Genomic DNA, 72,089 nt, shown 5'->3' with positions numbered 1-72,089 from the left:
ATTTTCTCCAGACCCATCCATTTCTCAGAAAATTGTATGTTTTCATCTTTTCTTATAGACAAATAGTGTTCCACTGTGTAAATATACCACTATTTTTTTTACCTAGTCATCTGTTATTGAAGACTTGGATTTTAGACTCTAGATTCTAGGTAGTGTGAATAGTGCTGTAATAAATAAAAGAGTACAAATTTCTCCTCTAAAAAGAGTTTTTGGGTCTTAGGAGGCTTAGTTTTTAGAAGATTAGATATTGTTTTCCAGAAAGATTGAATCAGTCAATATTCCCACCAGCAGTGAATGAGATTCCCTTTCCCAATCTATCTGAGCATTGTTGTTGTTGTTGTTTTTTGATATAAATAATTTTGAAGAACTTTTAGGATGGCATTGGGTAAGGAGCTCAAGGAGAAGGTATGTGCTAATAGAGAAGCAGTAAGAAAAGGGATAAAGAAGATGGGGTAAGAAATCAGGACAGTAGATGTGGCAGAGGGTCCTTCTGTCTGGGACTTTCTTGCAAGAGAGCTGGAGTGTCAGTGAGAAAGAGGTAGGATGACATTGAAAGACCTTCCGTGTGTTCCTTCGCCACCATTAAACAAGATCATGGACAAGAGCATGGGAAATGGTAATGTATCATGTCCATAAATATTCAAAATTATTGACAGACGGTGAGTGTCGATATGGCTCCCGAAGGCCATGTGAGCACAGCATGCAGATAAGAAGCCCTGGGTCCTTTTTCTTTTTCTCATTTGCTTTCCCCCACATGCTTCTAACCCAGAAATGTGTGTCTCTGGGGAATGCAGCCCAGGGCTGGATTCAACAGGAGAGGTCTGAGCACTTCCTTTTGGGAACTGCGCCTGCAGGGAGCGACCCCACAGCACCAGGAAAAGAATAAAGCATTGTGCTTTGGGGTCCTAAAGCATCCTTCTAGCTCCAACTCACAAAGGCCTTTCTGGATACTCAGACGAAACACTTCAGCCACAGAAGAATAAAAAGCTTCATGCCCTCCCTCCTGCTATTTACCCCTCTTATGTTCTTAGAAAAGGACTCATTAAGTCTTCAGAGCTAAAGCGCTAGTAAAATGTTTCACACTTAAAAAAAAAAAAGACATCTACTTTTCTGGGGGTTGAGAGCAAAGTGTAGAGGGGCCCAATGAATGGGGTGGAAGGAGATGTGAATGTAGGTAGTGGTTGTGGGGAGGTGACATCTATTTTGAATTGATGTGAACATGTGCTCCTATGGTGTGTGTACAGTGTTGTAAACCAAGCTTATGTCAATAAGAAAGAAAAGAATAAAAGATATACAGAGATAAAAGGTAGGAAAGCCATCCAGAGTGTCAGACAGAGAGCAGACGTTAGATGAGTTTTGTGAAACCAGCCTCAGGTTCTTCTATTTTATAGTAGAAAGTTGATCTTCACCCAGTTAGTGATCTAATATATATAATAAATGATACAATATAAGATATTAGTAAATGATATATAAATATAATATTATAAATAGGAAAATAAATGATAAACTAAATTATAATTATTTATGATCATGAAAATATGATAATAGTATAATATATAATAAAATAAATAAATAATATAATAAATGATCATAAATCTCTGGAGCTGGAGTGATAGCACAGAGGTAGGGTGCTTACCTGGCATGCATCTAGGCCAGGTTTGGTCTCTAGCACCCCATCTAGTTTCCTGAGTCCAATCAACAGTGATCCCTGAGTGCAGAGCCAGGAGTAAGCCTCCAAGCACTGCCAGGTGTGGTCCCCACATCCCAAAGAAAACCTTCTTTGTTTGTTTGTTTGTTTGATTTGGTTTTGGTTTTTGGGCCACACCCGGTGATGCTCAGGAGTTACTCCTGGCTATGCTCAGAAATAACTCCTGGCAGGCTCAGCAGACCATATGGGATGCCGGGGACCGAACCCAAAAAGAAATATCTTGGGTCGAAGAGATAGCACAGAAGTAGGGTGTTTGCCTTGCATGCAGCTGATCCAGGACGGACACTGCTTCGAATTCCGGCATCTCATATGGTTCCCTGTACCTGCCAGGAGCAATTTCTGACCATAGAGCCAGGAGTAACCCCTGAGTGCTGCTAGGTGTGACCACCCCCCTCAAAAAAAATAAAAAAGAAATATCTTAAAGACGGCATGGGGGCAGGAGTAGGAAGGTAGGTTGGAGGAAGAATTTATGAAGAACTTCTGTTTTCCCTGTGTTTCAAATATATGTGTAATTATTAATACCAGACTAAATGGATTTATCACTACATTAAGTTTCATAAAAATTCAGTTTAAAAAAAGTCATCTCCCCACTTAATTTAAGAAGGCATTTTTATAGCATAAAACAGATATGGCCGAGAACTTGAAATACGCCAATCCTGGGCTACCTATAGGATCAGATCCAGTCTTCAAATCCAATCAACTAAGTTGGTATTCTCTATCCCTAGTTGCTAGCTATAGAAAGGAAGGCGAAGGGGTCAGAGTGATAGCACAGCTGGGATGGCATTTGCCTTGCATGTGGCTGACCCAGGTTTGATCTCTGGCATCCCATATGTTATTGTTGTTGTTGTTGTTTGGTTGGTTTTTGGCCCATGCCCGGTGATGCTCAGGGATTACTTCTGGCTATGTGCTCAGAAATCGCTCCTGGCTTGGGGACCTTATGGGACTCTGAGGATTAAACCGCGGTCCACCTGGGTCAGCTGCGTGCAAGGCAAAAGCCATACTATACCATATTACTGTGCTATCACTCTGGCTCTGAGAACCCCTAGTTTTTAATTTTTCCCAGGAAGGAGAGGTAATTTCCTTGTCCTCTTGGGTGTGGGTATGATGCTCAAGGTAAAAGAAGAGAGGAGGAGTCCCCTGCTCAGTCCTTGAAGAGAGCAAATGTGTAGGAAAGAGATCATGGGGCCATTCATGATCTAGCCAGGCAGCAGACTGGAATTTTCAACCATGTGAAGTTAGGAAATGGGGGTCAGGTTTAGGCTTGGAGGCAGATGTTGAGCTTATTGGAGAAGTAGAAGTGGGTGTTCTTTCCCTGCCTCTTAGGGACAAGGTGAGAGACAGAGTGCTCTCTGGGAAAAGGTGTGGCTTGGATGGTGTCATAACTGGATTACTGTCACTGCAAGGACAGCAGGTGCAAAGTTTCCACACCTTGTGTTCCACCCAAGCGATGCCTGTGGCTAGACTGTATCTCCACTCCACTTTTGTTTTCACTTTTTGGTAAGGAGTCTGCAGTGCTATTAACCTGTTTATGGTGTGCTCACTAAGCACCAGTTGGATGTATATTGGCCAGGGAATGCTGCGCTTATCACCTTCTAGCAAAGCAATAAAAGGGTTGCACCAAGCGTGGTCTGGGGAAGGACTGGGGCATTGGCTGTTCTCTTTCCAACAGTGTCTTCTTTCTTCCTCTGCTCAGCTCCAGACTTCTTCCTGGAGGGGTTATATTTTTCTCTTAGGCAGAGATGTCCATTCTTCCATGTTCGCGTGCGTGTGTGTGTGTGTGTGTGTGTGTATGTATGTGTGTGTGCATGCATGTGTGTGCATGTTTCAGGAATGTATATGAGTGCTACCTTAAGAATATCCCTGCCTGCATTCTGTTTAGTCATCAGCAGGGCCAATAGAGACTTACAGATCACTATTACAGTGCTCCTCCAAAGCATACTGTTCCTTATTTTTCCTGCCCTCATGGCCTCACTTCCCCATGTACTCCTGGTAAGCAAAGTCTTCCTATATCTTGTTTCCAGCTCTCCACATCCTGACACCCCCAGGCTCCAACAAGCTCACAGAATAAATGAATGAATGAATGAATGAATTTTTTTTTGCATTGGTCTTGTTTCTGGGCTGGATAAACTTAGAAGTTTATCTAGAAAGATATTGTTTTTCCTCAGTGACAATCTCGCCATCTTTTCTTACGTCGAAGACAAATTCAGACAATTCCAAGGTATTCGGCTAAGACTTATCATCACAACTTTGTACATTCATGCCCAACAAGTGTTTTACTAGTCCTGTGGGAAGTAGAGAATGCTCACTGCATGTACCACCAGTGGCTCACATTTGGACGTGGCTTAATAAATGCAAATGACTGTGAAGGTGTCACTGTGCTCAACTCTCCATGTTTGCTGAGATTCTGACCAGGTTGGATATACTGACACATGAAAACTATCTCTCCATTATAATGAAGTAGAGTCCTGCTATGATGTCAGATAAAGTGTAAACCAGACTGACACAGGACCCAAAGCTTCATCATGTGTTGGCTGTGACACAGAGATCTAAACAGATGAAACAGGAGTACTTGGAATTTGATCTGAACCAAAGAGAATAATTTTGTGTATTTCGTAGATATATTTTCTCCAATCCTGTCTTTGTGCTAATATATAGTGAGCTAGTTATCGCTTCATCATCAGATGTCTTCTAACTCCTTTCATTTATTTTATTTACATATATAAGTATATATTTTTGTCTTACAACAAAAAATGTTTCCTAGAATTAAGGCACCTGAATTGTTATCCCTGTTAAGAGGAAAGGGAAAAAAGAAACCTTCCATCTATGAGAAAGTTAATGAAATATTCTAATGAAGTTATTGAAATATTCTAATTAAGCTTGAAAGTCACTCAACATCTGCCAGGATTAAGCATCCCCAATTCACCTCCAGATTGGAGGAAAGGCGACAAGGCAGGAAGAAGAATGATCTGTCCCAAGAAGGTATACAATGTAAATTGGTCATAGTCTGATTGAGTTGCCTATTCACAATCACATGCCCCCAAATGATCCTGACAAAGTGCCAGGTGATCACACTGCACGCAGTAGGACTGCCGAGAAAGGAACAAACTTGTGGGCAGGAGTTGAAGAAAGCATTCAACTGAGCTGAGTTTCCCAGGGAGAATGGCACTAAGAGGACGCTGTGTAGGCAGACCCACCCAGGGAAGTGCTCTCAGCAAAGGACAGAGGGATGAAGTAACACAGAAGAGAGGCTTGGTCCATCTGAGGGGGAGGAGTTGGAAGTAAAGTTGGAAAAACCAGTGTCCTACCTGATAATATTGGACTCTAATCTAAGTCCCTTGTTCATGTGTTTGATTTTAAAGTTTAAACAAATATATCAAGACATTTGGCTTGCACACAACCAATCCTACTTCTATCCCTGGGACTGTATATAGTCTCTTTCAGGCACAGAGCCCCCCCTCAAAATTTCTGAATATAGCTAGGTGTAGCCCCAATCTCCTCCCCAATATATCATCATAAAAAAAAGGAGAATTGAGGAGCAAGAACAAATTATCTTGCAATTCAGTGAGAGCCACGAGAAATGAGAAATTTAGCAAGAAAAGGTTCAATTACTTGAGCACAGACTATCAAACCTTGAAGGGACCTTCATTTTTTTTTTTTGATCCAATGTCTTATTTTACAGCTGGGGAAATTTAAGCTAAAATAAAAACCAGCCTATGTTCATTCAGCTAGTAAAGGACAGAGCCAGAGCAAGAAACCAGTGTGGTGTTCTTCCCTCACCCCACCCCGCCTTAAAAAATTCAAATTTCCAGACTTAGACAAATCACATCCCAGGTTGCTCAAAGAACCCCCAGAACCAATGTCAATAACCTTTGAAAAAGCATGGAGAATAGGACAACTGTTAACAGCCAAGAGAAGAACAAAGTTGTCCCAATTCTCAAAAAAAAAAAAAAATAGTGGGAAAGGGGCATATTATAAAAAACTATAAGCCAGTCAGCTTAACAATTATCCCTGGCAGCATTCTAGAACAGAATTTTAAAAAGCTATTTGCTCCCCAAACATTATTATAATAAGAGAAACGAAGGGGGAAATAACCCACAATTTCACCACTTTAACCCATCAACTGAACAGATGATTAAGTAGACTCTTTGTAAGTCTTTAGAAAAGCAGAGATCACTCAGAGCCAACCCCCAACCCCAGAAAACAAAACAGGTCTCCATTTATTCCCTGTTTTTTGAAGGGGATATTAGATTGGTCGAAAGAAGAGGCAGCAGAACCATTCTTGCTCTCTTCATGGTATTTGACAAGATCTATCCTAATCACCCAGTGGACGAGACATGAACTGGGCGACAAGCCAGTGAGCACAAAACCGTGTAGGGGTCAGAATTGGACCTAAAAGTGCTGAAGAGTTCCTGGATCTGCTTCAAGGGAAGCTGGTTGTGAGCCATGTCACACTTCCTGGGAGTGATTTTTAGACTCTGTCTTTGAGATGATGTTTGAGGTTTCTCTCTTGATATAGACAAGGTCTTGCCTAGAGGAAGTAGGTCCCTTCCTACTATTCAGGGCACTGACCATAGATAGACATTTCATGACCACTTGCTATGTGCCATGATTTGTGTTCAAGATACATATTGGGGGAGGAGTGTTTGGGCCACATCTAGAGATGCTCAGGGGTTACTCCTGCCTCTGCACTCAGAAATCACTCCTTTCAGACTCAGGGGACCATGTGGGTCCATCTTGGGTTGACCACATGCAAGACAAATGTCCTATCGCTTTGCTATCGCTCCAGCCCACAAGATACATTTTTTTTCTTTCTGCAAAATAATCACACATAACTTATACCACCTTAGGAGATGAGTAGACAGAGTCTAGCATTTTAGAGAGCGGAAATGTTTGAGCTGTTTTACAAAAAAGACCAAGTCATCTTCTCATGACACAGTTCATGGGAGAGAAAAAGAAAGTTTAGCATCTACATAGGGCTGGTACCAGAATAGGAAATAAATAATTGTATGCAATTTCAAGAGGTCACATTGAGGAGTTTACATTCACACTTTAGCATAGGGCTTAACACCTGAGTTTTTTCATTCAAAAGGTTAATTACATGGAGAGGGGGAAGAGTGCCAAACTTCCACATCCACAGGAGTGACCTGGGAGTTCCCCCAAGTTCCAAAGAGAAAATAGTGACAAGAGCCCTCCAAATATTGGCTTCCTCATAAGGTAGGTCCTTGAAATCAAGGCAACTCACAGGCTTGTGGGCTAAGTAGACAGAAAGTAAATTAAAAGAAAGGAACCAAGATAGATCCAGAAATCAGTGGGAATATGAAATGGAACATTTCATGGAAATATTGGAAATATTTGGAAATATTGGAAATATGAAAACATGAAAATATTCTTTTGGGGGGGGGCTCACACTCAGCCGCACTCAGGGGTTACTCCTGGCAGGCTCAGGGGACCATATGGGATACTGGTATTCGAACCACCGTCCTTCTGCGTCTAAAGCAAACGCCTTACCGCCTTACCACTGTGCTATCTCTCCGGCCCCTGGAAATATTCCTGTTTTTATTTTTTCAAAGGGCTACTTTAGATTGAGAATACCTAAATTATCAAATACTTAAGAATTTGCATTTAAAAAAAATAGTTGATTGGGCCCAGAGTAAATAGTACAACAGAAGGTAAGACATTTGTCTTGCAAATGGCCAACCCAGATTTAATCCTGGTACCCTCTGCGATTCCTGAGCCCATCAGGAAGTGATCCATAAGGGCAGAACCAGGAGTAAGCCCTGAGTGCTGCTGGCTGTGACCTCAAAATAAAACATGCATATAAACAATAAGTTAGTATATTCTACTTTATACTTTAAGTAAGGTTGGAAATCTAGGAGGAGAAGTGAAACCTAAGGAAGAACTTTCTAGAACTATCTGGAAAGATAAGGGGCAGCTTCTCAGAGGGGTCAGTTGGTCATGACTCCATGAGTTTAAACAGAGAGAGCCCTGTCACACTGGGAGGAAGATAGAACTCATAGGTGCCCCTTCTGAAATCCAGAATTCTAAGCTCAATGTCACTACCATCGCATGAAAACTTGTTTGGTGTGCTTCTTGTGGCTGACTGACTCTTCAAATCATGCCTCAAAGGCTTAATCTAATTCCACTGAAAATCGATTGATTTGTGGTTTGGGAAATAGAAGGCCCCAATTCTTTTGAAGTTACTTGAATCATCATTAAGTAACAGGCAAAATCCCAGACGTGTCAGAGGAAACATAAAACTTATCATGTGGGATCAGAATGAGCAGCTGAACCTATGACTCTGCTTTTTGGACAGGATGCAGTTAAGAGGTTTATATGAAGAACTTCATTCCCATCCTCTGATTTCATCCCATCTTGACCCTTTGGCTGAGTGAGGGGAAAGCAGAGGACTGATGCTTCAGAAATGGTTTTGAAGTGTGCTTGTTTCAAACACCAAACCAAACCAAACTGAATTCGAACATCCAGAAAACAAAGGCCTTCTCTGACTTCATGAAATCTGTGCTCAAAATTTCTTCCCCATCCAAGTCCTTCTTGCCTGTATACGAGCGCCATCTAATGTTGGAAATGAGCTGGTAGAAATCTTGTGTTGCTAGAAAAATTGCATGTACTCTAATCCCAGAATATCTAAATGGAAAAAAATTTCCAAGATGCAAATATTTCATATTCCTGTTTTCTTATTCAGGCTGACATTCTTTAAAATCCTACCACAGATATCAAGCCTTAATACTGGAAAGAACTTGAAAAAAAATCTAGTACAATGAATAAATTGAGTGAATGAGATGATTTTTTTTTCTTTCTATGTCCTGTTTAATTTTTTTTTTAAACAAAACAAAGCAAGAACGACTGGATGGGTGCTTGGAGAGAGGAGAGAGGTGAAAGGACTTAGTGCACACTTTGCACTGGGAAGCCCCAGATTCCATTTCTAACTCCCCCTGCTCCCACAAGCACCACTGGGTTGGGCCTCCCAGTGCTCAAGAACTTTCTGGAAATTAAAATGTGCTAAAGTACTGAGACTGTGGGAAAAGAAAGGTGATGGGGAGAGACTCAAGGATCTTGCAATGTGAATTACAACCAAACTGCTCTTGGGGGACGTTTTGTTTTGGGGTTACTCCAGCAGTACTGAGGGGTTGCTACTGACTGCATTAAAAAATGACATCTGCTGGGCTTAAGGGGCCAGTCATATAGAATGCCAACTCAGATACCTTGCAAGGCAAATATCCTATCTCTGGTTTTTTGTTTTTGTTTTTTAAACTAAGAATCTTTTTTTGTTTTGTTTTGTTTTTGTTTTTGGGCCACACCTGGTGACGCTCAGGGGTTATTCCTGGCTATGAGCTCAGAAGTCGCTCCTGGCTTAGGGGCCATATGGACACCAGGGGATCGAACCACGGTCCGGCCTAGGCTAGCACTGGCAAGGCAGACACCTTACCTCTAGCACCACCGCGCCGTCCACAGAATCTTTTTATTTGAAGTATTGTGACTTATAAAGTTATTCATAGTCTGTTTTAGGTGTCCAATGTTTCAGCACTAATCATCCCAACCTTCCTTCACCAATGTTTGCAGAGTCCAGCCTATATCTCACCCCAGCTCTAGCCTGCTATCATAGCAGGAACCTTTTTAAGTTTGATTGTTAAAAGTTTGGGGCCTCATGATTGCATCATGATTTTGTTGGCTTTGTGATATGGAATTTAGTTCGGCCCTTTCTTAACATATCCAGCACACCCGAGTCCCCTTGATGCTTACACCCCATTTTTCACATCTGTCTTTCTTCTCCACTCAAGTTTTTTCCTTTTCCAAACTATATTCTGGGGCAGCGAGTGTTCTAGACAACCCTTATTTACACCATTACATTCCTCCATGCAGTCAAAGCACAGGTTTTTTTTGTATGGTTGGTTGATATTTTTTGTTTTGCTTTGGGTCCACACCTGGCAGTGCCCAGGGGTTACTTCTGGCTCTGCACTCAGAAATAGCTCCTGGCAGGTTCAGGGGACCATATGATATGCCCCACAGCTGTGTTATCAAGGAAGTCCTATTTAATCCTCCTTTTTCTGGGCTCTAAAGAGCAATTCATCTCTGCATTCTTGTTATGGTTTCAGGAATATTTAAGGTGAGGAAGTAAGAGGGGTAACATTAAGAGTAATCTACCAAATAAAAAATATGTAGAACTTAAGAGTAGAATTATTGCTACAGTTGAAAGTAGATGAAGGACTTTGGGTGGGATGATTTGTTGTTGTTGTTGTTGTTGTTATCTAATTTGGGGCAAAGGGGTGGCCTTACCAAGCAGTGCCAAGTCAAAATTGGCTGCATGCAAGGCAAGTTCCTTCATCCCTCAACTGTCTCTCTGTCCATGATAAAGATTTGTTATCCTGCTAGCTCCTGTGTTCTGAGTGAGCCCAGACATGAGCTTCTGTGTCACAGTGTTCCTTTGGCAAACCTACAGGCCCCAGTGGTGTCAGGGAAGAGGTTCGTGGTCACTTAATTGCATAAGTGAGTCAAAGCAAGATCATTGAGATCCACAACCCGATAATGCCTTGCTCTGTGTCTTTCTGTCCCTCATGTTCTTTGGACGGTTTGTGTTTTATTTATTGTATATGACACTTGGCTCTCTTCTTAGAGTCCTCCAGTGAATAAGAAGATCCTCCGAGGCCTGAAGTGTTGTCTCTTGCTTCCTGTGCTTAGAATGCCTTGGGGGTCCCATGTGGAGCGTCCCATGGACTAGTCTCACTGATGCTACATAGTGGACTGTCAAACCCCAGCCTCATCCTCTCATCATCACCCCTCAATGAGATGTCACTTGCTCAATATCATTCAACTGGGGAAGATGAGAACTTGGATCACCTTCCAAAATTTTCTGGCAGTTTCAGAGTTGAACATGACACCTCAAGCTTCTCTCCCCAATTCATAACTATTCGTAACCCTGCTCCCTAACTCCCCCAGATTAGGAGCATTAGGCATAGGGAAGACACTATTTTATTTTATTTTCCACACTCCTATGTGTGAACATGGTTATGATTCCATTACCTTTTTATGTATAAGCATAGGTGTATTTGTACTTTCACCAAAAAAATTATTTTGGGGGCTAGAGAGATAGCACAGTGGTAGGGTGTTTGCCTTGCATGCTGCTGACCCAGGATGGACCCAGGTTCAATTACTGGCATCCCATATGGTCCCCGGAGCTTGCCAGGAGCAATTTCTGAGCACAGAGCCAGGAGTAACCCTTGAGCACTATCAGGTATGGCCCCCCAAAACAAAACAAAACAAAAAATTTGTTGGGTATTGGAGAATCCCAATAAAAGACTATGCTACAATAGATAAATGTAATAACATTGTCTTTACATATATGCATTTTTCCTAATAAAGAAGATGGTATTTTTCTTGGTATACTGTTGGAAAGCTTGGAGTTAGAGCAAAGTTATAAATTTGATGGAGGACACTTCTGATTTAAGAAACATACACATCGTTCTTTCTTTGAATCTCTGTGTGTGTGTTAAAGTATATGTATGCATTTGCTCACACATGTCATATCCGGTGGTGCTCAGGGGCTATTCCTGGCTCTGTGCTCAGGAATGATTCTCATGTACGGGTACCAGGGTTTGAACTGGGGTCAGCTGCATGCAAGATAAGTATCTTAATCCCTGTGCTATTGTTTCTCTGGTCCAAAACCAGTAATTTTCTGAGTATGATTCTATTCCCAGAAACTGTATAAAGGATAAAAGGAAGGGAAACATGGAAGGTGAAAAGCACAATTCTATTTTTAAAAAGCAAACAAAACAAGAAAGACAGTAACTTTTTTATTTTATTTTCTTTTTCTTGTCTCTTTGAGACAGCAACTGTTTTAGGGCCAGAGAAATGCTACAGGAAGTAAGGCACTTGCCTTGCTCAACCCAATATGTTTTTTGTTTTTTGGAGTTTTTTTTTTTGGGGGGGGAGAGGGGCACATCCCAGTGACGCTCAGGAGTTACTCCTGGCTATGTGCTCAGAAATCGCTCCTGGCTTGGGGGACCAGAAGGGGTGCAGGGGATCAAACCCAGGCTTGCAAGGCAAACATCCTACTACTGTGCTATTGCTTCAGCCCCTCAACCCAATAGGTTTTAATAGCTCTAATAGGGATGAAATTCTTATCCAATGCAATTCCTGCATTATTATATAAAGTGTATTATAAATTATCTAAAGCATATAAATTAAATATATTATGAATTATATAAAGGGTATGATTCAATATTGTTATCTTTTCCCTATTAAGGGGTCAAGCTCTTGGAGCATGGCACACAGAGATCATGTGAATGAGTGTTGCATTGTAAACATACATGTTCCCTCCATACATGAATGGAAAGACACTGCCCTAATTTTTTCAAGCAACGTATGCTATGCTTCCTGCACCATTGTAGCACATTATTAATCCACAAAAATACCCCTTCTCGGTTCCCTCCCCAATAGCATAGACACTCCACAAGCAATTGTTTGATTATGCTAGGCAGAAGCAAGAACCTCGAGTGACAGACAGAAAAGAGAGAAGTTCTTGAGTGGGTGAAGGAAGAGGACAAAGAGATAGGAAAGGGACCTCAGCACAATAGGAAGCTTTTTTAGAGACAACAGCTCTAGTAGCATAGTTTGCAGGGCTGTGGCTCAGTGACACAGAGCCTTCCTGCCTTGTGTGCATGAGGTCATGTGCACATCTCTGAGTGCAGCACATGACAACTATAGGGTATATGATTCTCCCTCCCCAGATACCTCAAGAACAACGACAAAAAATATAAATTTAAAAACCCCAAACATTTGAGGCTGCGGTCGCACTCCATACCTGGGGAAGCGACGGGCCTGAGTCTTGGGCAGGGACCCGGAGAACCTCATAAATTGAACCATCTTGTTCTGCCTCACAAATTGAGGGAGAAATAATGGATGGTACCAAGACCAAACAATCATATAAACATTAAATAGAAACAAAAAACAATCAGAATTAAACACCAAATCCAAAGTCAATGACAACAGAATACCCAATTTACAACAAACTAGACACAGAGGGGACCACTTATACTGGCAGCCTGGTGGGGGGATTGGGAGGGAGATATGGGATGCATGCTGGGAACAGGGATGGAGGGCAACATTGGTGGTGGGAATGCCCCTGATTCAATGTCACTATGTATGTAAAATATTACAGTGAAATATTTGTAATCCACTTTGATCAAAATAAAAATTATAAAAAACAAAAAACAAGCATTTCACCTAAGAGGGTGCTTGTATTCCAGCTGCAGTGAAATGATTAGGGCCGGTATGAGAAGTTAAGTTATGTTAAGTGTTGTTTAAGTTAAGTTAAAGTTAAGTTATGAAACTTGTTTGAGAGATGGCACAGGGCAGAAAGAAGGTCAGACTCTAAGGCTAGCTATTTGGGTTTGGATCCTTAATGTTGGCTGGGTTATCTATTATTTCTGTGCTTTCTATGTCAAAAGGGAAAAGATGAACACCTGATTTTTTTGAGAGATTTGGTAATATTTTATTGGTTAATGTAGATGAAGGCTTAATACAGCATCAGGTACATAAGTAAGGCCATGGAAATGCAGGTCACTTGAAAAGTGGAGATTATATAAAATCCACTTATGCATGAATTTTTTGTTGCTGTTGTTCCCAGCTGAGTCATGAATTCAACCAACCATAGATGTTGGTGGGTTGACTACTGGGATGTGGGGCTCTGGGAATAGAGGACAGACTCTAAGTGATCACCCCTAACTCTAACCCCTTCCAGGGCTAGCTAGCTCTTCCCTGCCAATTTGTTCAAGGGGCAGATCTATTCACTAATTGTTATGTTGTGCCTCTGTATACAGATCTCTCTCTCTCTCTCTCTCTCTCTTTCTCTCTCTCTCTCTCTCTGCCCCCCCCCAACTTAGGGACTCTGTACTAATCATTGCTTATGTATTCTCTGCACAAGATATCCATGAGTTTGCTACCTTACCTGCTTCAGATTTTTCTTGAAATCTTACCAGGAATTTTTCCACCATTCATGTGATTCCTTGCCCTCATCTATTTTAGTCCCTTCTAACTTCTCACACACTCCCACATTCAGGGCAACCCGTCCCTGACTTCTGACCTGCACCATGGGTAGGGAAGGGCTATTTTCTTCCTTGACACATGACCAGAAGCTCCAGACAGTGTCTGCACCAGGAGGGTTCTTGCTAAGTATGTGTTGAATCAACAACTGAAGAGAAGTTCATATGGGATCATCTGCAGCCATGACTCGACCTCCCTGGGGGGTGCTCCTTAGGAAGAGGTCTTCACTTGAGGAGTGACCTCAGAGCAAGCAGTCCATCTTCCAGCTGTCCTTTCTCTCTCCAGTCTCAGGCCTTGCCTCCCTCTACCCTCAGTATTAGAATGATTTCTCTTGCGAGTGATTTTATGCTTTCTGTTTGGAACCTCTGAGCTACTCATACCCTTTTCTAAGTCAATTCTGCTGTTCCTTTTCAGATCATTTTTTTAAGCACCCCCAACTCCCAAAACACACACACACACACACACCACATACTCTTTTTGTTTTTTTAATAATTTGATGACCAAAACTTTAATGCGGCATTCCTGGAAAGAAAGCCCCCCAGGAATGTCCCTGCTCCAGTATCTTTTGAAAATTCTCCATCCTCTAATTAGGATGGCCACACATCTCAGCTGCTGCTTTAGACTGCCACTGTGAGCTGAATGTTGATGTCCATCATTGTGCCAAGATAATTTCCCTGAGCAGCTAAAACTAATAATCGCTGGTATTTTCAATAGAGCCTTTCCATTTAGGGGTGGGTGAGTTATTTATTTGGGGCTTTATCTCTCTCTCAGTGAATTTCATTCCTTGTCATGTTTCTTAATTAGTAAGATTTATAGGATGCATTTGGATTTTGGTGTGTGTGTGTGTGTGTGTGTGTGTGTGTGTGTGTGTGTGTGTGTTTATCTCGGTTTCAGCAAATGTTTCATCTGATATTTCATCTCTTAATTCCTGCTTGGGGGGTGGTCATAGGAGGGGAATGTTACCGTGTCAGACTTCAATTGGGGGCTGCCTCACCTCATTGTTGGGGCATTTTCAGACACAGCTGGGTCTTTAGATTCCAGGCCCATGGGGACAAACACAGCCTTTTTCTCCCTTGTATTCTCACCCTCTTGAGTGGCCCCTCTGCACTCCTTTGCACTTTCTTCCGGTCTCCTGCTTCTCTTTCTGGTGGAGTCCAGCTCCACACCCAAGTGCACGGCTCCTGCTGCCTCATTAGTGGCTTGAACAATCAAGGCAATTGGAATAATCAAATTTAATTAAATTACAGGCATGGCTGAAACTAGAGCCTACGTCTCACCACTTGGTTCTCTTTCCTCCTTCTTCTGTCTTAGGGGAGACTGATTTTGTTTTCTACACGTTGACCTTGTAACTACTCCTGTCATTTTTGTCTTGGTCTTCAGAGACAGAAAGAATAAGTCTCCTCTGCTTCTTACATTCTTTCTCCTTTTCTCTTGGGTGTCTCCTTCTTCTTTGAGATCTTCAAAAGTTGAATAAAGTCAACCAGGTTGAGGGGAGGGAAAGAGAGGAAGAGAGAGAGAGAGAGAGAGAGAGAGAGAGAGAGAGAGAGAGAGAGAGAGAGAGGGAGAGAGAGAATATGTGTGTATAAACTCAATGAGGGGGAGATATTTCTCTTAGTGCAAAACTAGAGATTTTTTTTGGGGGGCCCACACCCATTTGATGCTCAGGGGTTACTCCTGGCTAAGCGCTCAGAAATTGCCCCTGGCTTGGGGGGATCATATGGGAATCCGGGGGGTCGAACCGTAGTCCTTCCTTGGTTAGCGCTTGCAAGGCTGACACCTTACCTCTAGCGCCACCTCTCTGGCTCCTAGAGATTTTTTTTTAATGTTCCTTTCCTTGTAAAGTTCAACCAGTCCAAGAACATCTTTGAAGAATGAGTTATTTTTTCTTTTTTTGTTTGTTTGTTTTTGGCGGCCACACACGACAACACTCAGGGGTCATGCCTGGCTCAAAAATGGCTCCTGGCAGGCTCAAGGGACCATATGGGATGCCGGGGACTGAACCTGAGTAAGTCCCAGGTCAGCCATTTGCAAGGCAAACGCCCTACTGCTGTGGTATCACTCTGACCTCAAAACTAAAGTTTTCTTGACTACAAGTTTATCAGAGGTTGATCCCTAATGGTTGAGCCTAGTCTTGAGTTAGAGTAGAGTATAGTAATTTTTTGTTGTTGTTGTTTTGTTTTGTTTTTGTTTTTGGGCCATGCCCAGTGTCACTCTTACTCCTGGCTCTGTGCTCAGAAATCGCTCCTAGCAGGCTCGGCGGACCATGTGGGATGCCGGGATTCAAACCATTGTCTGTTTTGGATCAGTTGCTTGCAAGGCAAATGCCCTACTGCTGTGCTATCTCTCTGGCCTCAGTAATGTTGTTTTTATGAGGATGAACCACTGCGGTTTTTCAGAAATATAAGAAATATATTTCATGAGTTACAGATATGTAAAGGTAACTAACATACTGAAATGAGGATGAGATGGCCTGGATGACTGGTTTATATCTGAGAGTCCACTGTCAGTAGCTTGGGGTCTGCTGACTTCAGCCAGTGTGTGTGTGTGTGTGTGTGTGTGTGTGTGTGTGTGTGTGTGTGTATGTGTATGTGTGTGTATACAAATACAGTGTTTAAGGGAAGTGAGAGAGTCACATTACTTAATGAAAAGCTTTCTGGTTCTAAAATGGCAGCAGAATTGCTTCAGATCAAGTGTAAAATGGTAGGGGTCTGAGTGATGGTTCGAGAGACAGGGTTCTTACTTTGCAATGTGGTGGATCCAGTTTCGATCCCTTGCACCACATATGATCCCCAGGTGTGATTCCTGAGTACAGAGTCAGGACTAAATCCTAGAACCATTGGGTGTGGCCCCCAAATCAAACCAAACCAAATGATGACCACTTAGAAAAATGTTTCAAATATTCTGTATGCTAAAGTTTAGTCTGTGATGTTAAAAAAAAAACATGTTCTTTAAGACCCTTTCTTTCTTTACTCTTTAGTTCAGTGATCATAGATTAAGAATTAATAAGGAAAAATAGCAATAGAGAAACATAAGGGGATGGACAATATTTACTGAGAATAAACTCTAGATCTTCAAATGTAAAACTGAGATTATCCAGCAGTAAGGAAAGGGAGGCGGATGGGAAAAGATGACACAGACACTGTCGAGTCTTGGGCACTTTGGTAGTGATGAAGGTGCATTAAATTTGTTCATTCTGTTTAACACTGTTGTCACTGACCTAATTACAATACAGAAACAATTACTAAAGTTTTCCAAAATACTTTAGTTTATAAAGTGTGTTCCCTTTACATTGCTTTAGTTTTAGCAGTATGTTACAAAAAAATTGTCTATATGATATCTATCCAAATCAGTCATGCTCTCTCCATCCTACTCTGTGACCACCAGTCTAAGGAACCTCAATATCATTCTATCTCCACAAAGAAGGTTCTAGTCTCCAGTTGAGTTGCTTTGGAAATATCCATTTCCATTTGGAGGAACAGAAAGTTCCCAAATAATAATAAGCCAGTTATTATCCCCTTAATAAAAGTTAAGAATCACCCAGTTTGAAGTCTGAGAGAAAACTCAGTGGGCTGCAGTATAGACTTTGCATGTAGGAGGTACAGGTTTGATCCTCAGTACCTCATGGTCCCCAAAATTCAAACATAATGATGCTAAGGCCCAGTGGTAGCTTCCTTTCTAGCACAACTGGCATGGCCCAAAGCTCCCCCAGATCAACCAATTAACAAAAAAGTATCGATTCTAATAAAATATTAAGTAAAACCCAGCAATTTATTCAAAGAACAACCAGTTCAGGATGCAGCAGAGTTGATTTTAAATAGGCAAGAATGATGTATGTATTTTCCGACATATAAGACGACTTTTGAAACAAAAAAAAGTCAACCGAAAATCGGGGGTCGTCTTATATGCTGAGTATATCCCGAAAAACGTTTCAATATGCCGTTAAACGAAAATTGTCTGAATATTGCCACAAAACGAATTTTCCAACTCGATCCTGCACCACCAATCACTGCAAGGCTGCTTGGACCACCTCTCTAACTCAATCAATCCAAGCAGGCTTTTGATGCATGCAAATTAGACAATGTTCTGGACCGAATCTACACTGTCAAAAGCCTGCTCAGATCAGCCAGAGTCAGAGAGGAAGTCTGTTACAGTATGACCTTTGAACCTTTGCTTGTTGTGATTGGCTCACTGTGGTACATACAGTTGCAGCACAGGAACTTTCTGTCTGATACAGCAAATATAGGCCTAAACCTATGTTTTAACTGCCAAATTAGGGGGTCGTCTTATACGCCCAGTCGTCCTATATGCCGGCAAATACGGTAACTAACGTAAAAATCTATTGGTATAGTTCATAATAATAAGTAAGAGTGAAAAAGGTATAAACAGAATAAGAACGTTGATATAATTTAATAGACTTTTCAATTAAATGCACAGGATAATTTAGGAACAGAAAGAAATTTCTTTAGGGGTTGGAGAGATAGCACAGCATATAGTGTGCATGCCTTGCATGCACCCAGCTGGGGTTCAATCCCTGGCACTCAATATGGCACTCCTGAGACAGGAGTAAGACCTGAAACCCCTTCCCCCACCAAAAAAAAATTTAACTACAAGAACAGGAGAGATGTGTATTTTAGTGCCTGCCTTGCATATGGCTGCTCCAAGTTTGATGTCTGGCAGCCTATATGATTCCTCTGAGGATGGCCAGGGTTGATCCCTGAGCACAGAGCCCAAGCTCTTAGCACTGCCAAGTGTGGCCCTGAGAGAAAAAAAAAAAAAGAAATAAATACAAGGATGTAAGAGACAATTATGAGAGGGGTTTATATACATGTACAGTATATAAATAACCCTGAAAAATAAGCTGTAAAAAATACAAGAAAAGTAATACTGAGGGAGAAAAGAGAGAGGAATTCATCTCCATATCTTCACAGTGTGAAGGCTGTGGGACTCGGTGGTGGGTTCTATGAATCCCAAACACACATAGAGGTATGGGACTATACCCTTGGAAGTCTACAACAGTGTAGATTTTAAGACTGTAAACCAAATAAAACATCCAGTAAGAAAGGGAAAGTAACATTGATGGTCACTGCTGGGTGTGTCCACAAAAGAAACAAACCAAAAAAAAAAAAAAAAAAACATAAAAAACAGATACCAAGTGGACTACAAATGCTTATCTTACTGCTTTTAAGATCAAATGTTCATTTTCATGTCCTCTAGTCTTCATTTTTTCTCCTGAAATTTTGGTCAATGCAACAGAATGAGAGAATATCATAGTTTTTGTAGTTGACATATTTGCTGAAAAATTCACACATCAGCTGAAAAATTATTTTAATTGATCTATTTTTATAGTACTACGAATGAGATAAAGAAAAATAAAATTTTGTAACTTACAGAGATGCACAATCATTGAAAGAACAAAAACTTGAATATCTAAGAACAAACTATTTAAATTTACATATCTATGTGAACCAATGTGCTATTTTTTTTAAGCATAAAGGTATAAAGGACCTGAAGAAAAGAAGAGATAAGTTCCTGAGTTGGAGGATTTATGACTAAGAGGTTTTGAAAAAGAAGAGAATTGGGAGAAAACTTGCTTTATAAGAGAGCAACTATGTTCTACACTATATTTTTCACAACAGTGTGACACTACAGGAATGAATAGATAAGAGGATAAGAATATACAGAAGTTGTTATGTGTATGCATACATATATGATAAATATATACATTTATCTGATCAGCAGTAGCAATTCAAGTTAATGGAGAAAGAATGAATTCATAAATAATTGTCATTGGGGCAACTGGCAAATAAAGTGAGGAAATAAAAAATGATTCCTGTCTGAATCTATTTATCAGAATAAATTAGAGGCTACATATTTACACACAACTCTTGGGCATGAAAACTTTAAATTTCTGTAATCTATTACTGAACTAGTTTATAGGAACTTATTTCGAGAAGGTAAACAGACAAATGTGCAGAAATAACTGTAGAATAATGTTTATTGCTGGCATTTTTTTTTGAATAGCAACAAAGAAATAAAGAAAACTACTTAAAAATCTATTACAATGATTTATTTCAGTTAGGACTGGAGAGAGGGTACATGGGTTAGAGCTGCTTGTCTCCAAGAATCGCATATTCCCCTAAAGTAGCCCCCCCTCCAGTGGTGGCCCTGAACCCCACACTCCAAATGTCTATGTGTCCAAGATACATATAAAGTATAGGGTGTCACTAGTCAACTTTAAAATGCAAAGAGGGGCTAAAGAGATAGTATAGCAGTTGTAAAGCACTTGCCTTGCAGCTACCAGAGCCCAGTTTGATTCCATATGGTCCCCCAAGCATAGCCAGGAAGTAATTCCTTAGTGCAGAGTTTGTTATAAAACCAGAGCATTGCTGGATGTGGTCCCCCAAACCTAAAAAATAAAGACAAGATTGATATACATTGCAATGAGGAATCCATATTTGTTTAGAATAAAAAAAATCACATTCTATGCCACTTGGGGATAAAAGGAGACAAAATAATGTGTGGAGCTACAGAAAAAAAAATTCAGAAGGATAGTAACCATTTTTTTTTTTAAATCTCCTATAAGTTGATTCTACCTCTATGCCTAAGAAGATCCTTCCCTTCTTTTTAGATCTCCAGATCTACTCTAGACTTTAACGTCTCCAAAAGGTAATCCAACACCTTCAAGGTTTAGGGTAAGGCTAGGTGCAGAATTTACCGTATACCATGCAGTATATAGTCTACGCAAATGGTCCATTTAATATTTCCCTACGGCCCTCTGTAAACTTTGTGGGTGTTGTGGAAAAGAGACTCCAACCCAGGCAGATTCCCCTCCACTAAACATCATATGAGGCAGGAAAGACCCACTATGACCCAGCCTGGAGCAGCCTCGAAATCTAGCTGCGCAGCTTTTAGAAAGACTCTCGCGGCCCTTTAAACCAAACTCCCCTTGCCCCAGCCCCAGAGACCCAAAACAACCCGCCGGTTGCGATTGGCCCGCGGAGACCGGAAAAAGGCGGCGCTCCCGGTGCGCGCTTCCGGGGGCGGGCGCCCGGGGCGGGCGCTGATTGGCTGAGCGCGGGCGGAAGTCGGGCGGGCCGGTGGTCGGAGCCGCCGGCCGGTGACTGGGCGGGGGCCCCGCGTCCAGGTTGCCCGCCCATCCCTGCGCTCCCGGCCCCCTTCGGGAAGGGAAAAGCGGCCCCCGAAAGCCGGACCTCCACCCGCACCCCCGCACCCTGACCCACCCCGCCCCGCCGCGCGCACCCCCTGCCCTCCAGGCTCTCTCCGCTCGATTCCGCCACCGTTATGTGGGAAGCGAATCCGGTGAGTGGCCGGGCGGGAGGGGAGGGGCGGGGCGGGCCCGAGGGGCGGGGCCGGGCGGAGGGATGGGGGTTCCCGGGTCAACCCCCCTCCAGCCTCCCAGGATGGGGACCCCCCCACCCCAAGATTCCTCCCCAGCTGCTTCTGGAGGCTTCGCCGGTGTCTCTGCTCATGTCTATGGATTTTTGTTTGGATTTTTCTATTTTTTATTTGATTTTTTCTGTTTTTTATTTGATTTTTCTATTTGATTTTTATTTGATTTTTCTATTTTTTATTTGATTTTTATTGGATTTTTTTCTATTTTTTATTTGATTTTTTCTAGTTGATTTCTATTTGATTTTTATTTGATTTTTTTCTATTTTTTATTTGATTTTTCTATTTGATTTCTAGTTGATTTTTCTAGTTGATTTTGACTTTGGCTTTTTTTATTTCATTTTTCTATTTCACTTTTATTTTCTTTTTCCATCTTCTTTTTTTTATTTTTCTATTTTCCCTTTATCTTTCTGTTTTTTTTTGTTTTTTTTTTTTTTTTTTTTTTTTTTTTTTTTTTTTTTTTTTTTTTTTTTTTTTTTTTTTATTTTTTTTTTTTTTTTTTTTTTTTTTTTTTTTTTTTTTTTTTTTTTTTTTTTTTTTTTTTTTATTTTTTTTTTTTTTTTCTATTTTTTTTTTTTTTTTTTTTTTTTTTTTTTATTTTATTTTTTTTTCCCTTTTGATGTTCTTTTTTCCATTTTCTTTTTCTATTTCCTTTTGATTTTATTCTTCTATTTTTCCCTTTTTATTTTCTCTTTCTATTTTAGTTTTATTTTTTCTAATTTATTTTTATTTTCCTTTTCTATTTTCTATTGTCCTTTTCTTTTTTTCTTTTACTTTTATTTTATTCTTCCATTTTAGTTTCATTTTATTTATTTCTTTTGTTTTGATTTGGTTTTGTTTTTGGGTCACACCCGGCAGCGCTCAGGGGTTCCTCCTGGCTCTATGCTCAGAAATTGCTCCTGGCAGGCTTGGGGGACCATATGGGATGCCGGGATTCGAACCACCAACCTTCTGCATGGAAGGCAAATGCCTTACCTCCATGCTATCTCTCCGGCTCCTCTTTTTGTATTTTATTTTATTTTCTATTTTTATTTTTATTTTTATTTTTTATTTTTTCAGTGGTGGTTTCCCATTCTCCATGGAGCCGTCACCGTGACTTCTTTTTTTCCTCCTCCGGCCCTGGGTTCCCCACCTTCACCTCCTCACCTCCTCTCCCCTCTTCTTATCCCACCACCCCCCTCATGGAGTTCAAGTTTGCATGTTGCTTTCCCAGTTGCAGTTCCATCCTTTGGGCCTCGAACCGGAGCCTTAGGCCTTTGTCCTGATCGCAAGCAGGTGTCCCTGCCTGCTCCACCCACCTCAGACCTTGGGGTCTGGAAGGGGCCAGACTCTGGGGGATGGGGGAACTAGGGGGAGATCTTGATCCTTCCTTCCTTCGCCCCCACACCACCCCCTCTTGGTCTACAGCCCTTTAAAACGGATCATGGGGTGTAGCAGGGCCAGAGTGTGTGTGTTCTAAGCTTCTTCTAATCTAGGAAGTTCTTTGGTGCTGTCTCTCTAACCCCCCCCCACCACCACAAGCCCCTTTACCAACCACCCCCCTTTCCCCTGAACCTCTGGTCTCTCCCCTCTGTTCGGCTCATCTCGCCAATGGTGTTCCTTCTACCACATATTTCTGGTCGACTGCCTTTATTTTTTTTCCCTCTAGCCCCCCCTTTTAAATTCGCAGCCTACCCACCATCCCCCCCCCCAATGGAAATTCTGGCAGATTCTCTTGGTCCCAGGTTCAGAGCTGAACGCACCTGCTTCTCGTAACCTGGCAACGCGTCCACTAAATGTCACCAAGCCAACGGGGTTGCTTGGAAAAGTGGAAGAAGCATATTTCAGGATATTGTGGGATTATGTGGAACTAACTCTCCATATTTGCTGAGATAGCTGCTTAAATCCACTGACTTAGCTTGTTTCTATACGTTTAGTTCCTTTGCCATCATCAGTACTTCCCCCTTCTCCCCAACCTCTGACTCCCCATCCAGAATTTAATCCCAGATAAATCAAAAAGGCTTTCATTAAATCTCTTTATTATTTTAAATATGTCTTTGCCCAGCAGGAAAGTCTGTTGGCCTGGATTTGTTGGTTGCTTACTGGCATCCAAGCCCAGTTTCTGATTTTGATTTTGAGTTTGTTGGGTTTGGGGGCAGGGGGGGGGGCGCTAACTTGGCTGTGCTTAGTGATGTCTTCTGGTTTTGTGTCCAAAAGTGACGCCTGGCGGTGCTTGTGGGACCATATGATAGGCAAAAATGGTCTAACTGGGGTCCACCATATGCAGGGCAAGTGACTTAATCCTGTACTATCTCTCTAGTACTAATAAGATTAAATATATATATATTTATATATATTATAAGCTTCATCTGGGCAGAGGCTTTTGGTTTTTACTATCCTCTGACTAGAGAATATAGCCTGACACATAGCGGACTCTCAGTAGTTATGTGTTGAAGTAGCAACAGTGATTGGATCACTTACTCTCATTCATTCTTCTTCCTCCATCACTTTGAATCAGAATTTGCTAGTTGAGCATTTGTATATCTGTGAGGATTATAAAGGCATTATCAAGTGCCTCATATTTGGTTGGTGATATCATTAACATAATTCTTTGTAAGGAATTCTTAGTTATCTCTGAATTTACCCTAATAATTTTGGTAGAAAGTATTTGATCACAGCAGTAGGGCATTTGCCTTCCACGAGGCTGACTCAGGATGGATGAGATCGACTCCCCACATCCCATATGGTCCCCGAGCCTGCCAGAAAAGAGCCAGGAGTAACCCCTGACCACTGCCAGGTGTGGCCCAAAAACCAATATATATATATATATATATATATATATATGTATACATATATGTTGGATTTCAGTAGAATTATCTGATTCCAGTAGAGCTGACCAACTTTTATTAATAATGTATAGGAGCAATAGTGCAAGAGATAATAGTGATAGGGATTCTACCTATATGTCCACATTATTCTCTTGACCCTCTGTCCTCCACTTTAAATTGTCTTAATAGTGCAGTATTCTCATATTGATACCATGTTTTTTTCCTGTGAATAGGAGTGCTATCTGCAGGGAAGTTTGATTTTTAAAAATGGCTTCATTGTTTCATGTGTGTTTTTCTTGTCAATTAAAAGTTTCTTGTAAAGAAGAGTTAAGTGGATAGTCTTTACAGATAAACTTATGGAATGAAAAATAAGTTTGCTGTTACCTTAAGCCAAATACAACTCGGAAGACTCTGCACATACAGTATCTTCAAGGAAAGTTCATACAATTTTTGTATTTGTCATCTTTAAAAAAATCTCATTTAATCTCCATCGGATGAGATAATAACTTTTTAGTTAAGGAATACTGTTGTGAACTGCCTTGATGGAAAAACTTCTGCCTAATTTCTTCCTGCATCCTTTTGGAGGTATTCCTGATGTTACTGTGCCCACTCTAATCTATGGATGTATTTCCTCGTGCACATATCTTCTATATCGTGTTGAGAAGTTCGTTTATATCTGCCATGGTCTCGATAATATTCCTGGTCCCTTCCAGGTGAAAAGTTCCCATACAATGATCTAAGTATGGAAAAATACTTTTAGTTTACTTTGTGTGTGTGTGTGGGGGGGGGGCCCAAACAAGATATAGTTATAAATAACCTTTTCTCTGCATGCACAGTTTTACATTTTATTTTACAGCAATCCTGAGGTTGGTGAGGATTCTGCTTAAGCTTTTCGTGATGAGATATAAGCAGAAGTACATAGACGGCCACTGCCAAGGTAGTTCAGATGGACAGAGGCCTTAGGTACATCGTGTTTAGATGTGCATCGTCCCAACCTCATGGGACAGCTCTTGACTAAAGGCCCCAAGTTTAGGAACATCCATAGCAAAAAATTATTATTCCTTGGAGCCTGCAGACTTCCTTTCCTTTTCTCTTTCCTTTTGACTTCATCCTTTTAGTGCTATAGGAGTAACTACACCTTTTTTCCATATAATGGAGTCTCATCTTCTCTGTCACACCAGTGAGAGAAACTGAACAGAGTGACAAACACCTGTTTGAGAATCCAGTGATAAGACGTTTCTTGCAGTGTCATAATTGCCTACAATCCCATTGATATAATTGTGATGATAAAGTTTCTATTAAAATAATGTGATGAGAAATCTAAAGAGAAAAGTACTTGCCCCAGGATTGGATAGGTGGACAGGCAACAGAACGATTGATTGATGGTGATTCTCAGGCTCTCATTCTTCCATCTCACTCCCTTGTGCTGTTTGGTGGGGGCTGTGCTAACATCTGTGCATAGCTAGCTGCTCAGCCCCATTTTCACCTCATTTATAAACTATTCACAGCTGCTTTAAATTCCTTCTGCCAACACTAAGACTTTTTTGGATTTTTTTTCTTTTTGTTTGTTTTTGTTTTGGGACCACAACTGATGGTGCTCAGGATTGACTCTTACCTCTGCACTCAGGAATCGCTTCCAGCAGTGCCCTGGGGACCATATAAAGTACACTCATGAACACATTTTGAATCAGTGATCCTTCCACCTCATACACCATTCTAGACACTTGAAAGGGAGGTTACAAGTATGAGCATGCCCGGTAGAGGCCTTGCAGTATCTGTTGATTGGGGGAAGCCAGGGAGAAAGTGCTACTCAAGGTCATCTGGAGGACAGAATTCTTCTTTTTTTTTTTTTTAAATGTATTTTTTTTTATTTAAACACCTTGATTACATACATGATTGTGTTTGGGTTTCAGTCATGTAAAGAACACCACCCATCACCAGTGCAACATTCCCATCACCAATGTCCCAAGTCTCCCTCCTCCCCACCCGACCCCCGCCTGTACTCTAGACAGGCTTTCCATTTCCCTCATACATTCTCATTATTAGGACAGTTCAAAATGTAGTTATTTCTCTAACTAAACTCATCACTTTTTGTGGTGAGCTGTAACTTCTAGCTCTTTTTTCTTTTGTGTCTGAAAATTATTATTGCAAGAATGTCTTTCATTTTTCTTAAAACCCATAGATGAGTGAGACCATTCTGCGTTTTTCTCTCTCTCTCTCTCTGACTTATTTCACTCAGCGTAATAGATTCTGTATACATCCATGTATAGGAAAATTTCATGACTTCATCTCTCCTGACAGCTGCATAATATTCCATTGTGTCTATGTACCACAGTTTCTTTAGCCATTTGTCTGTTGAAGGGCATCTAGGTTGTTTCCAGAGTCTTGCTATGGTAAATAGTGCTGCAAGGAATATAGGTGTAAGGAAGGGATTTTTGTATTGTATTTTTGTGTTCCTAGGGTATATTCCTAGGAGTGGTATAGCTGGATCGTATGGGAGCTCAATGTCCAGTTTTTGGAGGAATCTTCATACCGCTTTCTATAAAGGTTGAACTGGACGGCATTCCCACCAGCAGTGGATAAGAGTTCCTTTCTCTCCACATCCCCGCCAACACTGTTTATTCTCATTCTTAGTGATGTATGCCATTCTCTGTGGCGTGAGGTGGTATCTCATCGTTGTTTTGATTTGCATCTCCCTGATGATTAGTGATGTGGAGCATTTTTTTCATGTGTCTTTTGGCCATTTGTATTTCTTCTTTGTCAAAGTGTCTGTTCATTTCTTCTCCCCATCTTTTGATGGGATTCGATGTTTTTTTCTTGTAAAGTTCTGTCAGTGCCTTGTATATTTTGAAGTAATCTCCATTTGAATCAAGTATTCCTAGGAGAAGGCCCATGGAAGCAAAAAGACCAAGCACCATGGATGTGAATGAGAACAGCAAGTGTGGCTTGGATGGAGGAATGGAGTGGAAGATTATCAAATGAGAAAAGTCTCAGTGAGCATCTTTAAAGAATAAGGATGGAGACTTTGCAGATGGGCAGATGGTGGTGGCTAATGTCTTCCTCTCTTAGGTGATCTTTATGGGCATAATCTCAGGCTCTGGGGTATGGAGAGGTGGAACATGTTTCTGAAAGTACAAATCCTGCCAGAAGTAGTCATGTAGACAGATGCTTCCAAGACCAACATACAGTTAAGTGTATATTCTATCTTTGTCCTTGCCATTCTTTCTAATAAGGAATTAGGCTAATCTTATTAAGTGTTGGGACACAGGTTGGAGTAAAAGTATAAGGGACTTGAGCATATATTATTTTATATGCAGGAGGCTCTAGTTTAATACCTTGCACCTAATGACACACCTGAGCACATAGCCAGGAATAGCTTTTGAATCCTGCTGGGTGTAGCCCAAACGACAACAAAAAAGAATAAGTGGTGGTTTTATGAAGTCACCCCAAACATAATTCATCTGATAGCAAATTGAGGCAGGAATGAATCAATTAGTATACTCATATTGTTATGTTTTATGGTTGTTCTGGGGCCAAACACATTGACTCTTAGGGCTTACTCCTGGCTCTGTGCCCCTGGATCACTCCTGATGGTGCTCAGGAGATTGAAGCTGGGGATTGAAGTACAGAAGACTTTCTGAAAGGCAAATACTTTACCTGCTGTACTATCTCTGGCCCCCGTTTTTAAAAAGGCTCAAAATGTGAAATTTCTGGGTAAGAATAAAGCCAGGTTTGAATGATATTTTTGTTTGTTTTGTTTTTGGGGCCACACCGCTGACGCTCAGGGGTCACTCCTGGCAATGTGCTCAGAAATTGCTCCTGGCTTGGGGGAACCATATGGGATGCCAGGAGAGTGGGGGGTGGGGATTGAACTGCGGTCCTCCTAGGCTAGCGCCAGCAAGGCAGATGCCTTACTGCTCCGTGTGCTCGCTTCAGCCCGATTGATTTTTTTTTCTTTTTTTTTTTTTTTTGGCCACACCCGTTTGATGCTCAGGGATTACTCCTGGCTAAGAGCTCAGAATTTGCCCCTGGCTTGGGGGGGACCATATGGGACGCTGGTGGATCGAACTGCAGTCCTTCCTTGGCTAGGCTTGCAAAGCAGACACCTTACCTCTAGCGCCACCTCACGGGCCCCTTTTCTTTATATTAGATCATCCCAGTTTCTCTGTGAACCATTGACCACTAATAAAGTCACTCTGATCTTTTCTCTGAAGGAACTTCTCATACATTTTCAAAGCCAGATTTTTTAATGTAGAACTGCCCGACTCCTAAGCACTGGCAGTTTTTAAATTTTGGATCTTGAAGTTAAAGAGAAAAGGAACAGTGAGGAAGGGGGTTCTGAATTGCAGGAAGGAAGGCTGGTCTGTCTGTACCCCATGGAAACCTGGTTTTAGAGCTGTTCTCTCAGAAGCACACCACCAGAGGAGGAGAAGAAAGGCAACAGAGCTCTCGCATGTCTGACCTCCTGATAGCCAAAGCACAAGCTTGGGAAGAGTCTTCAATATCAGGGAGGAAGACCAAGTTGAAGCTTCAGGCTGGGTATGAAATTTGGATTGTCAAGTATATCAGCAATGTCAAGACTTTTACCTGTGCTAACTGATGAATGCACTTTAAGCTATTCTTGGTCTCTTTTCTGTCTTGAGCAACAAAGTTAGTATGGAGCTTGGCATAAAAGTTTTGTGTGGTCAAAGTTTAGTTGATCAGAATACTTCTATATTTGTTGAATAATAGCAGTTAGGAAGTATTTGACACAGAACAGACTATATAATATTTTAGTGTACTTACTCATTATAAGTATAACTGATCTGCTTATGATATTAAATAGCTATAGTACTGGATGTTTCTAGTTAACCTGAATGTTTGGAAGATAAGAGCAAATGAATTCTTAATTATTCCTTGATTACTTTAGTCTCTGGGAAGTTTGATAACTTAAAACACAACCAGGGGATTTTTGTGAATACTTCTTACTTTCTATTTTTAGTTTTGTACTATGTGTATGCAATTTTATATATCTTTTCTTTTTTGTGTGTGTGTGGGGAAGCCTGTGGACTGCATCATAGTTCTTGAGAATTGTTTTGAGAATATTGAGAAAAGAGTCCAAGAGTCCTGAGGAGCTGTAACAATTACAAGCTGAATAGAAGTTAAGAAGTAAAGATTGAGAATGTGTGTTCAGATCTCAAAGACAAGCTTCAGAGTGTGATTTCAAGAATATTGAAAAAAAAGAATAATTCAGAATAGGGTAGAATGTTACTGAAAGATTATTAAGATAAAGCTCAGGTGGTAATTCTAGCATATAATTTGTTTTTTGAGATGGCTTAGTTGGGTAGTGATGATGATGGAAGCTTTGGTCCAGAAGCTAGAAAGTTAATAAATTGGAGTCATTTTAATAAATATGTATATATATCTTTACTAAGGTGTATATATATGTATATATATACATACATAGTTGTTACCTTATATAATAAATACTTTGCAGATACTGTGTATTTTTACAGAGTGAAGGCTTGGAGTAGGTTGACCTAGTGGCATGTGCTCATGTCTCTCACCACTTTTTAGTAATAAAGTATTTTCCACTAAGACATGCCCTCATATTTTTAGACAGACTGCTACTGAACGTTAAACATGATTTTTCTGTGCACCGGGGAACCAAGAGTTGTGTGTCTCAGTTGATGACTTAACAAAACTTATAATGTATATGAAGTATCCCAGTAGACCATGACTTACTTAGCAAGGCACCAGAGTAGATAAAATTGAAAAGTACTCAGTCCAAAATAAGATAAAGAAATATGAAAAGGGAACAAAGAAAAATAGAAAATTCATAGCAAGATATGAGTCGTCAACCAGTAATAATCAACTGTAAATACTTCACACATCTCAATTAAAAGGCATTATCAGATTGAATTAAAAAATAAGATCTGGGGCCGGAGAGATAACATGGAGGTGAGGCGTTGCCTTTCATGCAGAAGGTCATTGGTTCGAATCCTGGCATCCCATATGGTCCCCTGTGCCTGCAGGGGTGATTTCTGAGCGTGGAGCCAGGAGTAACCCCTGAGCGATGCCTGGTGTGACCCAAAAACAAAACAAAACAAACAAAAAAAAACATGTAAAAAATAAGATCTGAGAGTGAGTCATTTGTAGTAAACACACTTTGCATATAAATTCAAATAGGATAAACTTAATTGGAATGAAGTAATACACAATACTAACACTGTTAGAGAAAGATTCTAGATGTATTAATATTAAGGTAGATCTTGAGATACCATCAGGAATAATTTCATTCCCTAATGATAAATCAGTTAATCAGTAATAATGTGTAACTGGGGCCGGAGAGATAGCACGGAGGTGGGGCGTTTGCCTTTCATGCAGAAGGTCATTGGATCAAATCCTGGCATCCCATATGATCCCCTGTGCCTGCCAGGAGTGATTTCTGAGCGTGGAGCTAGGCGTAACCCCTGAGCACTGCCGGTGTGACCCAAAAACCAAAAAAAAAAAAAAAAAAAATAATAATAATAATGTGTAACTCTGTTTTACCTTATAATCAGCTCGTTATACATGAGACAAAATGATAGCTTCAAGAAGAAATAGATAAACCTAATTACATTGGATATTTTAATATACCTCAATTCATAAACTAAACAGATTAGAAATAAGCACTTAGATAGAAAACTTGAATAACACTGTTGACTAACTTGACAGCCTTTACTTAGTTGGCATTTATATGCAATTTCACCCAGTAGTTACTATACTTTCCAGACCCTGTTTATCCCCAGTCCAGTAATTCTGCCATAGCTGTCTTTATCACAAGTATTTTTACCACATAATTCTTAGGGATAATGGTCATTGGGCAGTTTTGCTGTAAACAAAAAAATTGCTTAATATTTTGGTTTTATTTCTCCAATTGTAAGAAAACTTTTAGTATATTTAGATTAGTTTGGTTTCATTTCCTCACTGATGAAAGAAGAAACTAACTCTTTGTAAATTGATATGTTATAAAAATATACTCTTGTGTTATACTCTTATTTTACACTTCTAGGCAGCACACATACAATGTGTAATCTATGAAATGATAAAAGCTTTCACAGATAAGTGATAGGTACAATCAGTTAAAGAAAAGTTCTTTGTGCAGTATTACCACAAATCTTCACACCCATGAAAATGTCTTTAATTTTTATGAATTTTAATGTTTTAGTGTGTTATTTATATATCCCTCTTTTTTAATTATCTTCCTTTTCTTTTTATCTTAACTGCAAATTGATTTTTGGACAGTTAATTATGTGGCAAAAATTCAGTGAAATACCCAAGAAAAAATATTTTTCCAACCAGGCAGGGGATGCTTAATGAGAGTTCACCCTTCTGGGCTATTAAGGAAGCCTCAGATGGAAATTAGTGATAGGAAATGAATACTGGTGGCATGAAAAGATTATTACTGAAACCCAACCATGAACAGCTTTCTAATTTGTATCGCACTGTAACTTGATAACAATGTTTTTAATAAAGAAAAGAAAGACCCAGGTCATACAAAACCTGCTGTATGATCAAAATGTAAATAAAGTAGAAATCAATAACAAAGATCTGTAGAGTTCTTAAGTATTTTGTAAATAAATACCACTTTATAATAGCCCATTGATAAAATCTTTAAGAGAAAATACAAAATATGAAAATATTTTATAGTGTGTTGCTAAAATAATGCTAAGAGAAACTTATATTTTTCTATCTAAATTTAAATAAATGATATAATTTACAAGTCATTGTCTTGTGTTGGAAGTGAAAATAACCACAGCTTCCACCATAAGCAGAACAAGAACAAATTAGATATAAGCGGGAATAGGAAAGTGAAAGTGGAAATTACTGAAATTGAAAACCAGTTAAACCAAAAATTGTTTTTTTGGGAGCATCAGGGCAATCAATAACCTCTAGTAAATCAGATCAAGAGAAAATAGAAATTCCTATTGTGAGAGCAAGAGAGGTATATCATAGATCTTGCAAAAATTACAATAAGGGAATGGTGTAAAAAAATGTCAACCAGCATGACAAATTAGATGAAATGGATACACATTATTTAAGATATAAATAAAGTCCCTCCAGAAGAAATAAAATAAATAGCCTAATATCAATGGAAGAACTTTGAATGTATAGGAAACATTTGCCCATAAGGAAAACTATGTTTTCTTTCATCTAAATCACAAAGATGATTCTCCTGGTAAATTATACTAAATTTTTTTTGTGTTGTTCTGTTTTGGGGCCACATCCAGCAGAATTCAGGTTACTCCTGGTCCTGTGCTCAGAAATCAGTTCTGGCAGTTTCAAGAGACTATATGGGATGCTGAGGATTAATCCTGGGTCAGCTGTGTACAAGGCAAAAGCCCTACCCACTGTGCTCACTCTGGCCCTATACTTAACATTTAAGAAAAAAATGATAGCAATTCTGTGAAAAACCTTCAGAAAATTGAAGAGAAGCTATTCAGCAACTCATTTTATGAAATTATGTTAATGGTACAATCATTACATTTCAAGAAAAAGCACAAACCAATATCCTTACTGAACATTGATGTAAAAATCCTAAATAAAATTTTAGCAAATTGAATAGGACAATATATAAGAAGATTAGTGTGCTATAAAATGGCTTATCAGTAAAGTACAAAGTTGGTTTATATATATATATATATATATATATATATATATATATTGGGTTTTGGGTCATACCTGGCAGTACTCAGGGGTTAGTCCTGGCTATGCGCTCAGAAATTGCTCCTCGCAGTTTGGGTTCTTCTATTTAGGATTATAATTTATTTTTGTTCCTTTTTTTTTTATTAGGATATAACAGGGGATCTAATTACATTCTTTTACAAGTGGTTGTCCCAAAACTATTGGTTGAAAGGACTGTTCTTTCTTCCTTTGAATTGTCTTGCCGTTTGCTGAAAATCAGTGATCTGTAAATAGAACTTCTGGATTATAACTGTAATTTCTGGACTGAGTTCTGTTTCATTGACCTATGAAAAATCTGTCCTTCTGGCATTTCGAGCCTTTTTTTCTTTATTGGATTTTGTATTATGCTTTGACATAAGAAAGGGTAAATTATCCAACTTTATTCTTTCTCAAAATTACTTGATAATTCTGAGACCTTTGCATTTACATATGAATTATAAGATCAGCTTGTCAATTTCTGCCTAAAAACGCCAGCACAGGTTTTTGATAGGGATTGTGTTAAATTTGTGTATACATTTAGAAGATATTATCATCTCAAATATTTTGTTTTTGTTTTGGGGCCACACCCGGTGATGCTCAGGGTTGGGTTACTCCTGGCTATACACTCATAAATCGCTCCTGGCTTGGGGGACCATATGGGACACTGGGGGAATGGAACTCTGATCAGTCCTAGGTCAGCCGTGTGCAAGGCAAATACCCTACCAAAGCTCCACCAGGGGCCAATGTTGGTTTACTGGTCCTACTCTAATCAATATTCTACTCCATCCTAGGGTGTAATCTGGTGATGGGATATTATACTCTATTTGGTATTCCTCTCCCACTCTAGAGTGTGGCCTAGGATGCTTGTATTGTCAAAAAAAAAAAAAAGCAGAGAGGCTCATTCTTCAGTCTTCTTCCACTAAGTTGCATTCCTTCTTAGGAGCAGAAATCTTGTGTGGTGGGTTTCCTGGCTTGAGTGCTGGAATTCCTGAACCCATTCTTGTACCTTTTCAATGTGTGGATTATTTCTTGCACTAACGTTTGCTTCCAGTCCTGTGTCTCACCAGATCCTATTTTCAAGCCTTGGGTTCCACTAACAGGCCAAGGAATAGTACGTGGGTTCAGTCTCCCATTCAACATATGGTCTCCTGAGCACTTCAAGGAATGATCCTTGAGCGTAGACCCAGCCCTGAGAACAGCTCCCAAAATCTTTTTAAGCCTATGTATGAACATGGAATTTTAAAAGTTTATTTACAAATTTTCTACTTTCAGTAACGTTATGAAATTTGTAGTTTCCAAATATTGTACATCTTTTATTATACTTACATCTCAGTATTCATTTACTTTTGGTGTTACTGTAAGTGGTAATTATTTTTTTCTTCCAGTAATTTGTTTTTGCTGTGCTGAGGATCAAACCCACAGCTTCAAACATGTAAAACATATGCTAAATCACTGAGCTAAATCCCTTAGGTCCCCTGTGAGTTTTAAATTTTATTCGTTTCCATACTTTATTTTACTTTATTTTGCTTTGTTGACATTTTGTTTTATTCTAAATTTTTTTTTTTAGACACCATGATCTATAATACTGTTAATGATGGGGTTTCATACATAACTCATTCCAGCACCATTCTCTCCCCTAGAGAGTCCATTTTCTCCACCAATTTCCCACTCTGTTTTTTCTTCCCCACCATCTCCACAACCCTCTCAAGTTCTACCCTTGTCAAACTGTGTATGTGATTTCCGGCCTCGCATACAGCTGTTCTACTTCCGTTTCTGCCACCACATCTGGGTCCTGAGCATGGCAAGGAATAGCCACTAAGCACCACTAGGTTAGGCCCAAGAACCAAAAAAATATGTCTAGATACTTAAATTTGACTGCCTTTTGATTCATTCATTTGTCTTATCATGTAGTCAATCTTTTTTTTTTTTCTTCCTGTTTTACCATCTCTCTTTATACCTAAATACACAAAATATGTTTGGAATATTTTCTGGTGTGACATGTTGATGTCTTTTATTAAAATTTTATTTTTTTATAAAGGGCTCATAGATAGGGCCCCAGAGATCTAGTGGAGCCTGGAGGTCACCAAAGCCACTTGCTTATTTGTTGTTGTTTAATTTGGAGGCCACACCCAGCAGGGTTTTGGGACTATTCACAGTTTAATTTTAATTCTCTGGGGGACTTTGTGGTCCTGTAGATAAAGTCATGTAAACTAGACACTCTAGCTCATTGAGCTATCTCTCTGATCTTTAGATATTAGATATGTATTCTTCTACTCCTCTCAAATCATTATACTTGCTTATTATAATAAACTTATCAGAAAGCTCTTAACCAATCCAGAAGGTGGCATTATTTTCTTACCATAGATCAGAATTTTGACATTAAATTCTATTTTCATATAGCCTCTGAATTACATGAATTGGACTATTTCCAGATTCCATCAATATTATCTTTGGAATTGATGCCATTTATAGATAGACTCAGTTAACCATACCCTTACACTTGAAAATTACAAAATGCTCTGCTGCATACTTTGTATTTTTTATTTATTTATTTTTGTTTTTGTGTGTTTGTTTTTGCCTTTACAGCCTGGTTTTCAGAAAAATTCATTAGCTGCCAGTTTAGAACAAAATGAGTTTGAGGTCAGTTCAAACTCAAGGCAAAAACTCATGGCATTGTGACTGAACAGATTCTTTCAACTAACGTTTATTTCGCACCTACTATCTGACTGACTTGCACCTATTCCTTTTATTACCTATCACACTGTGTTTTAACTCAAATCCAATGTTAGTGACTCTTTGAAAATTCACATACTCTGGGAGCCTGATTGTGATAGAGTAATTATTTTTTTGAAGGAAACCTTTTGGTAGAAGACTGAAATTTAGCCTGAGAAAATGAATTTTTTTTAAAGAAAGCCATCGTGCCTATTAAAGCAAAGCAGTTAGATTAAGCTCCAGCAATAGAAGAGAGGATTACTCTTGATGCTGTAAGTCTCAGAGGAGACTGAGATTCAGGAGGTCCTGAGTTGTTGTTTTATTTTTTTTTCCCAAATCTTCTTTGGACTGCTAACTAAGATTCTAGATGAAGTCAATTACATTTCTCAGCTTTGCTTATTCCCTAACTTTAATTCTAGAATAATGGTCTGGCTCATACATTGGATAGTGGAAGGTGGAAAAGGTATAAATTGACAAATAATTTTCTTCTTTAAATTCTCTAGGTGTTAAGGGAAATATATGAAAATAGATATTAGATGGTTATAAGAACTCAGGTCAGGTAGATGCTTGTTAAGCCTTTTTCCATTCCCACCATGATACTATTCCTAAGGAAGATTCCTCAGTGTGAGCCTTTGAAAGGGGGGGATGTTAAGGGAAAATATATGAAAATAGATATTAGATGGTTATAATAACTCAGGTGATCAGATAGATGCCTGTTAAGCCTTTCTCCACCCCCACTTTCTTGATCCTCTTAATCTAAAATTTTATCTTGAGATATCAACGGCCTGCTGCCCTGGTAACCATTAGCCAACAATGCCCCTTCTAAGGGGAACTTCACATATTTGGCAAAAGAATGGACTTCTGCTTGCCCCTTCTAAGGTTCTCACCTTATTTGAAAAAGGACCCGCTCACTATTTGATTGGACATAGTGTTTGAACCTGGACTAGGAATTGGTGTATTCTACAAACCCTACTTTCCATATCTACCCTCCTCCTAAGGTTCCTTAAACCTATAAAAGACAACCCCCTAGATTGCCCGGGATTCTGGTTTCAGTTTTTATGGCAGATCCCAGCACCCAAGCTAGCTGGGAACAATAAACCTGATTTTGCTGATTGAAATCTCTGAAGATTTGTGGTTTTTATTTGAGGTGGTGGGCTTTCTCAGGACCCTTAAACAGGATTATTTGCTTGAGAGGTGATACCGATCTAGGTATTGTCCTCTCTAAAAATAGGGGCATTTAAGCCCCACCCAAATCTCACTAGTGACTCCAGTTGTGAGAGTTCTTTCTGTAAATCTGTGTCTAGAAGTAAACTTTTGAGCGCATTGTGAGAATGATGCAAGAGCAGTGAAGGTACACTGTGTTGGTTCACGATTACCAAATTTCTCAATATTTTCAAGAGCCAAAATATTGCGTAATATAGATGTTCAGAGTTTGAAGGTATAAGTGTTTGTTGTTTATTGGAAAGTATAGGAGGGAAGAGAAGGAACTCTCCATGTGGAGTGGAACTTAGCATAGGACCAAGTTAAATCTGGCACCAGTTGTGGGGGGATTCTATAAGAAGAAGGAACCTCTGTTTAGGCCTTAAAAGGCTCTTTGCATTCCTTATCAATTGATAAGAATAGGATAAAGAAAACAAGGATTCTATAGAGTAGTCTGGCTGATCTGAGCTGATCTGAGGGTTGGGCCTCAGATCTTTAAATCAGGCATTACCCATTATCTTAGTCTCCCAGTAAGTCTAAACTCTGAAGCAGAATTGGGGAAATTACAGAAATCTTTAGATATGTAGAAAGAGGGTAGTCAAAAATGCTTACTGCAGTGGGCACATCGAAACTGTGGCTTCCTCTTTCAAGGTCAGGTAGGTACTGTGTGGGTGGTACAAAGGGCATCCACTGTACGTAAATTTCTGTTTTCCTTTCCTCTTCTAGTAGAGGCAAGATGCCACTGAGAAACTCTTCACTTTATTCTCTTCCTTTCAAGCTCTATTTTCAGAAGGACAAAACTGCTTGGTAGCTTTCACCTTGCGCATAACTACCCTGGACCATAAGTCGGAACTAACACTAGAGGTCTTTGCCTTTAACATGCATCAAACTATGTAAAATAAATCGTGGTCCCGAACCAGGAGTTCTTGATCCTAGGATGTTCTGTTTTTCATTTCCTAGCAGCCAGCCAACTTTCAAACATGAAGGAAAAATCCAGAAAGTAATCACAAAACGTCCCTTGGAGAGCGTTCCCAAATATGAGTGAAAAATAACAAGTCCCTGCACTCAGTTCAGGTACTGTACTTGGTACTTTCCTGCATGTCTCCTCCTTTCCTGCCCACCACCCTTTCATCTCCATTGGGGGATGAGATCAGACAGCTTCTTGAAATGAAGCGGGCATTTTATTTTAGGCATCTTAAAAAAACAAATTTATTTTTGATTTGGTTTACAATATTATGGCATTTCAGGGATTTTGCTTCCCTCCTCTCTGTGTGTGGATTTATTTCCATTCGCCCCATCAATGATGCCATTCTCATGCCTGCCGAGGAAGGACCCTTTCTTCATTCCTCGCCCCCCCCCCCACTTCCCTCACAGAACCTCCATCTGTTTCACTAGGTCTCAGAGTCAGTGTTGCTGATTTTTGCAAGTTCATTTGCTTAAGTGACTCATATTCCATAGACAAAGCTGTTTGATCATTGTTTTTCGTTTCATTTACTTCCCCTCGCACGATCTTTACAAGTTTAATCCATTTTTGTCCCCACAGGCACAATATCATCTTTTTTAATGGCAGAGTAGTGTTTGTTGAGTTTATATTCCACATCTTCTTCAGTAACTCTTATTGGTGGGTATTTAGATTGATTTTGTTTTGAATGTTGTGAAGAATGTGGTTGTGGACATTGGAGTGCAAATAACCTTTAATTAGTATTTTCATTTCCTTTGGATAAATAGCTAGTGGCATTTCTAGATCATTTGGAAATTTCATGTTCTTCCTCCTTCTCTTCCTCCTCTCCTCCTCCTCCTCCTTTTTTCTGCCTTCTCCTCATCCCCTCTTCCTTTGCCCCTCCCCCTCCTCCTCCGTCTTCCTTCTTCCTCTTCCTTTCTTTTTTTTTCCAGAAACTATTGTTTCTGGTGTTTAAGATATCCTGGGTATAATGTGATATCTCATTTAGATATGCTTTTAGTTTTCCTAAATTTTTTTGTACATTGAAGGGCCTTACTCTCTGGTACTCAAGGGTGTGCATGGACCACTCTTGGAAGTAGGTCAGGCACCATGTGATGTTGATAATCCAAACTGTTCATGCAAAGCCTTTGAGTCATCCCCTGGCCTTCATTTCCTTAATAAGTGCTCTTGAACCTTTTTTCACTTGTCTCTGGACCATCTGTCTGTACTGAAAGAAATGTGTACTTATCTCCTAGGCCCATTTTTTAGTTAGTTTGCTTGGTTTTATTGGTAGAGTTGTGTGAGTTCTTTATATAGTAGACTGACTGACTTATTTAGTAGTAATAGTTGTTCTTCCCTTGTAGAGGGGCCTTTTCACTTGATGTAAACCACATGTTCACTCTTTGTCTCTCCCCAACAGAGTTGCATTTCTAAATACATCTCTAATGTTGAGATAGGTCCTGGAGGAGATCATTTGGAGCTATCTTCATATAGGGTGTTAAATAGTGATTGTTTCATTATTTTTGCATGAGACTGTCCAGTGTTCCCAACATTATTTGTTGAAGTTGACCCCTACCCACTGTATGGAATCACCTTATTCTTTTTTGGTTTTGGTTTTTGGTTTATGGGTCACACCCGGCAGCGCTCAGATGCATGGCTCCATGCTCAGAAATTGCTCCTCGAAGGCTCAGGGGACCATATGGGATGCCGGGATTCAAACCAATGACCTTCTGCATGAAAGGCAAATGCCTTACCTCCATATTTTCTCTCTGGCCACATCATTCTTTATAGATTGGTTGCCCATATATGTATAGGTTCTGTATCTGTGTTGTTTCTGGCCTCTCTGTCTTAGTCTGTGTGCCTGGTTTTGTAAAAATATTGTGTGGAGGACTGGAGAAAGAATAGAAGTTTGGGGGGGCCGGAGAGATAGCATGGATGTAGGGTGTTTGCCTTGCCTGCAGAAGGACGGTGGTTGGAATCCTGCATCCCATATGGTCCCCAAGCCTGCCAGGAGCGATTTCTGAGCGTAGAGCCAGGAGTAACCCCTGAGCCCTACCGGGTGTGATCCTCCCGCCCCCTAATGCCCCCCTCCCTTTCCCAACCCTTGCCTTTATTTGAGACAGATATTCTACTTTTCTCAATCATGAAGATTGTCATGATAGTTGTTAGTGTAGGTATTTCCCCAACTGCACCACTACTCTTTGTGGTGAGCTTCATATTGTGAGCCCATCCTTCCGGCCCTCATCTCTTTTGTCTCTGAGAATTATTGCAAAATTATTGCAAAACTGCTTTTGTTTTTCTTAAAACCCATAGATGGGTGAGACTATTCTGCATCTCTCTCTCTCCCTCTGACTTATTTCACTCAGCATAATAGATTCCATGTACATTCGTGTATAGGAAAATTTCATGACTTCATCTCTCCTGATGGCTGCATAATATTCCATTGTGTATATGTACCACAGTTTCTTTAGCCATTCATCTGTTGAAGGGCAGCTTGGTTGTTTCCAGAGTTTAGCTATTGTAAATAGTGCTACAATGAATATAAGTGTGAGAAAGGGATTTTTGAATTGTATTTTTGTTGAACAGATACTTTCAATCACAACACTTCATGATGTTGTTTTTTTTAAATTTATTTTTGTACTGCTATGCCCAAAAGTACTTGGACTATTCCCCATTCTGTTTTCATTGAACACTCCTGGTGATGTTTGGGAGGCCATACACAGTACCCAGGTAACCAGAGTCAGCATCATATAAGGCAAGCACCTTAACCTTTGTGCTATCCCATAGGAATATGAAATGGAATATGGTTCTTAGTAATAAAAATGATACACAGCAAGTACATTGATTAAAAACGACATTGAAAGAAGTTGCCTAGTCATATCAGCCTTGGGGTAACTGGAAGACATGAAGGTACCACCCAGATCTAGAAACTGAGACACATTTCATAAAGAATGACAAATCTCCTCAGAAAAGAAAAGGCTCCAAGCCAGTGATACCACTTTCTAAAATCTAAGCCCCAGACACAGAAACATTCTTTCAGAGTGGTAGTGTAATGTACACTTACGTTCACCATGGCACGTAGTACAATAATAGCTAAGAAATGGTATCAACTCAAATGCCCAACTACAAATGAGTAGGTCAAGAAGTTGTATTTTATATACACAATGGAACATTCTACAACACTACGGATTGCAGAGCAGTGCAATTTGTAGCAACATAGATGAAACTAGAGGATATACATATTCTGCTGCGTGAAGTCAGTCGGAAGAAAAGGGTTAGATTTAGAATTATCTCTCTCCTATGTGGGACTTAAATATATAATGCAAAGTAGCCACAGAAGTCCAAAGGCAACATAATGGGGGAATTGACCACACAGTTGATTTGAAAGGGCTTGAAAGGGAGTGGTTTTGGAGGATCTTTGGAAAGGTGATAGGTGATAGGTGTGCTGGAATCACATGTGTGAGAAACCATTGTGCACTGTAAACCGTAGAATCTCAATCAGTTAAAACATTAAAAATGAGAGATAGCATGGAGGTAAGGCATTTGCCTTTCATGCAGGAGGTCATCGGTTCGAATCCCGGCGCCCCATATGGTCCCCTGTGCCAGCCAGGAGCAATTTCTGAGCATGGAGCCAGGAAAAACCCCTGAGCACTGCCGGGTGTGACCCAAAAACCAAAAAAATAAAATAAAATAAAATAAAATCTCCAAGAACAAAATAAGATCGTGTTACTATCATGAAAAAGACCCTTAAGACGAGTCTAGCTCTTCCCTTTGGCCACACCCTAGTGATAGTTCCAGGTGGGGTAGATTGGGAAGGGCCCCCAGGGTTAAACAGAAGGGTGCAGTTCTCTACAAGGCTCACCAGAGATGTGGACTTCCTATTTCTTCACCCCTTCATGCTTCTTTAAATGAAAGAAGTTTACACACAAAATTTTTTTTAAGGTACACTGTTTATTAAGAAAAATCTTCTCCCACTCTGGCTTTTCAGGAGATGTTTCACAGGACAGAAGAGTTCTTACCCAAAAAGACAGAGAACGAGATGGATGAAATGGACACATCAGATACCCAGTGGGGCTGGTTCTACCTGGCAGAGTGTGGAAAATGGCATATGTTCCAGGTATCTCCTCTCCTAGCAGACTCTAGCAGAAGGGCTGCAAGTCTGCAGGGCCTTCATTTGTCTAGCCATGGAATGGGAGGGAATGCAGAGCCCCAAAGGAATCCAATGTCCCATTAAAGAGCTTTGTGGAAAGATCGTCCTAGTCCCAGCCTGGTCTTTCCTTCTCCCCAATTTTTCTCTGTAAATTTTTTTAGCAGAAGCTGTTTGTGTTGATTATGTCCACAGAGGCTAAGTGTGACAGATCAGAGAACATATTAGATCTTTCTTTATGTCAGGTACTGTGTTAGGAGTGATGCGTGGTTCTCTTCTTCAGCTTCACAAACACTCTTGACACACAATTAACAGTCTTAACAGAGAAAGTGAACCTTAAGAAAGGCAACCGAGTATTGGCTCAGAGTTGCACATCTAAGTTGTGATTAAGCAGAGAACCCGTGCCCCAAATGGTGTGGATTTTCGTGTGTGTGTGTTTAAACTTATGAGACTCTGTGAACAGGATTTAATTTGAGCCACTTAGGACATGTAATTATTGCAATAAGTTTTAAAAATGTGAGTAATTCAGGAAAATGGATAATAATCATGAGGTTAATAGCTTTTTTTGTTTGTTTGTTTTTGGCGGGTGGGAAATTCTTAAATTATTTCATCTTGCTGAATGGCTAAAGAAACTGTGGTACATATACACAATGGAATATTATGCAGCTGTCAGGAGAGATGAAGTCATGAAATTTTCCTATACATGGATGTATACGGAATCTATTATGCTGAGTGAAATAAGTCAGAGAGAGAGAGAGAGAAAAACGCAGAATGGTCTCACTCATCTATGGGTTTTAAGAGAAATGAAAGACATTCTTGCAATAATAATTTCCAGACACAAAAGTGAAAAGAGCTGGATGTTCCAGCTCACCATAGGAAGCTCACCACAAAGAGTGATGAGTTTAGTTAGAGAAATAACTACATTTTGAATTTTCCTTATAATGATAATGTATGAGGGAAGTGGAGAGCCTGTTTAGAGTACAGGCGGGGGTTGGGTGGGTAGGAGGGAGACTTGGACATTGGTGATGGGAATGTTGCACTGGTGATGGGTGGTGTTCTTTACATGACTGAAACCCAAAAACAATCATGTATGTAATCAAGGTGTTTAAATAAAAAAATAAAAATTAAAAAAAAATTATTTCATCTTGCTAACTTTGTTGTGATGTTCCCTAGGTATTAAGAACTAGACCAGACAATTATTATGTTTTTCTTGTCCCTCATTCCCATCTCTTCCTCTGGTTGACCCAGTCCTTCCTCTGGTTGATTAAGCCCCTAATGTGAACAGCTGGTAAATGTATCTTTCTGGTTTGTCTTAAAGCCGGATACCAACATTCAGTGTACAGTAAGCAGTGAAGATATTGAACAAAGCTTCAAAACAAACCCTTATGGCTCCATTTCTTTTACTACTTCCAAATTCAGCTACAAGATAGACTTTACAGGTATGTCTTATTTTTCCTAATAGTTATGTGTTTTAGTATTGGTTTGGTAAAAACTTCAGATAAGGTTTTGTTGATATATATTTTGGTGGGGGAGATTTGGAATCAAACCAAGCTGTGTCCAGCAGTCACTCCTGACAATGATTGGTGGATCTTATGTAATGCCAGGAATCGACTTGGGGTCAGCTACATGCAAGAAAAGTGTCTTAACCCCTGAATATCTCCAGAGTCAATATTTTCATAAACAATGAAGCAATCTGTTTTGTAAGACAAAAAAATGCCTCTCTAAAAACTTAAGATATTCTTGAAAAATATTTTACCGTCTCTATAAAAAGAAGTTTATGTATTTATAGAATCAATGCGAATTTGTTTAAAGATGGCCATATATTTTGAGTTTCTAGAATTATTCTGAATAGAGCATGCTAGTACTTATGACTTATGATCAACCCATATGTTTTCTGAGATAAAGGGATCTCTTTCTTTTATGAATCGACCTGAGAAGTTAAAAGACAAAGTCATAGGCAGTGATAGATAGTTTAAGACTCAGAGTCAAATTCCATGACCCATCTCTTGCTAGAAAAGTATTTGCCTTTTGCCATTTTCTGATTTCACTGTTTTGTTTCCTTGGCTTCATACAGTAGCCTGCCAATTGGAGATCAAAGCAACCCCTACTCCTGGAATTTCATCCCTGATACTTTGGAGTCAATCATTTCGGGGTCAGGCTGCCCATGTTAGCCCTTTACTGCTTTAAGGCAAACAAAAACCTACTGGGAGACTTTCTTAATAAAAGTTCCGTTGGGTTATTCCAAAACGTAGTCCTCTAGCTGTTCTTCCCCAATTCCTGTGAGTAGCTTCTTTTGGACAAAGATCCGAGTATGTTGGGGAAGGTTGGGGAGCCTGTAGGCCATTTTCTTGGATGGGTCAAGACCCAGAAATAGTGAAGGGGGAATCTATCCAGAAAGCAACTCATGAGCTCAAACATTGATCAGAAAGTGGGGACTGCTTCTTCCTTTTTATGTCGTCAGGAGCTAAAACCATCCAGTCTTCACTCATAGTGAATCATCGTGTCTTCTCTTGCTGACGTTAGAGCTGAGGGACTAGACATCTTTCTGCAGCCCCTTAAGAGCAGGTGTTGGAGCTTTATTTCAGTCCTATGCGTGATTTTCCTTTATGAAGCAATTCCAAGACATAATTATGTATATAGATGATAGAGATAGCTGACATCAGGTGGAAGAGGAAGTTTCTTATCATTTAGTAGACAACTGAGCAAGTGACATGTTTCTGAACAAGTAGGAAGCTTTCTATCAAACAGTGCAGTTTACTAGGAAATATCTTTAGTTTCAGGTTCCTTATGGTTTTTTGTTGTTATTGTTGTTTATGAATCACCTCCCTCCCCCATGCTCGGAACTATCCATGGCTCTGTACTTGGGGATCAATTCTGGTCGGGCTTGGCTGGTCTTTGAACTGGGGTTGACCACATGCAGGGCAAGCACCTTAGTTCCTGTACTATCTCTGGTCTTAGAAAATGTTTTTTTTTCCCCCAGGGTGTCAGAGTGAAATCTCTGAAGGTTCAAGCATAGGCTTTGCATGCTTAAGGCCTTGAGTTTGGCCCCTGACACTGCGTGGTCCTCCCCAGTACCATTTGAAGTGGCCTTGATGGCCATCAACATTACCAAGCTAACCCAGCACTCAAGTGTCTGTCTCATTTGGCCAAATATGGCCAGGTGTGGACCCAAAACTCATCTGAACATTGCTTGGGTCTCCATCCCCCAAAGAAAACATCAAAATATGAGTCACAAATCATAAGGATCTAAGTCTCCCAAACTTCTGTTTATTCTTGAAAGTTTTAGCATTGCATGTGTATGACTTGCAAAACTAGCCCCAACCATCCAGATCCCAGCCAACTTTACAGAAAGTGATGAAAAGGAAGCTTAGATGGAAATGTCTAAGATGACTGCATTGTGGGTTCTGCTTCATGGACTGAATGGAAAGCTTTGCTTTCTCTTGTGTAATGGAGCCTCCAGGGAGTAGAATCTCAGAGAACATGTAGAATGTCTTTGAAGCTTGCATTTGCCTGGAGAGGTCCCCTTTTCTTTGAAATGAAAAAAAAAAAAATGCCAGTCAGACAAGATAAACTGACAAGATTTTTAGTACTTGGCTACCAGAGAAATAGTCCGGGGCTTACGGCACTTAGCTTGCAAGTGACCAACCCTGATTTTGTCCTCTGTAGTGGCTGTGGTCCCCCAAGGACTGTCAGAGTCACTCCTGAACACAGGAGCAGAAATATTCCTTCCTGAGCACTGCTAGATGTGACCACAAAATCCATTTGTACTCCCCTACCACCAAAAGACTTACTCATGTTGTGAGAATGGTCTGATAAATATTGTCACAACCAAGGCATAGATGGAAGAAGAAAATGATACTATATAGCCTTTTATTTATTTATTTATTTGTTTGTTTGTTTTATTTATTTTTGTGGGGTGGCCCTACCCAGAGGTGCTCAGGGGTTACTCCTGACTGCATTCAGGAATTACTCCTAGTGGTACTTAGGGAATCGTATGAGATTCCAGGGATGCCACCTAAAGGTAAGTGCCTGACCCCCTGAACTATCTCTCAGGCCCCTACTTAGTCATTTTATCCCTAGAATTGCTAAAAATTAACTATATATTAAGTCTAGATGGGCCTTCTCCTTTAAAAAAAAATTATACAATTTAAAGAGAAGGCAAGAAGTACAAATTGGTGAAAATCTGTGTTTTGTACACATTTTATAATGATAATGTCTCTTTTTTTATTTCAATCTTTTTTAGAGGCATGAGAGTACATTTTTTGGCATGTCCACTGTAAACACCAACCAGAAGTCATCCTGGAACCTCTCCATTTTCCTAAGTTTACAACTTTACGATTTTCTCTCAGTTCAACCCAAGTGTAATTAATTCAGAAGAGGCTGAAGTCTGCATTTCACATAGTACAGGAAATAAGCCTCTCTCTGAGGAAGCTTAGTTCAGGCAGATACTGGACTTCCTGGACAGCACTTTTGTGGCGTGATGGATGAGTCCATGGTCAAACATCCTTAATATGCCAGGCTCGCTAGCATCTCCTAAAATGCCCTGATTCCTTATCTTCATGTAGTGACAAATCTTTGTGACAGTTTATAGTCCAATGTGTTTCTATGACTTATGGCTTCTCTAATATCTTTGTCTTTGTATGCAGAAATGAAACAAGTGAACCTCACCACAGGCAAGCAGCGCTTAATAAAAAGAGCCCCCTTCTCGATCAGTGCTTTCAGGTATCTGGCTGAGAGACACATCAACTGATTGGTTGGGTTGGTTAATGAGTCAACTCAATATTGTTTTTTTTTTTATTGGTGGTTTTTTCTTACGAAAAATTTTTTTAATTTGGTGATGAAATAGCCATATTACTTTCTGCTAGGATTTCTTTATCTGTTATCTTTTTTTTATCTTGCCATACAATTTTCCCCCCAGTTCTTTAGAATATTTTGTGTGGTAGTTGGGAAATGCCTTCCAGTCTTCGCTATAAATCTTTCGTATAACTTATGAGAATAAGTTTGCATTAACTTAGAGATATTCTCACAGAACCATCATCCATTTTGGGGGCCCAGAAATCCTAGATTGTTGTCCTTCAACTTTGTTTCTATCTCTGCTTAGAACTTCTAGAAGTCATTTCAGGTTTGTAGTGACAGAGGGCAACCTAGGAAAATGGGACAACAGTCCAGTTCCCTATTCTCTGGAGTTTTCCTTTCTTGCCATCACTTAACATGTGGCCTGAAAAGAGAGAAAGGGTGTGTTACTCCTGGGAATGGAATTGGAGATGGTCATCTCTCCATGTACTCCCATTTCCCAGAATAATCTCTGAAGCAAATAGTGAAACTATTTCTGTTCAAAACCTACACATAAATGAAATTATTTTTTAAATATTGGCACATGGATTTTAAGGAGTGCCCATTTAATGCTCCTTCCAAGGAGAATTTTTTCATTCATGGGGGGGGGGTTGGAATTTGGGCCACATTCAGTGGTACTCGGGGATTATTCCTGGCTCTGAACTCAGTAGTTGCTCCTGGCAGGCTTGGGATGTTGGGGATTGAACCCGGGTCTGTCCTAGGTCGGCCATGTGCAAGGCAAACACCTTACTGCTGTGCTATCACTCCACCCACCCCTTTCTTCTTCTTTTTTTTTTTTATAATTATCTTTATTTAAACACCATGATTACAAACATGATTATAGTTGTCTGATTACAGTCATGAAAAGAACACCCCCCTTCACCAGTGCAACATTCCCACCACCAATTTCCCAGACCTCCCTCCTCCCCACCTCCCCACACCTGTACTCGAGACAGGCTTTCTACTTCCCTCATTCATTCACATTGTTATGATAGTTTTCAGTGTAGTCATCTCTCCAACAGCACTCATCACTCTATGTGATGAGCTTCATGTCATGAGCTGCACCTACCAGCCCTCATCTCTCTTGTCTCTGAGATACTGTTAAAAATGTCTTTCATTTTTCTTAAAGCCCATAGATGACTGAAACCATTCTGCATCTTTTTCTCTTCCTCTGACTTACTTTACTCAGCATAATAGATTCCATGTACATCCATGCATAGGAAAATTTCATGACTTCATCTCTCCTGATGGCTGCATAGTATTCCATTGTGTACATATACTACAGTTTATTTAGCCACTCATCTGTTGAAGGGCATCTTGGTTGTTTCCAGAGTCTGGCTATTGTAAATAGCGCTGCAATGAATATAGGAGTAAGGAAGGGATTTTTGTATTGTATTTTTGTGTTGCTAGGAGTGGTATAGCTGGATCGTATGGAAGCTCAATTTCCAGTTTGTGAAGGAATCTCCATATCACTTTGCCAACGAGAATTTTTAAAGGATTAAAGAAGATAAAGATAAAGGCCCTATAAGTTTGTTTCTTCAAAATTTTAGCTTATATTTTACTGTGTTACTTTTTTGTTGAGAGCACACTTGGCAGTGCTCAGGGCTTAATCCTGGCTGTATGCTTAGGGGAGATTACTCCTGGCATTGTACCTTATTTGGTGCCAGGAATTTGAACCAGACAATTCTGGTTTGTTGTTGTTGTTTTTCCTAGAAGATTGACACAAATTCAAAAATTTGCTAAGGCATCTTTTCTTCTGAGGCTGTTGGAAAGTTGGGATTACTCACTCATCTGGTAGAAGGCCAGTGAATCCAACCTTCAGGAGGACGTTCACTTTCTTTCGAAATCACAAATGTCCTTGACCCACAAGTTCCATTTCCAGTCAGCTAGTGGGTGTGTGTAAAATGACAAATAAGCTAATTTGGTTTTCAAAGCCTTCTGAAAAGATACAAAAAGATAAAGACAAGCTGAGCAGAATAGGGGACTTAGTGTCCACAGCTAAATTTAATGTATCTAGAAACTGGAACGTACCGTTATTTGATCAGCAGTTATTGTCAACTCTGCTGGTCTGTCCTGTACGGACTGAGATGTAAGCACACTCTGTAGTTGCTGATAATGAAAAGTTCTCTGAGAACATAAGAGAGTGTGATGTGGTGGAACACTCTAGCTGCAAGAGACACATAAGGCATCTTTCATACATTTTGGGGATGTCACAGGGATTGGTTTATGTAAATCTAAAGAAGCTCTACAATATTACTGAAAATACTAAAGACCATGTTACCAAGAATTGGGGGAAGAGGAATGAGAGGGAACTGTTGATCAGTTACTTATTTATACATTAAGATGTTGTTTATTTGGGGCCGGGTAGGTGGCGCTGGAGGTAAGGTGTCTGCCTTGCAAGCGCTAGCCAAGGAAGGACCGCAGTTCGATCCCCCGGCGTCCCATATGGTCCACCCAAGCCAGGGGCGATTTCTGAGCACATAGCCAGGAGTAACCCCTGAGCGTCAAACGGGTGTGGCCCAAAAACCAAAAAAAAAAAAAAGATGTTGTTTATTTGAAATAAATTGGGTGGGGTCACACCTGGCTCTGTGCTCTGGGTTACTCCTATGTGGTGCTCATGGGGTCATGTATAGTGCTGGGGATTGAGTTGGGATTAGGCTATGTACACAACACAACACAATTCCTGAAATAATCACCAAGATTAGCTTTTTTGGCCCCTAGATTTTGTTGTTGCTGCTGTTTGTTTATTTGAGGGAGGTGATATTGGGATATCCTTACTGGTGTTCAAGAGCCACTCTGGCCCTGGGCTCAGGGATTGCTCCAGGCAGTGTCAGAGATCTGACCGGTGTCCGTTGCATGTACAGAAAGTGCCTTAACCTCTGGACTGTCTCTCCCAATCTATACTTAAAGAGTTTAAATAATATTGATTGAATTGATCATAAAAGATCATAGTTATCTTTTTAGAATTGAGATGAGTTTTTAAAAAAATTAGTCTATCGATCACTTGAAATTTTTTATTTCTTCCAGTAATCTCCAATTACCAGTAAGAATTAGTATACCAACCTTTTTGCCATTGACGAACCCATCATCTGTTATTCTGTGATCACATCCTGTGGTTTCAACATGGCAGTTTTCAAAAAGTTTTACCAGCTGATTAAGTGAATTAATGTGGAACAGTGGTCCTCAAACTATGGCCTGCTCGCGGGCCACGTATTGTATTTGTATCTGTTTTGTTTGTTCATTGCAAAATAAGATGTATGCAGTGTGCATAAGAATTCGTTCATAAGTTTTGTTTTTACTATAGTCAGACCCTCCAATGGTCTGAGGGACAGTGAACTGGCCCCCTGTTTAAAAAATTTGACGACCCCTGGTAGAAGAATAGTGGGTGAGAAACAGATACTTGGGTTTGAATTAGACGGTGAAATACACCGAGTATTTGGCCAAGAGAGTTGGATTTGATTGAATAGATAGCAGATTTTTAAATTTGGTGTATAAAAATGCTTATGAATTGAGGAAACTCTGGCACTTCTGACAGGTTGGGGGACCATATAGGGTGCTGGGGATTGAACCTGGCTTCATAGTATGCAAGGCAAGTTTCTTACCCATTGTATTGTCTCTCCATCCCCATCTTTTTAAAAAATCTATTTTAGATTGTTGAACATATAATGTACAGACATTAGTTGATAGGTTACCAAGCCTTTTATGTTTCTTTCACTGTGTCCAGAATCTTTCATTTGATATTGACCCATTTGTTTTCCAGACAGTTCAGAAAAATAAGACCAAAACAAATATTTAAAATACCAGCCTTACATCAGGGTGGTTGTTTTCCAAAAAAAAATTCTCAGCGGACCACTAAAAAGTAGCACACAGACAGCCTTGAACCAATATTTTACAGAAACCAACGGTTATTACTCATTGGGCTGGTTACAGTCACTCCATGACAAATCAGCGTTATAGAAAAATGTAAATCATACATCAAAGCAAGCCCTCATGATGTGTTTTGTCTTTTGCTTTTGACAGTTACATCTGTGAAAACGAGGCCATCCCCATGCCCCCACACTGGGAAAATGTGAACACCGACATGCCCTACCAGGTGAGAAAAATAATAGAGCAGCAGCTTTGTGGAGGACATTGGCAAGGACCCTAATCAAATTGATGCAAACTTCTTTTTCCAGCTCATTCCTTTGCACCATCAAACTCATGAATATAATGAAGTGGCTAGTCTTTTTGGGAAAACAATGGACCGCAACAGAATTAAAAGAATTCAGAGAATTCAAAACCTAGACTTGTGGGAGTTCTTTTGCAGGTGAGATAGTTTCTAATCTGAACCCTTCCTTGGCCTCCAGGACTTTTACAGTCTTAGAGAGAGTCTAAGCACAAATGTCTCATTGTGTAACTCTTCCTTGGGGCCACAAGGCCCTCCCTGATCAAAGTGCTGCTGTAGGCTAGCCAACTTTCTACCTGGTCCCATGCTCTCCCCTTGAGTGTCTCAGAGAGTCAAAAGAGCCGCTGCCCTTTAAAGTACATGCCCAGCTGTGTTTCAAACAACTAACTATGATGTCAGAGGACACATTCTAGCACTCCCAGGAACTTGAATCTTGGGCCGGAGTAATAGCATAAAGGTAGGCGTTTGCTTTGCATGCTGCCAACCTGGGACCGACCCCTGGCATTCCATATGATCCCTGGCATTCCATATGATCTGAGCCTGCCGGGAGTGATTTCTGAGCGCAGAGCCAGGAGAAACCCCTGAGCACCACCAAGTGTGTCCCCAAAACAAAACGAAATAAAAAGAAACTTCCAGGTTTTCAACTTGATGGAAATTTGCATCACAAGAGAAATCTGGAAAGACTATTCCATTTTGTGAATAATGTCCAACTTTGTTGGCATCCAGGTAGTGTTCTCTGGACTCATTGACTTTTTATTATTATTATTTTATTCCAAAAGCAAAAAATGATCACCCTACGTACTGTTTCTCTAGTATTTCACTTGTTTTGTTTCAAGGGACATTTTAAAACTTACCTTCAAATGACCTGTTTTGTCCACAGTTTATAACTTGGTATGTTTGGGAATGGAACATTTAGATCTCTTGTCTAATCTGAAACTAAGACCGTTACCAAAAAGTTAAACAGTATTGCCCACACTAATTATGCAATCTATTTTTTGTTAACAGTTGTTACTTGAAAGAGTTATTCTCCTGATTAGTACAGTGGGTAGGGCACTTGCCTTCCATGTGGGCAGCTTGAGTTGATCTCTGGCATCCTGTATGGTCCCCTGAGCCTTACCAGGAGTGATCCCTGAGCGCAGAGCCAAGGAATTGACTCCAAATACTGGAGTTTGCAAGATAGGCTTTGCAAGTTGGAGCTCCAGGCTTGATATTTGACACTGTGTGGTATCCTAGACACCACCAGCAATATTCCTCAAAAGAGTGGTTTCGTGAAATATTTTATTCAATTTGTGCATAAAAATTTTGTTTCTATTTTTTAAATATAGGGAGACGATATTCCAGAAAAATTTAAAGGAATCTAAGATAATGAACATACATGCCATTTATTCTTCAGATCTAATATTTATTAAGGTTTACTACATAAAATCTCTTCTTTTTGCATTTTTGTTGTTGATGAAGTATTTTAAGATAATACCAGAGCTTTAACTGATTTCGTTCTTACATATTTGGAAAGTAGGCTGATTTTGTTCAGTGTTTTATTTCACAAAATTTTTTCTTGCTTCTAAAAGCCAGCTAATATAGACTAAGTTCATTGCAAGTTTTATTCTCGTAACAATTTTTGGTAGAAAAAGGGATTTTTACATATATTCTTTACAGTCCTGAGTTTGAGGACCAAGCCAGTTTTTGCCTCTAGCAAGAACAAGGTCTAGTGAATTTAGGAAGATTCCATTCAGTTCTTGTTTAGATGAGACAGTTGCACAGGAAGCTTCCTCTTTGATTTTATTATCTCTGTGAGATGCAATTTCTTCCCAAACGGTCAGATGAAAACTTGGTTCTTTTGTTCGAATCTGCTCCAACGTGGAGTTCAGACCCTTTTAGCATCTTTGTGATTGTTAAATTATCATGGAATGTGCTAGATAATCCCCATCTTCTCCAGCTTTTGATATTGAGAACCTCTCTATAGATAGTTTGACTGAACTCTGGTGTTGCTCTTTGAAACCTTCATCCTGTAGAGCTCTGTGAGGACAAATGAACTTGACACCTGCTCTGTCAGTAGAAAATGCTGAGTTTTGACTGTGAAGACAGCCTGTCATTTCACATCTCCTTCGGACTGAAATAACCAAGTCACTCTGGTTGCATCTAACCTGTGACTCACTCTGACAGTGGGGAGGCCTGCATGAGTCTTGTCAGGCATCCCCGGACCTGGTGCCCAGGCTTTTTGTTGTCCCTGCTTGCATTCATTTGGCACATACATCTATTTGGAAGATACTATTCTTGGCACTTAAGATAGAACCATAAGAACACAGTTTAAGACAAGGAGTCACTGGGTCACACCAGAGAGTATAAGTATAACTGAGCTTAAGGCAATATGGAAAGGGGGGTACTTACCCCAACAAATGGAGGGACTTTTCCCAAAGAAAGTTTTATATTAGCAAGGACCTAGGTGGAGAAAGATGTTCTAGACATGAGAGAAACTTGGCCCACAATTGGAGACTAGAGTGAGCAAAGAACATTAAGGTCACACTTACATAATGCAGACAATTAAGATGAGTGGCACAAGAAAAGGCTAGGAGGGTCTGAAGGGGTGGGACAGGCTGGAGTATTTCCATTGTTCTGCCCCAAATGTCAGCAGGGCAAGAGGATGAAAGACTGGCTTAAAATGCTCATGGTCGAAGCAGGACATCAATTTAGGAAACTTGGAGTCATTAATGAAACCACATTGGTTGGCCCTAAACCTGAGTATCTGCTGGGCATTTGATTTTTTCCATATTTTTATTTTAGTTATACTATATGTAAGTATTATTTAAACATGGACATCGCTGTTAAATGACACATGATTGATATATAACATGATATTAGTTAATTTCAGGTGCCCACCATGATGATTTGGTATTTGAACATACTGTGAAATGCTCACCACCATAGATCTAATGAACAGTCCTTATCATACATCATTGCTTTTGTTTTTTCTGTCATCAGGCCTTTTCAGATGTTCTGTCCTGGCACCTTCAAATTATGTAGTCATTCAATTTTTATAATGAATTTCATGCTTATTATAATATAATAGTTGGCTATGTATTAATATTCTCCTCTTGACACACATCATATTGCTTGGACTTTATTTTATCACCCAAACTTTTCTCTTGGAGGGGGGGTTTGGGTCACACTCGGCAGCACTCGGGTTACTCCTGGGTTCTACGCTCAGGAAATCGCTCCTGGCAGCTCAGTGGGAACATATGGAATGCCAGGATTCAAACCACTGCCCTTCTGCATGCTGGCAAATGCCCCTACTCCATGCTATCTTTCCGGCCTCTTATCACCCAAACTTTGACCAGATTTTACCCTTTCCCCTTCTCTCCCATCCCTAAACTCTGGCTACTACCAATGTGTTCACAGACAGGATACAGAATGATACTGTTAGATGCTGGAGTGAGGGTATCCATGGGATGGAGAAGGGAGAAGGAGATGAGAACTCTGAATTCTGTGGCATGTCTGTTGTCATTGTGACTGAGGACTGAGGACTAGAAGTAGGGACTAGTCTGTGTGGATGAAAGGGATAATGAGAAGGAGTGTGGGGAGGGAGAGGTTATTGATACTTGGGTTGGAGCTCAGGAGACTAGTTGTAGACTGAAGATAAAGATTTGGGAGTTGTTAGAATAATGTGAGGTGTAAGGTGTCATAGGAATTGAAGGGATGATCAGGGTGTGTATGCAGATTGAGAGAAAGGGTCAAGGACCAGCTCTGGAAGGATGGACAGAGACAGAGAAAATACAAGGAGGGAACTGAGCAATAGAAGCCCTAGAAAGTGCCCAATGGACTGTGAGCTCACATGAGCCAAAGGAAGAAAAGCGATTACACAAATAGATACTATCCTTGGGGATCACACAAGAAAAAAGATACCAAGTAAGGGAAATAATTAAAATGGTCCTTGATTTTTTTCTGCAACCAGAATTTTATGTGCCCTTAAGAAAATGATGTCCAGGGGCCGGAGAGATAGCATGGAGGTAAGGCGTTTGCCTTTCATGCAGGACGGTCATCGGTTTGAATCCCCAGTGTCCCCATATGGTCCCCCGTGCCTGCCAGGAGCAATTTCTGAGCCTGGAGCCAGGAATAACCCCTGAGCACTGCCGGGTGAGACCCAAAAACCACAAAAAAAAAAAAAAAAGAAAGAAAGAAAAAGAAAATGATGCCCTTGTCATCATTGCAAGCATTGGCCACTCCTTCAAGAACTGAAGAGTTTGGACATTGAAGAGGCTGATGGATGCAAGAAGGAAAGTGATGTGGAGTAGGGCAGGCAGGGTGCTTTTTGGTCTGGTTTAATATTTTTTAAGATAGAAGACCCGAGCATTCTTAAATGATAATAGAAAGAGCCTATGGAAAAGGAGTGGTTGAAGGGCAAGGGGATGAAAGGAAGGAGGTGCTAACTTAATACTCCAAAAGAGTGCGAGGGATAGAATTCAGAGATCAGATGTCAGACAGAGTCCTTCAGGAGTCAGCTGTGCAGACATAGGTAAGTAGAGGTGTTTCATTAGGAGGTTCCTTTCTCTACTTTCAGTTTCCTTGGTGAGAGGTAAGGTCAGAGAATATGGTGTTAGGAAAGAGTTTTGAAAATAAGGGAGAAGAAAGAGCTCACTTGGGAATGTAGATGTCCCTCCACATTGAGGGGTTAACTCAGATTGTAATATATTGTATTGTGGAAACTATGGGAGCTATTGTATGATTTCCTTCATCAGTCCAAATCAAACACTGGGGGTTATGGTTGCATTGATCAGGGATGAGAAGGTATAAAAGCGATAAAGATGTGCAGTGAAAGTTTTTATTTTAGGAAGTGCATTGGGACTCTCTTAACCCTAGCTACATCTCAGAAACCTGCGGATCCCATTAACATCTTGAGATATCTGTCTGTCTCTCATCCAATTTACAGAACCCGCATCTCTGCATCCTGAGCTTTGTTATATATAACAATATATATTGGTATATATAGATGAAGAACAACTATTTTAAACTTTGGTAAATTCTTCTCTATTCAAGGCTTAATTTACTTCCACCTAGAGCATGATCCTGCTTCAGTTAAGAATATGACATATATTGTGAAATACAACCCATCACTGTGAACCCTAATCTCTAAGAGGATGGGTAGTTTTAAGATATTCTTTAGAAGGGGTTAAACAAAGAAGAATCTTATTCCTTTTCCTTAGATTTAATTGAAATACAAGAGACCTTGAAACATAAGCGTAGGCTTTCTGGGATGGCAAAGTCATAGTCTGTCTGCGGGTTTTATAGCTGCTGTATGTAGCCTTCTAGACTAGGACTAGCCCATGCAGGGGATGCAAGCTTGGACCAGCCCACCATGTTTCTCCTTCATCTTGTGTACCAGATCATCTCTAGCCATCTAGCAAGTTGTCAGTGCCCATGCTCTGGACTCTTGAACCATGAGTTTATTTAAAATACCTAGGAGAGCCCCTTTGAATTTTCATAGCACATTTCATTATAACTGTGCCTGAAAATAGGGATGAGTGACTATCCTGATCCCAGAGTAGAATCTGCCCATTAATAACCAGGATGTTAGCAAGGTCTATAGAAAACATGGAGAAAAAGGATTCGGTAGCGCCGAGCTAACTGGATTGCTAGAGGTGCTAGGTGGGTGTAACCCTTTACCCATTTAATTTGATTTTTCCACTGTGGTTTGAGAAATGTCCTTCTGATGGAGCCACAATTGAGACGTGAGCCGAGTAGATGGAGAAAAAAATGAATACCTAATTAAAATCTTATCCCAAGGGTAAACTTAATGGCATGCATGCTTTTTTTTTCTTGAGCCCAGTTTTCTTTTTTAAGTGAGAAATTTGGACAAAAAAGCAAAAATATGTCTTTTGGGCGGGGTGAGAGCGGGTTGATCAAACCCGGCAGTGCTTAGGTGTTACTCCTGGCTTTACGCTCAGAAATCGCTTCTGGCAGGCTCGGGGGACACCATGGGATGCCGGATTCGAACCACCATCCTTTTTGCATGCAAGGCAAATGCTCTACCTCCATGCTGTCTCTCCAGCCTACAAAAATAAGACCTTATAACACTTAGGAAAGATTTAAAAGTGGAAGGGGAAGCTTAGTAGTTGTGTTTGAATGCATCAAAGATCCTTGGAAGATTAAAAGACCAAATCGAAACAAATGCTATTGTCAGTGGTATTTTCCTCCCTTAGAAAAACAGTAGTAAATGTGCATCATTAAAGAAAGTCAGGCAGGAACATAAAGATCCAAATAACAAAGTCAGCATAATTTGTTCTTAGTGAAAAATATGCTGGCTAGTTTCTAAGGGAACATTTATTTAGTGTACATCCTCCTACCTAATGTTCCAAATGCCGTGAACTCAATGACCAGGGCACATGCATTTACATTTAGAAAACAGGCTGCCAGATTGGCTCTGGAGAAAGACTCCACCTTTTTAATATGATTTTCTCCAGGCAAAATCAACTGCAATCAACTTGATAAATTAGTTGAAGAAATAAAATAGCCAATAGAGGTATGTTGGGAGTTTTGACTACAGGGTTATTTAATTTAGCAGAATGAGAGCTGGAGAGATGATATAAGGACTAAGGCCCTTTCCTTACATGCAGCTGGCTCTGATTTGATCTTCTTCTGCCAACCTGGCATCCCATAGGATGCCATAATACACAGCCAAAAGTAGCACCTGGGCATCACTGGATATGAATCCAAAACCAAAGTTGGCAGAAGGGTTCCTGGGTGACTCAACTTGTCTGGTAATTTTCTCATGATCAGTATCTTCTCTGAGTTGTCTCTGTTCCTTATCCATGTTTCCTCCCTAAAAGGTATCCAATAGATATTGGTCAACTAGGAAGGAATGGAGACCTGGAAGCTTTGCATGTGGGCAGTACTGGAGGGAACCAAGTATGTTTAACCTAGAGAATAAAGTGTAGCCTGGTTACATAGCTCAGAGTTAACTTTTGAATGTGCATTGCATCACCATACAGAAGAGTGATGTGACTGTTGTGTGTTTGAAGCCCACTTGCATAGAATAGCAGTCGCTCAGAATCCAAGTGGAGGGTCTTTTCTAACAATGATAACTAGTCACAGATAGATTTTGCGTTTGTCTCCAAAACACTTAACAATTCTTTGAATTCAAGCAGGTGCTCAGTATATGGGGAACCTTTTTCATTCTTAGTTCAATGCTTAGCCTGGTGGTGCTGCGCTAATGACCATCAGGGTCATATCCAGTAGGCTGAGGTGCCATCAGCACTATACATAGCATTACTCAGAGGCTGAGGTGGAGGGCAGAGCATTGACCTCAGGGCCTTGCATGCCACATGAGCTATGTCATCGGCCCTTCTCACACACACACACACACACACACACACACACACACACACACACACACCATATTTGCAGGTGTATAAGACGACCTTCAACCATGGAAAAGCTCCCTCACACACACACACACACACACACACCGTATTTGCAGGTGTATGACGACCCATTCAACCCATGAAAAACTCCCTAAAAGTCTTAAAAGTAAGAGGGGTGCCGATCACTCGTCCCTGAAGCTGGAACAAGTTTCAGCATGCCATATACCAGCGTATAATATGACTCCCGACTTTTAGGAAGTTTTTCATGGGTTTAAGGGTCGTCTTATACGCCGGCAAATATGGTATATAAAATTTTGGACCACAACCAGTGGTCTTTGGGAATTACTCTAAGCACTGTTGTTTGAGGTTCACTCTGAGTAGAGCTTGTGAGAAAGAGACTGAGCCCTTTTATTTTCCACTCACATGTGCAAAGCATGTGCTTTAGTCCTTTGAGCTACCTCTCCCCAGGCCTCATTTAAAATGTGCTTTGTTTGTGGGCCTGAACCTGACTGTGCTCAGGGCTTACTCCTTTCTCTACTCAAGAATCACTCCTGGGGCCAGAGAGATAGCATAGTGTTAAGGCATTTGCCTTGCACACAGCCAAGCCAGAATGGAACGGTGGTTCGAATTTCGGCATCCCATATGGTCCCCCGTACCTGCCAGGAGCTTTTTCTGAGTGCAGAGCCAGGAGTAACCCCTGAGCAGCGCCAGGGGAAAAAAATCACTTGGATGGGACTTGAGGGGACCAAATATGATGCCATTGACCAAATCTGGGTTGGATACATGCAAGGCAAACCCTTTACCCTCTGTACTGTCACTTCAGCCCATTTTTACTTTCTTCAGCCCTTTACTACTATAGCACTTTTTAATGAACTATTTCAAAAATGGAAATATTAGACAATTATGTGCGACCAGATTTAACATTTTAGTGTTCATCACATTTTTTATCTTTGTATTTGTTATTCCCCTAATAAACATTATAGATAATGGTGAATTTCTCCTATTCGTGCTTGTCCTTTTTCCTTTATACTTTCATGATGGCTGAGATGCCTTTGTCTGTTTTCATCTTGTTACCAGTTAGGTATCATCTATGCACAATATGTTACATTATTTTGATTAGTTCCTCTCTTTATATTTTTTGCATTCAGTATTATTTTTGGAATAACAGTTGCCTTTGTTAAAACATGTAGATCTAGTTTACCTTCCAGAAGTGATATGTGATTATTTCTTCATTTATCCTCAAAAGAATTTTAGGCCATTTTGGATTTGCTTTTACTGTTACAATCAGCTCTACGTTGAATACTTTTTAATGTATTAGAAGAGATTTGTCCATTGAAAGAAAATTGAACAGGATAGCTTAATAGTCCTTCCATCCCTGATAGTCAAAATTCATTTACTTTTAGCCAGAGGTCTTTGGGGGATAAAAAGATGAAGATGTTATTCTTTTTAGGGAATCTACTTTCCTAAGATTCTGCCACCTTTTTTTTTATTACCTAATAGTTTACAGTGTCATTTTTTTCAGCATCTGTAAAGGTTGGCTGGTTTAGACAGTGACTTTTACAATGATGAAGCAGAGTCTGGGACAGCTATCATTAGGGATATTTCCCATCTTCAGCCTCTGTGTCAGCCAGCAATTTTCAGAAAGTTCATGGGGTTCCAGAGCTCTGGAAATAATTTCTTTTGCAAAGAGTATATGTCCACTAATGATTGATATCCAAGAAGCGTTTTCTATTTCCTCTTTTCTGTTGAATATTGCTCCTTGAAAAATGGGTAAATGCCACATGTAGCATATTCCTCTCCTTGTGTTTTATGTCTCTGTGATGCATTTTTAGGAAGAAGGCTCAGCTCAAGAAGAAAAGAGGTGTACCTCAGATCAATGAGCAAATGCTCTTTCACGGAACCAGCAGTGAATTTGTGGAAGCCATTTGCATTCATAACTTCGACTGGAGAATAAATGGTATCCATGGTGCCCTTTTCGGAAAAGGTAATGATCAGAATTCCAGGCACAAGGCAAGTTACAAGACAGATGCTAGATAGGGAACCCTGCCTGCTAGAGAATTGATGATTCTCTGAGGTGATTGGTATTTTCTCTGTTCAAAATGGTATGCTAGGTGAATTCTTAGAATTCCTGACCCACAGAAAGGCCACTTCCTCCATGTACTGGATTGAAATCAAACATTTACAGCTCTACCCAATTAAAATAATTTTCCAAGTCAGTAGGGTATTATATCCATTTTCCATTCAGTAGGGTATCATATCCCTCCTGGATGGGTTTTCTATTTTCATATCCACATAAAGATCCTTTCCATGAATAAGCGTATGTCTAGACGGTATTGCTGCCCCACCCCACCCCTCATGCATTAACATGGAAACCTGAAACCAACTCCATTGTGCACTGGTATGGCTCTAGTGCTTTTTGTTTGGTAGTTTTGCCTTTTTGGTAGATGATAAGGTAAGGTTATTCATGAGCAGAAAGGACTAATGAGGGCAACCCTCACCTTTTTTTGAATATTATAAAAGTCCATATTTTTAACATCCATGCTACTGTTTCAGCAAGTTGGGGGGTTATTTAGGGCAGATAATTATTTGTTTCAACTCTTTTTTAATTTTTTTTATTTTTTACAAGTCTTTCGTAGTTGTATTTTAGTATCATAGTGACAGTGAATTAGGGCCGTTCCACCAACAATGTTGACCTCTCTCCACCATAGTTCCCAGCATGCATCCCGTACCTCTACCCTTACTCCCCTAGACTGCCAATGTAATAGGCCTATTTTGTGTATAGTTTGGGTCTCTTGATTCTACTTTCATTGACATTGGTTTGGGTATATAGTACTGACCATTTTTATTTACACTCAGTGCTCCTGGGACCATTTGATATCTGGGTCCCATCCACTTTTTTTTTCTTTTCTCAGTTTATAGGGAGACAGACATCAATGTGAGGTAGAACTAGATGATTCATGTTTGGTGGTTCTGTAAAAATAAAAAATGGCAAGGATCCCTATCTAGAAGCTATAAATATAAATAAAGTTGGAAAAAAAAAGGGAACAGGGTCTGTAGAGATAGCATGGAGGTAGGGAATTTGCCTTGCATGCAGAGGGACGGTGGTTCAAATCCCAGCATCCCATATGGTCCCTTGAGACTCCCAGGAGTGATTTCTGAGCATAGAGCCAGGAGTAAGTCCTGGAGTAACCCCTGGCAGCTGGGTATGACAGAAAGAAAGAAAGAAAGAAAGAAAGAAAGAAAGAAAGGAAGGAAGGAAGGAAGGAAGGAAGGAAGGAAGGAAGGAAGGAAGGAAGGAAGGAAGGAAGGAAGGAAGGAAGGAAGGAAGGAAGGAAGGAAAGAAAGAGGGAGGGAGGGAGGGGAGGAAGAAAGAAAGAAAGAAAGGAAAGAAAGAAAGAAAGAAAGAAAGAAAGAAAGAAAGAAAGAAAGAAAGAAAGAAAGAAAGAAAGAAAGAAAGAAAGAAAGAAAGAAAGAAAGAAAGAAAGAAAGAAAGAAAGAAAAGAAAGAGAAAGAGAGAAAGAGAGAGAGGGAGGGAGGGAAGGAAGGAAAGAGAGAAAGAAAGAAAAAGAAAGAAAGAGAAAGAAAGAAAGAAAGAAAGAAAGAAAGAAAGAAAGAAAGAAAGAAAGAAAGAAAGAAAGAAAGGAAGGAAGGAAGGAAGGAAGGAAGGAAGGAAGGAAGAAAGAAAGAGAGAGAGAGAGGGAGGGAGGGAAGGAAGGAGGGAAGGGAGGGAGGGAAGGAAGGAAGGAAAGAGAAAGAAAGAAAAAAAGAAAGAGAAAGAAAGAAGGAAAGAAAAAGAAAGAAAGAAGAAAGAAAGAAAGAAAGAAAGAAAGAAAGAAAGAAAGAAAGAAAGAGAAAGAAAGAAAGAAAGAAGAAGAAGGAAGAAACAAAGAAAGAAAGAAAGAAAGAAAGAGAGAGAAAGAAAGAAAGAAAGAAAGAAAGAAAGATTGAGCAGACGTGGCAAGTAGTTTTTTTGTTTTGTTTTGTTTTTTTGCATCTGCATAGTAAATGTTGGGAAAATTACCTCCAGCAAGAAAACTGGCTACCACATAGGATAAGGATGTGGTGCTTTTTTTTTTTTTAAAGAATAAGTTTTTATGTAACTGCTGATTGGAAAGTACATTTCATAAATTCTACCAGTACTGGGAAATATGAGGCTTTACAAGTTCATTTGCCAAAAGAAAAAAAATTTGACAGTCAGTATCCCTTTAAGGATACCAATCTCCGGGGGCCGGGCGGTGGCGCTGGAGGTAAGGTGCCTGCGTTGCCTGCGCTAGCCTAGGACGGACCGCGGTTCGATCCCCCGGCGTCCCATATGGTCCCCTAAGAAGCCAGGAGCAACTTCTGAGCGCATAGCCAGGAGTAACCCCTGAGCATCACAGGGTGTGGCCCAAAAACCAAAAAAAAAAAAAAAAAGGATACCAATCTCCGAGCCTAGTCTTTCTGAATAGTCTTCTACTTAAGAGTTTAAGTTTCACTATCAAGAAAGGAACCGGAAATAGATGAATCCTTTTGGATGCTTAGAAATAAATAGCATTGCACTGTCTTCCAAGATCTTTTGGATTACAGGGTTCTCTTATTCCCAGAAATATCATTGAGTTGTTACCCTACATCACAGGTTAATAAATCACCTCTGCAGATAAGTTGTTTGCATATTTGTTTTGTAGTTACAGGGACCATACCCAGCAGTGCTGGATTCTGGGAGGAGAAAGGCCTTTGGTGCCAACCTAGCCCCCCAACCCCCGCCTAGTAAGGCATCTGGTTTACCCCCTGAGCTATACATATCCCTAGTGCAATATTCCAGTAGTTTTCAGGGTGCTCTCCAGAGCATTTGTGGATGCTGAACAAGGATGGAAGGTGGGGAAAGTGGGGCGAGGAAAGAGCAAAGGGAGGGAGGGCTGTGCAGTCAAAACTCATGTCTTACCGCACTTGATTTCTTTGTAGGTTATCTTGTGAAAACACAAGTCTGGTAGTTTGATTTCGCTGGAGGTGGGAGGATGTGTTAGTGATGGGGGCTGGTCTACACAACCTATCCATATTGACAGTGTTCGGATCATATGGGTATTTTTCTCCTTAAAGCTACTATTCTTTTTTTCTATTTTTCTCCCTAAAGATCTGTAGATGAAGAAATTGCTCATTGCCCTTTCTATGTTCATTTCGGTTACATAATTTCATGAGCCGTTTCCTCCACAATGATAGTGTTATGTGCTTGTATTTCCTAGATTCTTCCCAGTAATCTTGGCTTTTTATTTTAAGGAACCTATTTTGCTAGAGATGCTGCTTACTCCAGTCGTTTCTGCAAAGATGACATAAAGCACGGGAATACATTCCAAATTCATGGCGTGAGCCTTCAACAGAGGCGTCTGCTGAAAGCCCAGAAGTCTATGTTTCTTGCCCGAGTGCTCATTGGAGATTACATAAACGGAGATTCCAAGTACATGCGACCCCCTTCCAAAGACGGGAGCTACGTGAACTTGTATGACAGCTGTGTGGATGACACCTGGAACCCCAGGATCTTCGTGGTGTTTGATGCCAACCAGATCTATCCCGAGTATTTAATAGACTTTCACTAATTTTACTTCCAAAGTTCACCCGCCGAGGGCATTTTATTCTTTTTTTAACAAGAAGATTTACTCTCTTGTCATCTAGCCACTAAATGTTATTTTTTCTGACACTTTTGAAACATGGAAAAAGTGGCCTCCATATAAAGAGACATATACTGACTTTAAAATGTTGGTTTTTCTGGTTGCTGTTGTTTGGTTTATGTCCATTACTCCGGGTCGTATTTGTTAAAAAAAAAAAAAATCAGTACTCTTGCCATGTTTAACACCAGGGGTCAGAGATACCTCTTAAAATCGGGTCAGTTGGTCCTTCCAACTCTATGGAGTTTACATGTATGTTGTCAGAATAATTGCTCAAATAGACTGAATCCGTAGATGGAGGTTCTAAGATAAATAGCTGTGTTCCTTCAAGTAATGTTGTAAATCACAACATTTTTATGTGTGTAACTTGCATTCTGATATTTGCGTCTGTCAAACAGTATGTTGCTTTGTGGGGCTTTTGGAGGGGGGCATTTAGAAGCCTGTACCAGGGGGAGTGTCCAGAGAGATGTCAGAAATATGAAACTTGAGCTTTTTCTCCTTCCTTCCTTTTTCTTCCTTCCCTCCTTCCTTCCCTCTTTCCCATTTTCCTCCCTTTCTCCCTCCCTCCTTTCTTCCCTCTCTCCATCCTTTTTTCTCCTTTCTTCCCCCTCCTTCCTTCCTTTTTTCCTTCTTTCTTTCCTTCCTTTCCTTCCTTCCTTCCTTCCTTCCTTCCTTCCTTCTTTCCTTCCTTCCTTCCTTCCTTCCTTCCTTCCTTCCTTCCTTCCTTCCTTCCTTCCTTCCTTTCCTCTTTCTTTCCTTCTTACTTTCTCTTTTTTTATTTCTTTCTTTTTCTTTCTCTCCTTTCCTTTTTTTTTCACAGTGATCTCAGTACAGGGAAGTGTCTGGCAGCTCCATGGATAGTGAGATCCAATAAGAAAAAAGAAAAAAAAAAGAAATAAAAAACTTGTTTACAGTGTCACCCAGTAAGCTGGAAGGAGAAAAACAAGGTTGAGTCCTGCTAACAATAAGCACCCTATGAGACACTGAGAGCCAGCTGCCATCTCACGCCTGCCTCAGTCTTTCCTCATCTCCTCCTTCTGAGCTGACATCTGGTGCTTGTAGTTGACTTGTGGAACACTCACCTGGGCTCTTGGGCTCTGGTGCCGAGATTCACCACCCAAGCTACTGCACTTCAGTGTAAACATTTTTTGTGTTCTTTTGTTTAATTCTGGAAAACATGTTATTTGTCCTGTGTTTTGCAGTTCTTCGAACATACACACACACACATGAACACACACACACACACACACACACACTCCAACCAAGATTTATTTCTTGGTTGGTCACCATTTCTTAGGTGACCAGTCTTCATTTTGAATTACTTTAAAATGTGTTAGCTACCTGTCGGAAGTGACTCTGGTTTGTTCTTTGAAATCCTGCTTGTTAATCTGCTTGAAAATTTGCTATGATTTCATAGCACCCTGTTGAATGGAATTTGTACACCTGCCCATCAATTGTTGCTATTCTGTTCTAAGGAGAGCAAAATAATCCTGGGATAGCTCTGGACCACTAAAGTTATTTGAGCAGAGACCGGACAACAGCTAAGCAGAAAAAACTGGCATTCAGGTATCAGATAGGGGGATTTCATCATAGAATTGTCAAGAGTTCTTCCATCTCGATTCCCCATGATTCTAGCTGGAACAAATTAAACACTTGTCTCGAGCCTTTACCAATCTTTTTTAAAAAGTCTGAACTTTTTCTAAATTTGAGTCTAATACTGAATTCTCTCTTTACTATCCTCAAGTTTTGGTGAGAGGTAATACTTTTTCAAGGAAAAGGAAGTAAATGTAAATCTGTTGTGTTATCTACTTCAATCATTTTTCATTGGGAAGCATCTGTAAATAGCAAAAAATTAAGGATCTAAAACAAGATTAAGAATATAGATTCTTTAACTGACATGCATCCCTACGTGGTGTTATTACAGACACAATTATTATTTATTATTATTATTACTATGTACAGTCCACAATAAAACTCTTGTAGGAAAGTACCTGGACAATAATTGAAATTAAACAGCAACAAAGATTTCTTGACTCAGATGGGCACATTTAACAGTTTAGATGGAAGGCAGTGCTGCCAATATTTTAGAAATAACGTGTTTTAGAAACATGACAAATCAGGAAATATTAGTGGGAGAAAAGCCATCAGGCTTCCTTGTGTGAGGAAGTACTCAATGTTGGAGACACGGGGAATTTGGATTCTAGAGATCCTTTTTTGCTTATTAATGCAGTGCCCCCACTACTAAGGAAAAAATTGGCATCACTTAAGCATTTCTATCTCCTTTTTTTTTTTTTCACATTTCTACCATCATGAATGGAATCACTTGTCGCCTTTGAGAACTACTTTTTCTCTTGCACACACACAGGCTCTGATCTCAGTGACTCAGAACCCAGAGCTGAGATCTCAGTGCAAGTCAACCGGTGCAAACTCTGAATTTCCATCCCAGAGTTTATCACCATATGCACCATCAGAAAAAGCAGTACTTGTCATTCTTGTTTGCCATTGTGCTACCAACTCCCCTTTTTTAGGCGAAAGCTGATCCTCCATCACTTTTATAAATATGATCATGTAGCATTCATGGATGTTGCAGTTTCTGGTTCAGGCACTGGCTCAAGAGATGGCATTGGGGCTCGTGATCAGGAAATAACTACACTGGACTCCCAGGCATGACATTGGGGGTAGGGGGGATCATTGAAGAGAGTGAAGTCATGCCAGATGGATGAGTTAAATGATATTGAATGATTCCAGACTGAAGTTCAGCCAATCGTGACTTTTCTATTTTGTCGATAGCAGCCTCAGGGGTTTCACACACAGACACATACCACACACACACACACCAACAGACGTGTTTATAAGAAACACTTTCATAAATCTTGTGGTTCTGAATAGGAATTTTTTGTATTCATGCAGCATTTCATTTCTAGACTGTTACGGGGTTGATAATGATTTGGTGCCATTTTTGATATCTGAATCTAATGTTTTTACATGTGGTAATTAAAGCTTTCATGTCAGGTCTCAAGTTCGTTTTCCATCTATTTCTCCTGTTTCTGTCTCATTTCCACCTTGCATTATTGCATTATTTCAACTTGTTTGCAGCTCAGACATTCCAGGTTCCCCCCGGAGTTGGTTGTCTGGACCTTATTCTATGAACTACTTATCAATGGGAATCTTTGCCTTTCTTAGTGTAAAACATCGTGGGTCAAGGCTAACCACAAAACCTGTAGAAGAATAGTTTATTCTGTGTTGTTGCAAATTCCAAAGCAAGGAACAGGCGCTTCCGGCATCTCTTGCTCTGGGCGCTCTCCCCTGGGTGGAGAATGTGTCTACATGTTCTCAGAAACAGGCAGTGTAGACCTACTCTCTGCAGTGCATCCACATTCCAACTACTTCTGGTACGACCACAGCCATTCATTTCTGAAGCAAGTTAGACGCTGATGTTATCTTTCAATGTAGCAAAAATAAATTTTTTTCCTTAAAGGTATGTAAGTTTTACAGTGTAGAGATTGTGGGACTCAAGTCCATCACTTCTCTTAACTCAGTTCCAGCTCTCCATGAAATCTCACCCTCTAGATTATCAAGGCTTGTGATGATGAAAATTCAGCTGATGTATGACATCTTTATAAACTCTGTTCTTTTTTTTTCTTTTTCTCTTTTAAACATCTATTTGGGGTTACACCTGGTGGCACTCAGGGGTTCCTCCTGACTCTGCTCTCAGAAATTGCTCCTGGCAGATTAGGGAGACCATATAGGATGCCAGGAATCAAACCAGGGTCTGTCCAGGGTTGACAGTGTGCAAGGCAAATGCCCTACCACTGTGCTATTGCTCCAGCTCCCTAAACTCTGTTCTTTGGCATGGAGGTATTTAAGGGATCCACCAGCTTGTCAGGATCAGCACTGAGAGCATTGTTTCATTGTTTCAACATTGTCCCTGGAGGTTGTGTTCATACCCCAGGGCTCTGCTCTCTTTGGGAGAAGACTTCTATTTTTAAGGAAATATATATACTATATAAATATTTATAAATATATAAATAGTAGATTTATATATACTAAATATATTTGTATTTTTGCAGAAAGCAAAAATGCCTCACTTACGAATGGAATATTTTGGATTTGCATACTCAGGCGTGGGATCCCTTCTGAGAAACGTGTCATGATTTCATCATTGTATGTGAATGCACAAGGCTGTGGGTGGTGTGTATACAGTGAACAAACAGATGAAGCTAAATTTAGGGGAAAGAAAGAGAAAGCTATAAAGAGAATTAACTCCACAAGGCAAAGTGATGAAGCAGCTTTTACATCACACAACAGCAGCCCTGGGTATGGGGAATTGAGGGCCAGGATGCTGTCATGTGATCCCTTCGTGGACCAAAGTGTAATTATGCTGCACATGCATGCATAATGCATAATATTTTCATGCAACATGAAAAAAATGAAAGGCGATGGAAGAAAATAGGGAGAGGGTTGCAACGGCCCAAGGCTGCCAGGGCTGCAGAGCTGCCTATCAGGGCCAGGTGTTGGAAGGCTCACAGGGGTCCATGGGGCCTTAGCTATCAGGCAGGTCCTCGTACCCATCCAGAGGTGCCAACATAGCAACTACCACTGGGGACTAAGAGAGAAGCACAAACCAAGTACATTTTTTTATTCCTCCTGGAGTCTGAGGCCTGCTATCACTATTCGGAGGTTTCTGAAAGAGAGATGGAAATCCACTGGTGAGAGGTGGCCAGAGGAGGCCCTGGTACAAGGAAGAAAAAGAAAAGATAGATACAAAGCAGGCAGCATCTCTCCGATGCTTTACCTCTGACCCCTGTGGACCAGCACATGTTGCTCTGGTCACTATCCTGGGCCCTTCCTGCAACTATCCAAATTTATCCTTTTTATGCTCAGCAAGACAAGGGGGCATGTCCAAAGGTGTATTCAGAGGGCATATCCAGTTTAACTGTCACTACAGTGGCATTATCCAAGGGGCCTGTCCAAGTCCAACTGCTATACATCCACAGAGGGCAAACAAAAGGCTGGCTGAAAATGAGTTTGGGTTATGACATCAAAATGGTTTTTCTTTGACTCCTGAGTGCTAGTCTGTGAGGAGAACGAGTCTGTCCTAAGACAGAGTGAGTAATCTTAGGGGCTGTTGAAGGCAGGGGAGCAGGCAGCCATGAAAGAAATGAGCATTTTCAGGGACATGGGGAGCCCATAGTCATAAAGATAACACGCCTCTTGCTCCCCAGTAGCTTAGTAAAAAAACTTCCTCTGCTCACATCTGGAAGTCCCTGCTGGAAGGGCAGACCTGCCCTTTTCTCCATTAATTCTTTGGCTTTCATGCTTCACCACTGCAGGCTTAGCACTTGACTTTCTGTAGCTAAGAATGTAGCTCTGGTCTTATTCCCTTTTAAGTGACTTGTCCTAGATGGGTGCCTGGGGTTATACCAAAGTCAAGAGCTTTCTGCAGCTTTTTAGCTTTGCCGTCCCCGTTTCAAGGGGCAATCAGGCTCACTCTGCTGTGTCCCGGGAGACTCGCAGCCCAAATTGGACTCAGTCTTTGCTGTGCAATTAATTCTAAATCCATACTGACCTTCGTATGTGCTGTAGAACCTTTCCTGAGGCTTTCATGTTTCCCAGAGAATGTGTGGAAATTGCAGGCCTTCAAAGTCCACATTTGATGAACAGTCTTAAGGACTGTGGGGCTGCAGGCCATTTCCTCCTCTCTTGTTCCTTTAAGGACATCAAATAGTGGCATAGAAGTCACAAATTTGCCTGCCTTTACTTGAGGGAGATAACTCATGAGAAGGGGAAAGGCATAATTTGCAGAAGCTACTGCTTGTGCAAGGCTGGAGCCATAGCACAGCGGTGGGGCATTTGCCTTGCACACAGTTGACCTGAGTTCGATCTCCGGCAGTTCATATGGTCTCCTGAGCCTGCCAGGAGTGATTTCTGAGCACAGAGCTAGGAGTAACCCCTGTGTGCCACTGGGGGTGGCCCCACAACCAACCCCCCAAAAAAAGATATTGCTTATGAAGATTAGGAGAAGAAATGAGGTGACCAAGAAGCAAGAATGTGGAACCGGGAGGTAGAAAGAATTGGCCTTGTTTGTCCAGAATCTTGACCATGTTTTAGCCCCCACTCCCATACACCCCACTTTTACTTTTTTGTGGTGCCAGAATTGAATTCATGCATCTGCTTTAGCATTGAGGCATATTCCTAGTTCTTGTTCAAGTTCAGCATTCTTTTCATTTATTTGTTTGGTTTGGGTTCACATCCAGCAATGCTCAGGGCACTCTCCTGGCTGTGCATTAGGAATTACTCCTGGCGGCACTCAGGGAACACCAAATGAGATACCAGGGACTGACCCTGGGTTGGCCACATGCAAGGCAAGTACTCTACCCACTGTGCTATCTTTTCTTTCCCTCCTCTTTCTTTCCTTCCAGCAGTACCCAGCTCTGTGCCTCAAACCTCCTTTGCAAGTGACTCCTGATATGAATTGCACTAACCTGAATCTAGTTTTGTTCTCTTTATTTTCTCCTACTTGGCAAGTCCTTTTTCCTACTAGGCCAAGTCCTACATCTGTGATTTAAGGGGGATGATTCATATTGGACTCCCCAGGTTGTATGATATGCAGGTTCTGCTTCTTCCCATCTGGTCACCCCCCAAAAACGAATGGAAATAAGATCAACTCTGCAAAGCAGTTTATGTTCACAGTTCTCCCAGTATAGAAGGAGTCTCAGGAAGTAAAATAGGAGGCATTGAGCAAATAAAGTAATCAGCAAAAAAGCACTATAATAAAGCATATAGTGGCCAAGGTTAAAGGGTATTACAATTGTAGGCAGAGAGGGTTGACCTCTTGCCAAATGACCTCTGGGAATTCAATGTATATAAGAAGAGATATGAGACATTGAGAGTGGAGGGACAAAAGGGGGTCACCTCTGAGCCATTTACCTATGGTCACCTAGATCAGATAACCTCTACAGGCAGGAAACATCTTGACTGGTTGTCCTGAAGTAGAAGAATCCTTCTTATCTATGGGTCAGGGTATCCTGGGGCACTTTGCATAACTGGGTGGTAATCCCAGGAAAATCCTGGCCTTCAGGAAGCTAAGCTTTGTGCCTTCACCTCCCAGATGAGAAATCAAATTGCAGGGGCTGGAGCAATAGCACAGCCGGTAGGGCATTTGCCTTGCATGCAACCGACCAGAGATGGATCCCTGGCATTCCATGTGGTCCCCTGAGCCTGTCATGGGTAATTTCTGAGCCCAGAGTCAGGAGAAACCTCTGACCGTCACAGGGTGTGGCCCAACCCAACTCATCCCCAAAAGAAAATAAATAGACAGATGGGTCATGGATCATCTTCAAAGCAATCAAATGTGAGGATGGAGACAGTACAGCAGGTAGGGTATTCCACCAGGACTGATGCCCCGAATCCAAAACAAGGAACGTTATGTGATTCATAAACCCAGTTCTAATTCCAAAGTAGAGATTCAATATGCATCATAACCTTTTGTCTCAAATTTTACCACTGCCTGGCGTCTTTGCTGTTGAAATCTGTTCCCCCTAGGAAGAAGAACACCTGATGGAAATGTTTAAAAAATCAGGTATTTGAATTGCTTGTAGTCTGGGAGCATTGCCTATTTATTCCCTGCAGGTGGCACTGTCTGCATTCGAACTTTAGAACTCAGGGAAGCTCAAACCTAAGTTTAGTTTTTGCTCAAGTGACCATTGAATAAGCTTCTAAGGTATGTGATGGGACCAGGTGGCAGTCCTGCTATAGACTCTTGCAAACATAAGTGAAGTATTGGAATAGAATTCATGCTCCTTTTGCAAGAAAATAAAAAATATTTGGGTTTGGTATCATGCAATTTCTTTTTGTTGTTGTTGTTGTTTTTTGTTTTTGTTTTTATTTTTGGGGGGCCACACCCAGCAGAGCTCAGGATTAGTCTTTGCTCTGCACTCAGAAATAGCTCCATATGGCTCAGGGGACCATCTGAAATATCGGGGATCTAACCTGGGTCTGTCCCAGCTTGGCCTCATGCAAAGCAAGCTGCTTTGTTTTTGGTCCACATCCAGCAATCTTAATCTGGCTCCCGTCATCCATCCAAATCCATTCTCTTTCTTTCTTTCTTTCTTTCTTTCTTTCTTTCTTTCTTTCTTTCTTTCTTTCTTTCTTTCTTTCTTTCTTTCTTTCTTTCTTTCTTTCTTTCTTTCTTTCTTTCTTTCTTTCTTTCTTTCTTTCTTTCTTCCTTCCTTCCTTCCTTCCTTCCTTCCTTCCTTCCTTCCTTCCTTCCTTCCTTCCTTCCTTCCTTCCTTCTTTCCTTCCTTCCTCCCTCCCTCCCTCCCTCCCTCCCTCCCTCCCTCCCTCCCTCCCTCCCTCCTTCCTTCCTTCCTTCCTTCCTTCCTTCCTTCCTTCCTTCCTTCCTTCCTTCCTTCCTTCCTTCCTTCCTTCC

At 40.4% G+C, this 72,089-nt stretch overlaps 1 protein-coding gene across 2 annotated transcripts; it reads left to right on the top strand.

Annotated features, from left to right (window-relative positions):
- The first annotated feature begins 21,034 nt into the window (after window positions 1-21,034).
- PARP11 (poly(ADP-ribose) polymerase family member 11) lies at window positions 21,035-63,733 on the top strand. Of its 2 annotated transcripts, none has more exons than XM_049772072.1 (8): window positions 21,035-21,085; window positions 41,508-41,636; window positions 42,985-43,105; window positions 46,313-46,388; window positions 50,520-50,592; window positions 50,675-50,805; window positions 59,852-60,003; window positions 63,273-63,733. In XM_049772072.1, exons 1-8 carry the CDS (start codon window positions 21,068-21,070, stop codon window positions 63,587-63,589), a joined length of 1,017 nt encoding a protein of 338 aa, XP_049628029.1. In that variant the 5' UTR covers window positions 21,035-21,067; the 3' UTR covers window positions 63,590-63,733. The 2 variants fall into 2 exon arrangements, with proteins under 2 accessions (XP_049628029.1, XP_049628031.1); XM_049772074.1 differs by lacking the exon at window positions 21,035-21,085 and adding an exon at window positions 37,540-37,653.
- Window positions 63,734-72,089: the final 8,356 nt, after the last annotated feature.

This window comes from Suncus etruscus, chromosome 4, assembly GCF_024139225.1.
Source record: "Suncus etruscus isolate mSunEtr1 chromosome 4, mSunEtr1.pri.cur, whole genome shotgun sequence".
In the NCBI taxonomy this organism is placed as follows: domain Eukaryota; kingdom Metazoa; phylum Chordata; class Mammalia; order Eulipotyphla; family Soricidae; genus Suncus; species Suncus etruscus.
The sequence above is the reverse complement of the archived record's forward strand: the minus strand, read 5'-3'. Positions and strand labels throughout refer to the sequence as shown.

Excerpts from the sequence above, each read along its gene's own strand:
- PARP11 (XM_049772072.1), top strand. Across the intron at positions 43,106-46,312 it reads CTACAAGATAGACTTTACAG|AAATGAAACAAGTGAACCTC; the intron begins GTATGTCTTATT and ends CTTTGTATGCAG. Across the intron at positions 50,806-59,851 it reads TTGTGGGAGTTCTTTTGCAG|GAAGAAGGCTCAGCTCAAGA; the intron begins GTGAGATAGTTT and ends ATGCATTTTTAG.